The sequence below is a fragment of the Nicotiana attenuata genome, chromosome 3 (assembly GCF_001879085.1).
Source record: "Nicotiana attenuata strain UT chromosome 3, NIATTr2, whole genome shotgun sequence".
NCBI lineage: Eukaryota > Viridiplantae > Streptophyta > Magnoliopsida > Solanales > Solanaceae > Nicotiana > Nicotiana attenuata.
In genome coordinates, this window is record NC_031991.1 from 27,496,276 (window position 1) to 27,563,038 (window position 66,763).

Here is a 66,763-nt window from a genome sequence, read left to right on the forward strand (position 1 = left end):
CGTTTCCCCTATCGCGTTCGCGTATAACAGTTCCTGGACCCCAGCAATTTCCTTCTACGCGTTCGCGTCTGTCTCCACGCGATCGCGATAGCTTACCCAGTTTACCCTTCGCGAACGCGGCCCTCTCCCGCGAACGCGAAGGGCAATTTTGCCCAGCGAATTTTTAAGTTAAAATCAGAACAGTGAACTCGGGATTTTCATAAAAATACACGAACTCCTTTCTTCTCCAAGCACTTAGGCGTCCATTGAAGCTCCCTTTCATCAAAACTTCTTGGGTAAGCATTGTTCAACTTGTTTTCTTCAATTTCCTCTATTAATTACTAAATTCCTAGCCCTAAATCATTAATTCAAAGTAGAAAATGGGGGTTTTGGGTAGAGTTAGGGCTTTGGGGATTTTGGGTGATTCAACCTCAATTTGGGGTCGAATCTTGAAATAAATTATATATTTGAACTCGTGGGGTCATGGGTGATTGGGTTTTGGTCCGAGCCTCGTGTTTGGACCATGTGGGACCGGTGTCGAATTTTGGTGTTTTTGGAAGAATGATAGGAATTTCATTTCTAGGCTATGGGATTATGTTTTTGAGCCCTTATTGATATTATTGAACTAATTATGCCTAGATATCATTGTTTCGGAGTTGGATTGTAAAGGAAAGGCGGTATTAGAGAGTTGATTGCTATTCTTGGACCGAGGTAAGTGTTTGTTCTAACTTTGGCTTGAGGGAATAGGATTAGGATGTTATTTGCTACTTGCTAAATGTGGAGTACGGTGTATAGGCATGGTGACGGTTGTCTATGCACCGGAGTCTAGCATGACCGTGAGTCTTAATTGCTTTTAATTCGAATGATGTGACACAACCTTCTTGTTTAATTGATAAATTTCATATAATGTGAACGGTTGAGGAAGAATTGTGATTGGTATATTTTGGAGCGATGGCTCGAACAAGAATGTGATAGTTGAGAAAGAAGTGATTTAAAATAGGATGTGTTGTGATTATTCCCTTGCCGGGACGTGTAGACTATTATTATGTACTCTCCCTTGTCGGGATATTTGGGCTGTTAGCTGTACCCTTGCCGGGTTAAAGTGTTATGTTGTCGAATCCCCCTAATGGGGCCTCCTTTACAAAGCCAGATATTTTGAACTATGATATGGGATCGTGTGGCACGCCGTCCACTTATATATTATGAAATGGGATCGTGTGGCACGTCGTCCACTTATATATTTATGAAATGGGATCGTGTGGCACGCCGTCCACTTATATATCTATTATGAAATGGGATCGTGTGGCACGTCGTCCACTTATATATTATGAAATGGGATCGTGTGGCACGCTGTCCACTTATGAATTAAGAGATGGGATCGTGTGGCGCGCCGACCACTTATATATGAGCTATGGTATTGAGGTAGTTTCGTCGTTATATCCGTTGATCTGTATTCGCTGTAGTTTTCCCCGAGCATGCCCCCTTCCCCTTTTTAGTTGATATTCTCTGTTGTTATTTCTGTTGCCTTTGTATATATATATATCTCTGCACAGGTTGTTTTTGGTAGGTCCTGTCTAGCCTCGTCACTACTTCGCCGGGGTTAGGCCAGGCACTTACCAGCACATGGGGTCGGTTGTGCTGATGCTACACTTCTGTGCTTTTTGCATAGATCATAGTACCGGAGCAGGAGCCTTTGCGCAGCAGTAGGAGCGTTGGGAGCTTACTTCAGTCAGTAGATTTCCGAGGTAGCTTGCTGGCGTCCGCATGGCCCGGAGTCTCTCTTATCTCTGTTTTTCGTTTGATTTCCCTTGTATCGGATCAGACAGTACTGTATTCTTATTCAGACTTTGTTTTTAGCATTCAGTAGAAGTTCGTGAGTTAGTGACACTAGATCTGGGTAGAGGTGTTTTTGAATTTCCGCACTTGGTTTCAGTTATTTATGTTTCGAGACTTCCGTTTTTATATTAATTGCCTCATTCTTCTTTATACTGTTATTGATGTTGAGAAAAGTGTTAAATTAATTGGCTTGCCTAGATCCTATTAGTAGGCGCCATCACGACTCCCGAGGGTGGGAAATCCGGGTCGTGACAACCCACACTAGGGTTGAGCCACAACCCTAGATAATGGGTTTAGCTAGACATAATTAAAGAAGAAACAGTAGAAATAGATGATGGAAATAACATAATAATTGATTACTAATTAGAAATTATGATATTGAAGAGGAAAATTGCCAAAATAGGCTACAAAGTACTTCTCACGAGCGCAGCTCTTGTTCATAATCTAAAACTTGACCTAAAAATGGTAAAAAGATCTATTTATACCGAGCTGGAAATTTCGGACAAAAATACCCCTGAGGGGTCAGCGCGGACCGGGCAGAAATGTAGCGCGGCGGCGTAGGCTCTTTGAACTCTAACATCTCATCTTCGGAAGTTGAGGGCAGCGGACCGCGCAGAAATGTAGTGCGGCCGCGGCGGAGGGTCGGCGCGGACCGCGCAGGAATAGGGCGCGGCCGCATAGCTTGACTTAGCCAAAATTCCATGTCTCTGAATCTCCTTCACGCGGAACGCTCTGATATGTAGCGCGGCCGCGTGAGACTTAGGCCTTCTCTGAACTTCACTTGCGCGGACCGCGCAGAAATGGGGCGCGGCCGCGTGGCTTGCACCTTAATTTACCCCTCTCTGAATCTCCTAGCGTGGCCACGTGGCATATCAGTGCGGTCCGCGCTAGGTCTTCCTGTTCCTCACTTCACTTGTTCTTGACACTTGGCAGGTTTCACTCTGTTTTGAGCCGATATTTGACATTTGCCATCTTGTTGCTCAAACCTGCAATCAAGCGCAATTTGTAAGCCTTTTGGAACTATTTTTTGGCAATTTGTAACAAAAGCAATAGCAAGTAAGGGGTATAATCATTGTAAAATCCTAACTTATCAACTCCCCCAAACTTAAACCTTTGCTTGTCCTCAAGCAAACAAAATATGACCCGTCCCAAAAAGCAATCCAAAAATTTCCAGCTATCCTAAAATAACCTCAACAAGCATCAATTGGGACTAACAATTGCCCTCAATACGAATGCATCATTAACACATTTTAAGCTTTTGAAAACTATGGATCAAGTGTGACACAAGAGCATCAAGGGTTGACACATTTCATCAAAGGGCTTTTCTCAAATACCTTGGTCATTGTGGAACCCAAACTCAAACCTCCTCAACTCTCCCTAAGCGAACCTCGCCTTTTAGAGTATTGACACACAAATCGAGGTTGAAGGACTTTCACTCATTTCTCTCACAAAGAAGGTCACAAGTCCGGCTCTAGGTACCATATGCTTGCCCCTTATGTAAGCATCCACTAATGTAAGTTTCCTTCAACTCAAGATCCAATAGGCTTTTGGGAGATCAATTGTGAGGGCTTTTGGGTAAGGGTAGGACATGTTTTGTTCAAATGGGTTCAACATTCCCTTAAGCACTTTCTTTGATTCATTTTGGCACACTTTCTTGACTCAATTGAGTAATTCACTTCTTTTCAAGGTCTAGAGAGACATATTGTCACTCTTTCTTAGGCAATTCAAATCATTTCTCCTTTTTCTACTTTTGTTTCCACACCTTTTTCACTTTTGTTTTTCTTGACCCCTTTTTATTCTTTTTCACCTTGTTCTTTCTTTTTGTCTTTTTTTTTCTTTTTCTCTTTTTCATTGCCTTGCCTTTCTCTTTTTGCTTTAGTACCTTTTTCCCTTTTTGTTTTCCTTCTTGTCTCTCCCCCCAAACTTTGACTTTGCCATTGCTCAAGGGAAGTGTGGGTGCCAAGAGAGGGTAAAAACTGGTATAGGCTTGTAACATTGGTTCATGAAAGAAGAAGGTTTAAGGCTCGAAAGGGTTAACTAGGGATCATTTTGTTGGTGGGCCATGGAATTGTTCATTTTACAATCGGATCAAGGAGAGCCTATAGTCACTTCTTAAGTCAAACTTCACCTATGATTTCGCCTCAACAAACACTCAAGGCAAGTTCTAGACCATTGGCTTGGGACTTGGACTCAAAATTCTATTCCTCATCACACATGCTGGGGGATTGCTAAAGATATCGAGTCGAGGGCCCACAACGACCTTAGTCATGATTCAAGCACACAATGGTCCAAAAAGACCACATGATGATTGTTTGGTCAACACAAGAGTCTCAAGGCCATGACTTTCACCATCCTAAACACAACATTATGTCTTTGATCATGGGATCAAAGGCAAATGTGTTAGGCCCAAGTGAAGCTTTCCCTGATGTACCCTTAACTACGAAATATCAAAAACAAAAGAAAAATCAAAGAAACAGACTCAAACCCTTAAGAAGGTAGTCACTCCATCTATCATCGGGAAGAGCCACCCGGTTCACACTATACTCTACCCTTGGAAAGAACCGTGGCATTAAGAAAACCAAGGGCTTATTGAAAAATGCCAAAAACAAAACAAAAGGTTACGAGCCTATCTACTAAGCCAAAAACGAAAAATTTTACGAAAATAGAAAAATCGAATGAATATGTACAATGGGGGAGTAGAATATACAATGAGGGATGAATATATACCAAAAGTACTTTATATACAGACCAAAAGAGAATAAAAAGTACGAGAAAAGTAGCTAGAATGTGAAGTTATATACAGACCAACTAGAAATAGAAAAAGACATAAAGTAAGAATCTAAATTTATACAATCATCCAGATAATCCAAAAAGGTAGGGCACACCCCCACGAATAAGAGTTGGCATTGTCCCTAATGCCAACTACACAAATAAGCGCAAAATAAGGTCAAAGGATATAGAAGGGGCTCCCTAAGCCTGATCCGTCTGCATGGACTCCTCAGTGGTCCCCTGGTCCTCTGTACTGGTGGGAACCTCAGACTAGTTCCCGGCTTGCTGCTGCTCTGCTGCTGGGACAGGGGCCGGGACATGGACCGGCTGAACACCTGGTGCAACACTGGAGGGACCCTTCTGAACCTGTGCTACCTCGATCACTACCCCCTCAGTGCTAGGAAGATTCCTATTCTTTCTTGGAAGCCTGGTCTCCTCCTCCTGCTGTGGCTGAGATGCTGTTGGATCTAGGGTTGGCTCCCCAAATAGCAAGTCTAAAGGCATCTGGTCTGCCAATAGCTTGTCCACGTCAGCTCTAAGCTGCTTTACCGACTCCCTGGATGCCCTCGACTTTCTCATCTTCTTATGTTCCTTGGCGAGCTCCTTCAAAGCCTTACCATGCGAATCTACCGCCTTAGTCATGGTGGCCTGAGTCTCTAAAATCTTCTCCTGGTTGGCCAGGAGCTTCTTCAAAGTTTCCTCAATAGAAGGAGGAATCTGAACAGTGGCTGGTGCTGACTGGGCCTTAACTGGTAGCCAAGGTAGACAACTTGGATATCGCAGCTGACATCCAGTTGTTCAAACTGGCTAAAGACTGACTGAGCTGGTGGGCAGTGAACCAATGAGTCTTTGATGAAGGGACTGCTGGGTCAGCTAAAGTAGAAGGACCTGGGGGCAAGGGCTCACTGGTGGAAGTGGCAGGGATGGAGGATGGTCCAGTAGAAGGCTCTACCGCAACTGGCTCCTCAGACTGGCCAGTTGGGGTAGAGGTGGCTGGCTGGTATTTCTTTGACTTTGGGTTGTCCGAACCCAAATGACTATACCATGAGTAGGGGGCCACCGGCTTGGTTACATCAAATCGTTTCTTCTTGACCTTCAAATCCCTAAAGTACAGAGACAGGGTGTTGGGGAAGGGGTACTTTGTGGTCGTCTCCTGTCCCACAGCAGAAATCACCCTCGAGATGATGTTACCAACATTGATAGGAAAACCGGCCATGATGGATGCCACAAGAACAGCCCGGGCAAGAGGAACTGTGTGATCATGAGTGGAAGGATCAAGTCTACTACAAATAAATGTCAACCAACCCTTAGCTTCAAAACTGAAGGTGTTCCGCAGAATCTTCTCCCCTGCTTTCAACCATTTTGGAACAGTGCCTAGGGCTGCCAAGTATTCAGCCAACCAAGGACGCACCTCCTCACCCATTGCCAGCTTAGCTAAGTACTGTGTCTCATCCTCCTCCTTGAACCCCAAATAGTCATTCAAGGACTTCCCATCAAACACCACCATTTTGTCTCTCACCTTCGTCACCTTAGTATCTTTGATTATGTGAGAAACATTGCAATAAAATTCTTTCACCATATGTTCATTGGCATCAATACATTTCTCCTTGAAGAAGTCCCAGCCATATCTAGTTTGAAATTCCTTTTGCACGTTCGGGTTGTGGGGTAGGAGGTCTTTGTCAATGAATGTTCTCTCTGGAATCAGTTTTCTCAAGGGCCACCACTCTCTGAATTTATGGAATGCCAACTCACTCACAAATCTGTCTGCCCATGCTTCAGGTTTTCTGGTTCGTTCAATTCCCCCGACTTGAGGCTCACCTCCCTCACCGTATCCTGCACTCTCCCCGGATAATGAAGCTGTGGGGGAGGTGGAGTATTGATCACCACTGCCTGCTACAGATTCATCACACGAATCCGAGACTACGTTGACTGGTCTTTTGGATGAGGGTGAAGGTGGAGGAGTGTCATGTAATTGGAGTGGGTCAGTGACGTGAGTGGGGACAGACTCTGAGGTTATGCTCCTGGATGGTGCATACTCACTCCCCGAAGAGTGAGAGGCATCTCTATCAGCAGCCCGTATCGGTTTATGGGTCTTTTTAATGTTTTCTCGAGCCTGGGAGTGAGTTTAGCTATTCTCTTCCCCTTACTCCCTCGGGAGGCACCACCTCTCCCGGGTTGTTGTGTTTGTTTACCGCCTCGTTTTATAACCATGATCTGCAAAAATACATGTCTAACATTGTTAGTTTAAGCACATGCAGTGGAAAAGATGAATAACACAAGAGGAAAACACAGTTAATTTGCATAACACAGAAGCAGGACACAGGGGCGCGGACCGCGCAAAACAGTCACGCGGTCGCGCTGGGGCAGCGTGGACCGCGCAAATGTGAAGCGCGGCCGCGTTTGGCAATAGCCTCCAAAAATCACCTCTCTGAATCTCCCCAATGCGGTCCGCACTGATATGGACCGCGGCCGCGTTGGGCCAGCGCGGACCGCGCAAGAATATGATACGGCCGCGCTGGTGACAAGTTAAGCACAGGCACATAGACGCAGACCGCGCAGAAAGCACGCGCGGCCGCGCTGGGCCATGGATTTTTAACTGAGTTAGGGTTTAGCATTTTGGTCAATTTTTCATCAAGTCTTTGAGTCCTAGTTTTCCCTACTCAATTACTCATATAGAAATTCATGCCCAATGTTCAAGATAAACACAAAAAACTAAGCTAATCATTAAACCTAAGAAAAATATGAAGAAAGAAAAAGCTATACTACTGGGAAGCAAACAAAATAATTAAAAATTAAGACTAATAAATGAAATGTGCAAGAAATGTTACCAGGAGCTATGAAGATTCAAGCTATTTGATGCAAAGGTCTTAGATGAACAGTAAAAATGAGGCTCAGGAAGTTAGAGTGCGAAAAGGGTAAAGTAAGGCCTAAGGTCTCTATTTATAGAAAAGAGTGGGACCCCTTTCTTACCTACCACTGCGGCCGCGCAAAAATGGCCGCGGACCGCGTTGGGCTTATAGCTATCGCATTGAACTAAGGTGCCCACGCGGACCGCACTGTTATGCTACGCGGCCGCGTGGGAATCTTCAGAGCCTAAAGTATTTGGTCCTTCCAGCGCGGCCGCGTGTGAAACTTCAGAGAGCATGGCGCAAAAACCTCCGCTCGCGGCCGCGCGGGTCGCGGCCGCGCCGGTAACTTCAGAGACTTACACCCCCTTGCACAAGCCAGCGCGGACCGCACTGATTTGTAGCGCGGCCGCATTGGCAAACTTCGGAGACCTGACTTTTTGTGCTTTTGTTTTGCACTGCTTCAACATTATCCCTGCAACATCTCACAAACCATTAGCCCAAAAATCCTAGTCTACAAAGAAAAATCAAAGAAATAGAAAAAGACATGGGTTGCCTCCCAAGAAGCGCCTGATTTAACGTCGCGGCACGACGCATGTTACCATCATATCACTTCAAGTGAATGTGTGCCACCACGTGGCTGTCATCAAACTTTCCCAAATAATGCTTAACACGATGCCCATTGACCCAGAATACTTCACCATTCTTGTTTTTGAGATCAAGGGCACCAAAAGGAGTTACAAATACCACTTCAAACGGACCACTCCACTTTGACTTGAGCTTTCCCAGAAATAATCTCAACCGGGAGTTGAAAAGAAGAACCATGTCGCCCACCTTGAACTCCTTACCCCGAGCATATTTGTCGTGAAGGTACTTCATCTTGTCCTTATACAAGGACGAGCTGGAGTAGGCATGAAATCTAAACTCATCAAGTTCATTCAATTGCTCCACACGGAGATTGGCTGCAACATCCCATTCCAAGTTCAACTTTCTCAACGCCCACATAGCCTTGTGTTCTAATTCCACCGGAAGATGGCAAGCCTTACCAAACACCAAACGATACGGAGACATACCAATTGGAGTCTTGTAAGCCGTCCGATAAGCCCAAAGAGCATCATCCAATTTCTTCGACCAATCGGTCCTATTAGCATTCACCGTTTTGGACAAAATACTCTTTATTTCCCGATTTGAGACTTCCACTTGACCGCTAGCTTGTGGATGATAGGGGGTGGTCACTTTGTGGTTAACTCCATACTTAGCAAGCAATGAGTCGAAAGCCTTGTTGCAAAAATGGGACCCCCCATCACTAATGATAGCACGAGGGGTGCCAAACCTAGTGAAGATACTCTTTTTTAAGAACGCCACAACACTCCGGGCTTCATTGTTGGGTAAAGCCACGGCTTCAACCCACTTTGAAACATAGTCCACCGCCACAAGAATATAAGTGTTCCCACAAGAGCTCACGAACGGGCCCATGAAATCAATGCCCCAAACATCAAAAAATATCCACCTCGAGAATTGTATTGAGAGGCATTTCATCCCTCTTTGAAATCCCGCCGGCTCTTTGGCATGCATCCCATCTCTTCACCAAGTCGCTAGCATCTTTAAACAACGTCGGCCAATAGAAGCCGCAACTCAAAACCTTTGAAGCCGTCCTCAACCCCCATGATGGCCACCATAGGGAGAAGAGTGACATGCCTCCAATATGTTCATTTGTTCACTTTCCCGTACACATCTTCTTATCACCCTATCCGTGCAAAATTTAAACAAATACGGATCATCCCAATAGAAATCCAAGCTATCCCGCTTGAGTTTCTTCCTTTGGTTGGAAGAGAGCTCACACGGGACATTACCAGTCACAATAAAGTTGGCGATGTCCACGAACCATGGCATATCACACATAGAAACAGAAAGAAGCTGCTCGTCAGGGAATGTATCATTTATCTCAACACCATCACATGGTCTCCCCTTCCGCAACTTGATTCTCGCTTCCCTTCCTATCCACAATCTCTAGATCAAATTCCTGAAAGAGTAGCACCCACCTCATCAATCTTGCTTTCGAATCCTTCTTTGTCATCAAATACCAGAGGGCTGCATGGTCCGTGTGTATGACATAAGATAAGGTCAAAATTTCTCCATCGCAAACACAATAGCCAATAGCTCTTTTTCCGTCACCGTGTAGTTTCTTTGGGCCTCATTCATCGTTTTGCTAGCATAATACACAGGATGGAACATTTTGTTGATCCTTTGGCCTAGCACCGCACCTACCGCCACATCACTCGCATCGCACATAAGTTCAAACGGCAAATCCCAGTTAGGTGCGGTGATGATGGGAGTTGTTGTCAACTTGTGTTTCAATAGCTCAAAAGACTCCATGCACTTATCATCAAAGATAAACTTGACATCCTTTTCCAACAATTTGCAAAGCGGGTTCACAATTTTTGAGAAGTCTTTAATGAATCACCGGTAGAACCCGACGTGGCCCAAAAAACTCCTCACCCCTTTGACAGAAGTAGGGGGAGGTAGCCTTGAGATGACCTCTTTTTTTGCCTTATCAACTTCAATTCCTTGCCTTGAGATTTTGTGACCCAATACAATACCCTCTTGCACCATAAAGTGACATTTCTCCCAGTTGAGCACAAGGTTGGTCTCTTCACATCTTTCCAACACCCTATCCAAGTTCACCAAACATTCCTCAAATGAATCCCCCACCACGCTGAAATCGTCCATGAAGACCTCCAAGATATCCTCCACCATATCGGTGAAAATTGCCATCATACACCTTTGGAACGTCGCCGGGGCATTACATAATCCAAATAGCATTCTCGAGAAAGCGAACGTGCCATAAGGACGTGTAAAGGTTGTCTTCTCCTGATCCTCCAGGGCAATGAGAATTTGATTGTACCCTGAGTAGCCATCTAGAAAATAATAAAAGGCCCGGCCCGCAAGACGATCCAGCATTTGGTCCAAGAATGGTAGTGGGAAAATGATCTTTTCTTGTTACCTTGTTAAGCTTTCTATAGTCCATACACAATCTCCAACCCGTAACCGTCCGAGTAGGAATCAACTCATTGTTGGCATTTGTCACTACCGCCATTCCACCCTTCTTTGGCACACATTGGACCGGAAAGGTCCATGAACTATCCGAGATCGGGTAAACCACACCGGCGTCTAACCACTTTATAACCTCCTTCTTTACCACTTCTTGCATCGCTTCATTTAATCTTCTTTGATGTTCAAGAGAGGGCCTTGCATCCTCCTCCAAAATGATCTTGTGCATGCAAAATGCGGGGCTTATCCCCGAATGTTGGCCAATGTCCATCCAATCGCCTTTTTGCGCTTTTGAAGAACCGCCAAAGTGGCGTCAACCTGCACCTTAGTTAGGCACGAGGAAAGAATAACAGGTAAGGTAGAATTTGAACCCAAAAACTCATACCTGAGGTGTGGAGGAAGTGGCTTTAACTCCAACACCGGTGGCTCCTCAATTGATGGCTTGGTTGGCGGAGTTTTGCGATACTCAAGATCCAAAGATAGCTTCCTAGGCTCATAAGAATATGAACCCATACCATGCAATGCATTCACACACTCCACTCTACCGGCATCATCATTGACATCCATGTTAAGAAGCACGGCTTCAAGAGGATCTTCAACATTAATCAAGGCATTTGTGTCATCCACTATCACCACTGTGACAATGTCCACAAATGAACACACCTCCGTGCTATTGGGTTATCTCATTCATTTGCAAACATGAAATACCACCTTTTCATCACCCACTCGAAATGTTAATTCACCAGCTTCAACATCAACCAAAGCCTTCCCCGTAGCTAGGAAAGGTCTCCCAAGAATAATAGGCACTTCGAAATCCACTTCACAATCCAATATGGCAAAGTCGGCCGGCAATATGAATTTGTCCACCCGGACAAGCACATCATCAATTATGCCCAAGGGACGCTTCATTGATCGGTCCGCCATTTGAAGTCTCATTGAGGTTGGCCTAGGTTTCCCAATTCCCAAAGTCTTGAAGATTGAGTACGGCATCAAATTAATGCTAGCCCCCAAGTCACATAGGGCCTTAGCAAACTCCGCACTCCTGATAGTGCAAGGAATAGTAAAAGCTCCAGGGTCTTCTAGTTTCGGGGCCATAGAATGCACAATCGCACTAACTTGGTGCGTCATCTTTGTTGTTTCACACTCCATAGAACGCTTCTTGGTGACTAAATCCTTCATGAACTTTGCGTAACCAGGCATTTGTTCGAGTGCCTCCACTAAAGGAACATCGATTGTGAGGCTTTTCATCATGTCTATGAATTTCTTGAACTGATTGTCATTCTTTTGCTTTGCTAACCGCTGAGGATATGGTGGAGGTGGTCTAGGCAAGGGTGCCTTGGCTTTTGGCACCACTGGATCCGGAATATCAATTATGTGTTCCCTAGACGGGTTCACGGCCTCTTGAGCTTCCACCTCAGCCTCATCAATATCTATCCTCACTTCCTTGTTCACATTTGTCTCAACCACAACTTCATCAATCAAAGGATCCACAGCTTCTTGGAGCTCAATATCATCATTCACTGCTTGATTTTCATTTGAGGCTTGCACATCACCGCCTCTTCCGCTTCTAGTTGTAACTGCCATCACATGATTGTTACCTCCCTTCGGGTTCACTACCGTGTCACTTGGTAGCGCACCTTTAGGTCGGGTATTTAAAGCTTGAGAAATTTGTCCTATTTGCACCTCTAGGTTCCGGATGGATGTGTTATGTGAAGCCAATTGTGCGTCAGAATCTTGGTTCTTTTTCATCATCTGCTCGAACATCATCTCTATCCGTCCCATAACTCCCGGAAGAACTAGGCCCTTGCGACTGAAAGGGGGGTGGATTGTTTGGTTGTTGGAACATGGGGGGCCTTTGAAAGCCTTGCCCCCTACCACCATTATTCCACCCTCCTTGATTGCTGTTGTTGTTGCTGCCTTGGTTGTTACCTTGATTACCCCAATTGTTGTTCTGATTGTTATTGTTCCAATTGTTACCACCTTGTTGTTGATTATTGTTATTCCAATTTCCGCCACCTTGTTGATTGCCCCAATTGCCTTGGGGGCGCCATTGTTGATTTCCCTGATTTCCTCTATTTCCTTGGTAATTATTGACATATTGGCATTCCTCACTTTGCTCATCATAGCACTCGTTCGAATAACCACCACCATCAGTGTTGTTGTCAAACCGCTCACAATTACCTTGTTGTTGTTGTTGCCCCCTTTGCCTCCTTTTCAACATAGACACATTCTCCATTGCATTGACGTGGCGCGGGATTTGAACTTGTTGCAATTGCGCCTTCGCCAATTGATTCATTGTTGTTGTAAGTTCGGCAATAGCTTGGCCATGGTCATTCAATTCCTTGTGAAAATGGATGACCGCGGGGTCACCTTGGGGCACATTTGCTCGGCTTTGCCATGCCGAAGAAGTGTCGGCCATTTCATTAAGGACATCACAAGCTTCTTGGTAAGAAAGTTTCATAAAGTTCCCACCGGCCAATTGGTTCACAATGCACTGATTCATGGTGTTGATGCCCCTATAAAAAGTCTGCTGGATCATCGCCTCAGTCATGTCATTGTTAGGGCACTCCTTCACCATTGTTCTATATCGTTCCCAGTTCTCGTGCAATGGTTCCGTTGGAATTTGCTTGAAAGCTAGAATTTCGTCCCGAAGAGCTGCCATATGACTTGGAGAAAAGAGCTTGGCAATAAATTTGTCCGCCAATTCATCCATGTGGTGATAAAATGATTGGGTAGCCTTTCTAACCAGTCCAATGCTTTGCCCCGAAGAGAAAACGGGAAAAGCCTCAATCTCAACGCATCCTCTGACACGTTTGTTTGTTTGCTGCCCCAGCAAGTATCTACGAACCCCTTCAAGTGCTTGTATGCATTTTGGTCGGAGGCGCCCGTAAAATATCCCCTTTGCTCGAGCAAGGTCAACATAACATTTGTGATTTGAAAGTTCCCCGTCCGGATTCGGGGAGGAACAATGGCACTCACGTACCCTTGATTTGGAAGAACTCTTGGGACTGCTCTTGGCGGTGGCAGAGGAGGGTCTGGAATAGGATTGTTGTCATTTGCGTTGGCCGGACGGCCTCTACGTGGAACTTGAGGTGGTATAACCTCTTCGGGCTCAAGATCGTCTACCTCCTCCCCCGCATTCACATTGCCAAGAGGGTCGTTTGCATTGAGAGCCATAGTACCTGATTGATCGACACAAACAGAATTAGTAAACAAGAAGAAAGAGAAGCAAAACACAAAACTAACTAAACCGATAGTCAACACCGTAAGCTCCCCGGCAACGGTGCCAAAAAGTGATCGCAGCCGTCTCAACACTACACAATGGTAGGAAGAGTGGGTAGCAATAACTAATACCCGAATAGTGGATCGGGGTCGAAATTCCACAGGGAGCTAGTAAAGGAGTTAGGCGCTCGGCCACAGTAGGCTCGGTATATAACTTACCATCTAATCAGAGGTTACCCAATAGGGGCCTGCCCATCGATTATAGCTCGATGGTAATGAAAATACTTTAATACTGTATATATATATATATATATATATATATATATATATATATATATATATATATATATATATATATATATATTTGCTCTCTTGACTAGAAGAAGGAAATACTCAATCGAATATGAAGTCCCGATAAAGAGAATATTGTAACTTGCGAAACTAGAAAAATATACGTAAATTCTGGGACATGACCTTTTCTTTATGCCTCGTTATCAAACTTGTGTAATTATGAGATCATGCCAAAATGAAGGAAGGGCTTAGCCTTAACATACATGGAGTAGGGAAAAATCCGTATGATATTCTTGGAAAAGGTTGCACCGTACTCCCTAAAAAATGCAAAATCCCGTTGCTATTACGCAGTGTAACTTCGTATGAAAATTTTTCCCAAAATCTGTCACTTTGCTTAACTAGTTCACGTTTCTTTGTGATTAATTAGGAGTCTCAGAAAGTCTTGGAATGTGAAGCTTTACCTGTAAGCTCTTTTTGCAAATTTATGCAATTTCCTCTTAGTTAATACATAGAAATCCTTGTAGGCCACCCATTCTACTAAACATGCCACCTGGCATATAAATAAATTGTCATCATATGGGCTTTGCATGGCTGACACATAAAGCTTAAGACTTATCCAAATTATTATTAATTACTAATTTTTTAATTAACTTGGTAATTTCCCACTAATACAATAATTAACCAATTATCTCAAATTACTTAAAATACTACTCACTTTTAACACGCTTTATACAACTTACTATCATGGTCATGTGGTACCTTGCATGGTACTAGTCCATAAATACCGGGTATTATAGGTCGGATCGTATTTTTTCTCCAAAATGACAACTTTCGATGAAACTCATTTTCTTCGATTTACTTACCCTTTCACCTTCAAGAATTTACTTATCCCTTGTTTAACATAGCATAATACTTATAATCTCAAAATAATTTTATTCCCGAGCTTATGTCGATTAACTTACGATAAAACTTTAACGTACAAAAATGCAGGATGCAACATCTCATTTTCGAGATTTCATTAATTTATTTATGGCATACTTTCACGCATGTAAATATGGGGTGTATACCAACCCGTCCTAAAACATCACACGAACTTAGTCGAGCCCTCAAACCACCTCAAACAACGGATTAATTCACGATTCATCCTCCGATTCAAACTTAATGAACTTGAAACTTTCAAATTCGACAACCTACTCCAACTTCCGGAATCGAATCAGACCCCGATACCCAAAATTCCACTATTGGTGAAAATCTCCAAAACTTCAACTTTCACCAATTCAAGCCTATATGAGCTACAGACCTCCAAAACACAATCCGGACATGCCCCTAGGTCCAAAATCACCTAAAGGAGCTAACGGAACCGACGGAACTCCATTCCGGAGTCGTCTTCACACAGTTCCGAATGCGGTCCAAATCCTAACTCTTAAACCTCCGTTTAGGAACTAAGTGTCCCAAACACTTCCAAAAACCAACACGATACCTCCTAGCAAGTCACAATAGCAGAAAGTGACATGGGGAAAATAATTAATAGGGGATCGGGGCTCTAACTCTCAAAACGACCAGCCGGATCGTTACACTATTTGACTTTCATAAGTCTTTTCTTCCAAGAAAATCCGGCCAGAACCTCAGTTCAAGCCGTATTTCTTGGAGGAAAAGCCCTTTGGTGGTCAGATTCTGTCGATTTTAGGCATCGTTGGGTATCCGTTTGTCTTCTTAGGAGGTAATTTCCTTTTTGTTGTTTCATTTTTTTGTTTGAATTGTTTGAGTGATCCTTTCAGTTTTAATTGCTAGTTTGGTCATTAATAGTAATTATTAGTTTAAATTCTCACGTGTTTAGGTTAAATTGCATCAGTTAAATACATTAGGATAATAATCTAAGTTTGGTCATATTTCAAAATTTGTTTGCTTGGCCGAAATTTTTGATTCTAAGTATTCTGTTTAGCTAGTTGAGGGAGTAAATGGGAAGGCACAACAGAGAATTTGATTTGGTTATGTGAGAAGCTTCTAGAAAGGGTTTAAAGTGCAATAAAACAAATGGATTGGGTCAAATCTGGGGTAAAAAGGTTTAATTTCAGAAGTTGGGGGGGGGGGGTAAAAATAGGAGAGAATCTTTGAATTGAACAGCTGTCCATTTCTGTTGAAAAGATGCTTTTTTCCTGAATTTTAGGGATTTCACATTCCTCAAATTATGCCCTCCTCATTGTAAACATAACAAATTCTCACTCTCTATATAATACCTTATCTCCTCTCACTTTACACACGCTGTTTTTCGGCAGAAATTTCACCTTCTTTTTATCTACAGTGACCTTCTTCTTAAAGAACAGAGAAAAAAATCTGAAGCTCAAAGTTTAGAGACAGAAAACAAAAGATTCAAAGTTGCTCTTTTTCATCAAATTGCCACTGTTTCTGCGTGACTTTTCTGGGATTTTATTTGGCATTTAAAGCTATTAAAGGAGATGTCTGCTTGCTGAGTTTGGTTGGGGTGTTTTGCTGAGTTTGAACTTTCTCCTATTTCACTTTTATTTGGCTTTTCTTTAAAACTGGTTCTTCTGCAACCGGGTATTCACTTGAACTCATCTTTGTTTTTGGCAAACATGAATTAATTCTTCTGTTTCTTCATGAAGTTTTGACTCATTGTTGCTTTTACGTGTTTGAATCCTTTTCTGAGTAGTCTGTCAAGTAGGAGATTTAAATTTATTTAACTTCATGGTGATTTGTTTCTGTTTTTGTTTGGGGCCCTGAACGTTGAAAAACGTAGGATTCTGTTGCTCTAGCTTCTGCTCCTTTAAATTTTGTTGATTGATTGTGCTATTCTTTTATATGTCTTAATATGTTTATGAATCTGACTAATGTTAAAATAGGTATGGAGTGTAAATAGGCATAAAAATAATTATTGATATAGCTTAGATCTCATTAAGATAGCCTTCCCATTTAACACTTAAATTTTTTTTTAAGACTAACGAATGGCCTGATGATTCATTTGGAAGTTAATGATGTAATAACGAGGAGTCGTAAATGTATCAGACCTGCGAAGCAGTTTGGATGTAGTCAATAGAGTGGTTGTATGTGTAATAAGGTTCAATAGAGTTGATTGATTGATAGAATGGCCGTTTGTGTAATATGAGACTTCCAATTGAATGTCACTTTAGTTTGGAAATTTGAATTTTCTTTTAATGTTTTAAAACTCTGTAAGAATTATTGGGCCACACCTATAGGAGATCTTCGTGCCTAATTCGTTATACAATAAAAAGAGTCAATGACTCTGTAAACGACAGGCCGAGCTTGTTTTAGAACAATTCAACATTGTGAATCCAATAGATATGAGCCTAACCAGAGCTCATATAATGGAGATGCTTTATTTGCGATTTTCTAATTGCAATCCCGTGCTTCTATTTGCTGTAGACAGTCATGTGACACCAGTTAATTTGCATCTTGTAAACATAATTAGGATTGGCCATTTGTAAATTTGGTTTAGTTATACTATTCGTACCATGAATTGAAAGTGAATAGTCGACTTTAAAGACCCAATAATTTTCTAGGCCACTTGTTTATCGATAATCCAGAATTGAAATCAAATTACGATGCCCGCAAAGTAGTTATTAATTTACCAATATCATATAACTATAGGAAATCAACTCTTGAACATCGTAGTTTGCTTTAGGCGCGTTCAATATTAAATCATCGTGACTATGGGTACGGTTCCCGTGGCATAGTCATGATACATAATTCCCAACTGAGTGTGAGTTTCATGTGACTCGACTCTAACTTCAAATAACAATAAAATTAACATGTTTTAAATTGTGGGTGCGTTTCAGGTGGCGCAATTCGTAATGTGTACAAAAACAAACGAGTGCGCGTCATCGTGACTTGTTCAAACAAATTCCATAAATACTAAAAGTGGTTAAATAAAAGCGTTTAGAAATTAAAAATGCACAATAGGTTTTAAACGTGTTATAAGTCAGATAATTAGGCTAATTATTAATAGTTGAGCGACCGTGCTAAAACCACGGAACTCGGGAGTGCCCCACACCTTCTTCCGGGTTAACAGAATTCCTTACCCGGTCTTTTAGTTTTGCGGACTTAAAACAGAGTCAAATTTCCTCGATTTGGGATTTAAAATAAACCGGTGACTTGGGACACCATATAATTATCACAAGTGGCGACTCTAAAATTAAATAAATAATCTCATGTCAAATAATATTTTTTTAATTAGAAAAACTCCTTATCTCCTCGGGAAAAAGGAGGTGTGACAGCTCAAGCGACTCTGCTGGGGATCGAACCCAGAATCTCTGGTTCAGGGTTCAGAATTCGAGCTTAGAATAACTTTTATACTTGGCTTTTATTTATTATTTAATTTTTTTACGTGTTTGAGCCTAATGTGCTAAATGTCGCTTTTTACCGCTTTGATATTGTTTGAACTGTATATAAACTGTTACGAAACCCTTCTTCTCTTTGAGTATTCTAAATCTTCTGGGAAGTGCACGCTGGTGTGACTTCTTTTCTGTTAGTGTCATACCCTAATTTAGAACGAGGATCGGATCAGTTACAAAATCGGATGGCCTTTTGGTTACCGGTACGTTGCCCCCCCGGCTCTAGTTGTTCGCTCGGGTGGATAAGCCGGGTCTAGAACAATACACCCAAGTTTTAAACCTAGAAAGACTTAGCCTCATGCCGGATCCCTAGTAGGTACGTTTGTTTGCATCACGTGCATTTGACTTTAGGGACTCAACACAGGGATTGGGTCCATTTAGGACAGGTGTACCAATTCAAAAGACCATCCTGATGCATTTTACGTGCTATGTGTGCATTTATTTGTTTCAAATTGCATGTTGACTGGCTTCTAGAATAGGAAAAGAAAATCGAGAAAAACCAAGAGTGAGGTAGGAGAGAAAAACATCCGATTATGAAAATCCTGATATCCAAAAATCCCGAAACTCTGTCGAAATTTTGAAAAAAAAAGAAAGAAGGAAGATCATTTCCAAATAATTCATATTTTCCTGTTGTATCAAAACTTACTGAACTACGCGGTTTTGATTCTCACCGGATGTGGGATACGTAGGCAATCTTCATCGGGTCTACCCCGTTTTTCCAAAAATAACCAAAAATATGAAAATATCATCATTTGTCATAAATAAAGTTAGGTGATGCCGTTTTTGTCCAAATAGCCAGAAATGTCCCGACGGGACGCCGGAAGGCTGTTTTTGCAAGAATAGGCGCCTATGGTCCTTTTCTAATTTTTGGCTACTTAGCAAATACAGCCCTAAAATCTTCCCTTTTGAAGTGCTGAAGGGACGTATTTGCTAAAGTAGCTGTGATTTGTTTTAAATTGGATTTTGCAAAAATAATCCTTTCTGGTCAGATTTCAAACAAAACTCAAATGTTTTAACCCAGTCACCTTAGTTTTTAAAAAATGTGCAGAATGAGCACTGTTCAGAATTTACCATTGAAGGTTATGGATCAGATTCCACTAGCACTCCACATGTGGTGGGAGGATTTGGGAAAACAAGGGCGAGACAAGGTCAACCAACGCCTGGGGGCACTCACTGGACTATTAAAAATTCAACCTAGAAGTGATCTGATAGAGGCACTGGTGTCATTTTGGGATCCCGCTCACAATGTTTTGCACTTCTCAAATTTTGAGCTTACACCTACTTTGGAAGAAATGTCGAGTTATGCCGGGAGTACGAAGGGATTAAGACACAAGTACCTGATATCTCCGAGAATTGTTACTCCCCACAAGTTTCTAGACCTACTGAAAATAAACAGTCATATCAAGACAGAAAGTCTAGCAGGTGGATTTTCCACTTTTCACTTTCTATACCAGCGGTACGAGCACTTAAGGGGATTCGAAGACCCAGAAAATGGACTCTACAGTAAAGGAAACCGGTCAAAGTGAGAGACGCATAGATGCTTTGCCTTCATGGTGGAACTTTTAGGCCTTTTGGTGTTTCCAAGGGAGGATAAGTGTATTGATTTACGTGTAGCCGGAGTTGTCCATGTTTTAACTACCCAGGCCAAGAGTACCCTCGCACCCATGATCGCATTAGATATATCCCGAGCCCTCACACGGAGTTAGGTTTTTTGAGGGGTGCAATTTTGTTATTACAAATGTGGATGATCGAACACCTATGCCACCGTCCCTGATATATGAATTACAGTTCTACGGGAAGAAACTGCATCGAAGAGTTCGGTACACGAGTGACAGGATTCAAAATGCCAGAAGGGGTCAAAGATTGGATCACTCGCCTTCGTTCTATAACCGCAGATCAGATAGAGCGGACATTGGGTTAGCTTCCTGTTGATGAGATTGTTTATATGCCTGTCACTGGTCCCTACTTCCTTCTAATGGGTCTCCGAAGCATCCACCCATACGCCCCGTATCGAGTTTTGAGACAACTTGGAAGATGCCAAACAGTTCCCAGAGATGAAGATCTTAGTACTTATGTGGTTGAAATCCATTCCGATGCTCAATTTCCCGAAGAAGCAGTTCGCCAAATTTGGAGCGAATGCCAATATTTGGGGGCAAACACCTGAGTACGCAATTTGTCCAGAGGCGAGGTCTTACCTGGTTATCTTGCTTGGTATGGAAAGAGATTCACAATAAATAATGAATCTGAAAGGCCGACTAAAAGGCTCCATATCTAAGAATTTGTCAGGGCGGCGTAAGAACAGTGGGTTTGGTTAGCTAAAGAGAAGAACCACCGGACCACCATAAGCAAACTAGAAGATCAAATCAGAAACCTCAAATTTGATAGTAGTTTGCATGCTACCGAGGATGAAGGAGAAAAGAAAAGGTTGGCTTAGGAAAACAAAGCCCTCCGAGCTCAGATTCAAAAAATGAAAATAGCCGCTGGAACCCCGGTAAGAAGCGAAAAAGATGAAAGACTCATAAGCAATCTGAGGCGAAAAGTGCACGATTATGAGTTTGATCTGACAAAGGCCGAGGATGAATTGGCAAAAGCTCGGGCAAAGTTGGCAAAAAATGCAGGAGAACGGACAAGGTTTGCGCAATAGTTAAAGCAGAAGTATGATAAAGGAGTCACGATCTTAAGGGAAAAGCTGACTACTATCGAAAGTGAAATGGTGCAACAAATAAAAGACTTCAAAATAGAAAGAGAACACTACTATGCCTTGATTTACCGAGTAGAAGAGAGCGTGCAGAAGTTACAAGATCAAGACAACACGACGACACATGTGCTGGAGGCCCGTGCACAACAAATTGGATGTCTGCTTCAAGAAAAGGGTGTCATTAGAATGAAAATCAAAGAAATAGCTGATTATGTTGTAATGAAATGCCATGAATGTGAAGACAAGACCAGATCTATGTTCTTTGCTTATGTGATGACCTTTGTCCGTCAAGTGATGGCTGATTTAGAGTACCTTCAAGAAGAGATTGCACGCAGGCCCGCGTCGAGACAGACTAAATGTCCTGCGGCCCCCCAGAGTAGCATTGGAGGCTCTTATGTATTCTAGAGTTTTTCGATTTTGAGTCTGTATTATACTTTTTTCGAGTCTGTTCGTCTTTTTCAAGTCTGTTTGTTCTTCTGTTTTGAGTCTGTATGTTTCTTTTTTAATCGTCAATATTTCCAAGTCTTTGTAATAGAAAAACCCAAAAATATCTTTATTTAATGAAATATTGAAAACCCAAAAATTGTCCTTTCTTTTATTCCACATTTATTCCCTGAACTACATAATGGTCTGCTTCATGCAGCGTCATGATACGTAGACAATCCCTATCGGATTCGATCATAGCCATAGACAATTTGAGTGAAAAAAAATAAACCGACAAAAAAGAAGAAAGAAAAGAGAAAAATAGAGTGAAAAAGAAAGAGAAGAGTGAAAAAATAAAAGAACAAAAAAACAGCAAAAAGAGAAGGGAAAAGAAATCAGGATTTGAAATTTGAGAAAAGAGATAGTAAAAGCCGGGATGAAACACACAGCCATTGCAAAAGCATTTAGAAACGTTTAATTGTCAGGTACATTGCATCCCCAATATGCGATTCCCTATCTGTTAAATGTCTCAAACTAACCGGGTTGTTGTGTGTGCAAATTAAGACAGGTACTGTTTAGGTGGTTGGTTTTGTTGGTAATCTGGCTTCCCATCCTTACTTCACAAAATCCAATGGCAGTGTTCCTATGGCCTCCGAAAGCCATCTACCAATTATCGACCCTGAGTATAGCCCGGTATCGGCTATTCCACATCCAAATCAGCATCCGCTGAAGAAAGTAGGAGGCTGCGCGTCCGTATATTGGGGATGTGAGACGCCTAGTCCAATGGAAAAGAACCAGCCAGTACAATCCCTGGATTTCCTGAACTGCTTCCCAGGACGGGTGGAACCACCAATGTCCCCATCCCCGTGACTAACCCATTCATCCCGTTTGGGTACCCCACTATATTAGCCAACTTTACCGGTATGCCTTCTGAGGTCCGCCCCCGGGCACCATTTTCAGGGGTACCTTCTACGTTATTCACCGCACCACCAGTCTCTACTACGGCACAGCCAACAGTGCCCAGACCATGCTTCGAGCCTTCAGCTTTCACTTTTCAAGGCCCGTAATTTCAGTTAGACACAATTCATGTTACCCCAAACTCTTACGCTCAGCACCTGCAATATGAGTCTCCCATGGGACAAGAAAGAACAGTGAGAAATCCCGAGCAGGAAGAAATGGCTCGGAAGATGAGAAGCCTAGAACAAAGCCTGAAAAGCATGTAAGGCCTGAGTGGACAAAAGAGTCTCGTACTTAGACCTATGTATGCTTCCCTATGTTCACTTGCTTGCTGGCTTTAAAATGCCAAAATTTGAAAAATACGACGGGCACGGGGACCCGATCGCTTATCTAAAACGATACTGTAACCAGCTGAGGGGTACTGGTGGAAAAGAAGAATTATTGATGGCTTATTTCGGGGAAAGCTTGACTGGAATCGCTTTAGAATGGTACATGGACCAGGAAATCTCCCACTAGCACATATGGGACAATTTGGCCCGTGATTTCGTCAGACAGTTTCAGTATAATGTTGAACTCCCTGTCTAATTTGAAGAAGAAAACCATTAAGAGCTTCCGTGAATATGCTATTAAATGGCGGGAGCAGGCTGCCAGAGTAAAGCCTCCCATGGATGAAACCGAGATAGTTACGATTTTCTTATAGGCCCAGGAGGCCGATTACTTTCAGAACATAATGTCCGCCATGGGCTAACCTTTTGCAGAAGCAATAAAATTTGGAGAAATGGTGGAAAACAGTCTGAAAACTAGCCGAATATTAAGTCAATCTGCTTTGAGAGCCACCTCCCAAGCCATCCAGAACGGCTCAAGAGGTTTGGCCAATCGAAAGAAGAGGGATCAAGGAGCCATGATGGCTTCAGGTTCATGAGGGCCCCGTCGATCATATGACCACTCCTACATGACGCCCAGAACCCCGCAACACTACTATCCCCACCAAGATGCAGCTTATGCTGTGGCACCGCCTCATTATATGGTGATGAATGCCCAACCCTATGCACGGCCACAACAACACTACAACCAAGCCCGAGCCCCACCTCCCGAAAATAACCATCCTCACCAAGCTTCATATAACCCCCGTACACCACAAGACAACTACCAACATAATTCACGCCCTCATGAGCCTCCCAAGAGAAACAACTTCATTCTTATTGGTGAATCCTACTCTAGCCTGTTTTCAAAGTTAATCCAGATGGGTCTATTGCAACCTGTACCCCCAAACCGGCAAAATCCTGAATCCCCATCATACCATCCCGGTACCAGGCCTACCATGCGGGAGCGGAGGGTCATGATACGGAGGACTGTTGGACCCTGAAAATGGCAGTTGAAAGTTTAATAGAACAAAAACGAGTGGTATTGAGGGAGTCCCTAATGTGACTAACAATCCATTACCGGCTCACAACAATGGGCCGGTCATTGGAATGATTTGTGATGACAAGGAATTTAATCTAGCCTTGAAAGCCATCATTGCCATCGCTGATTCAGAGGCAAGACCCAAAGCGGCGGCGAAACAAGCCAGAAATGAGAAGAAAATCACTCCAATTCCTTAGGATGTAGAAAAAGCTGTAGAAACAAAAACTGGGGCAGCACCTGCTAAGAACGCAATTTTCTATGTTCCTAAGGCCCCAAGGAATGAACAGATCATTTTGAACACTCCCAAAAGATTCGAGCAAAGGAAAGCCACGCTGAATGTGCCAAAGTTATATGTTCCAAAAGGGACATATGTGGCACGACGGCCGATAATTCCACCAAGGCTGACTGAGCCCGTGGTTATCAGTCATGCACCATAGAGACCTATGAGAGACACCGCCGCAGTCCCCTAGAATTACAACAAATTAGTGGTTACTTACAAGGGGAAAGAGGTCATGGGAGAGGTGAACGAAATGAATCAATCTGGGAGGTACCACAATCCAAAAGAGTTAAAGAAATTAAAATTGAACAAGGATAAACGGTTTCCACCCAAGAAGCCTCTGAGCGCTGAAGAAGCAGAAGAGTTTTTCCGAAAAATGAAAACGTCGAAATATGCAATAGTTGACCAACTCCGAAATACTCCTTCCTAGGTCTCACTTTTATCTTTGCCATTGAGATCGAATGAACATCAGAAGGTACTCTTCAAAACATTGAATAGGGAATATGTCCCGGTTGACACGTTAGTTGAACGACTGGAAAGAATGGCTGAACGATTCTTCAAGGTCAACAGGATTTTTTCCAGCCGCGATGATTTGTCCTTTGAGGGAGCTGCCCATAACAAATCTCTTCACTTGACTGTCAGATGTGAGGGTTATTATGTAAAGAGAGTCATGCTAGATGTTAGTTCCAGGGTCGACATTTGCCCTCTCTCAACGCTCCAGAGGATGGATATTGGAACAGAAAGAATCTGACCAAACAATGTCTGTGTGCGGGCTTTTGATGGTGTCAAGTGATTTACAATAGGGGAAATTGATTTAATTTTGACCATTGGCCCCGTGGACTTCGAAGTGACTTTCCAGGTTCTGGACATGGATACTTCATATAATTTTCTCCTAGGAAGACCATGGATTCATGCTGCAGGAGTTGTGCCCTCCACTCTCCATCAAATGGTCAAATTTGAGTATGAAAACCAAGAAATTGTTGTCCATGAGGAGGATGAACAGTCCATTTACAGGGACCCTTCAGTCCCTTGTCTCGAAGCTAGAAAAGGAAGCGAGCACATTGTCTACCAAGCCTTCGAAATTATGGTTACCGACCAATGCGAAGAAGGAGCCCTAATCCCTCAACCTTGCTTATCTAATGCCCTGGTCATGGTCGCTACTGAAATGATTAGACATGGGTACAAGTCCGGAAAGGGGCTCGGGGTATCTCTACAAGGCATCACAGAGCCTATCACTTCAATCGCCAATGAGAAGTTCTTCGGCATAAGTTTCCAAGCTACAAATGCCGAGAGAAAATGGGTTGATGAGCGCAAAGAAAATAGGTGGGTCCTGCCCCAGCCCGTTCCACACCTTGCCCGTTCATTTGTGAAACGCAAATATGTGGAAGAAGAGGAAGAAGAGGCCTTCACGGCCGAAGAGATCGACGATATTTGTGAAGACATGAAACAAATGTTGTATGAGTCTCACATGGTTCAGCCCGGGGAAGGCAAAAGTAATGCCGAGGTGCTGTACATGGGACCAGGTGCAAGCTTCATAATTGGAAAATCTACCCGATTCCCTGTCAGACGGGAGTCCCGGTAGTCCAGTCTTGCCATCTCTTCTACATTACGTGTTATTTCAGGGTGTAACTGGAATGTTCTTACTTTATTGTCTTTGATTTCAATGTAAACCCTCATATCCTTCAATTTAATAAAATGAAATCAATATTACATTGTCAATGGATGTCTCTTTTTTCTTTATTCTGATTTTTGCTATTTTTCTTATCTTTTTCTTTTCAGTTCTAATAATGCGGACTTAAATAACATGAGATGCTTACGGACTTCATGCCCAGATCCTAAAATGCTGTCTAACTGTGAAATAATGAATCAAGAACCAGAATATGATGAAGATGAGGCTTTTAGGGAAATAAATCGAGAATTGGAACAATTTGAGAATAAGCCTAAGTCAAACTTAAATGAAACCGAGCCAGTTAATTTTGGCAGTCCAGAAGAGGTCCGGGAAACCATAATAAGCATTCATGCTGATGAAAGAACCAGAGATGCATTGATCCAACTTTTGTTTGAATTCAAAGACGTGTTTGCATGGTCCTATGATGATATGCCAGGGTTGAATGTTGATTTGGTGGTACATAAATTGCCAACTTATCCTGGTTATCCACTCGTCCAACAAAAGCAGAGAAAGTTTAAAATGGACATCGGTGATAAGATCAAAGAAGAAGTCACCGAACAATTGAAAGCTGGTGTGATCCGAGTGGTCCGATACACCCATGGCTGGCTAATGTGGTTTCAATGCCGAAGAAAGACGGGAAAACTCGAGTGTGTGTCGATTATCGGGATTTGAACAAAGCAAGACCCAAGGATAATTTTCCGTTGCCAAACATCCACATTCTCGTTGACAATTGTGCCAAACATGAGATACAATCTTTCGTGGATTGTTATAATGGTATCACCAGGTCTTGATGGATGATGAAGACACAGAAAATATGGCTTTCACCATACCGTGGGGCAATTTATTACAGGGTCATGCCATTCGGTCTGAAAAATGCCGGGGCAACCTACTGCACCAAGAAATTGAAGTGTATGTAGATGATGTGATCATCAAATCCAAGACGCAAGAAGGCCATGTGCGAGATCTGAGGAAATTCTTTAAATGCCTACATAGGTATGACTTGAAATTGAACCCAACTAAATGTGCATTTGGAGTTCCGTTCGGAAAACTTCTGGGGTTTATAGTCAGCCGGAGGGGTATCGAGTTAGACCCAACAAAGATAAAGTCTATTCAGGATTTGCCACCTCCGAGAACTAAGAAAGAGGTCATGAGTCTGCTAGGAAGATTGAATTACATCAGCAGGTTCATTGCTCAACTTACTACCACGTGTGAGCCCATATTTAAGTTGCTGAAGAAAGAAACGACAATCAAATGTACAAATGAATGTCAAGAAGCTTTTGATAAAATCAAAGAATATCTGTCAAATCCGCCAGTTTTGGTTGCGCCTGAGCCTGTCAAATCAAAGAAGCTTTTGATAAAATCAAATGCTTTCATACTCATGGGGCAACCTCATACCCTTGCTTGCTTGAAATGTGACTTCTTCATCATTTACCCGGAATTTAATTTCTTTCCGCTCTGAATCCATGAGTGCTCTTCCCGTGGCTAGGAACGGTCTCCCCAAAATGATAGGGATTTCTTTATCAACCGCACAATCAAGAATTACGAAGTCGGCGGGTAATTGGAATCCTCCAACTTTCACAATCACATCATCAACAATTCCTACCGGTCGCTTAATGGAACGATCGGCCATTTGTAATCTCATGCTTGTTGGCCTTGGAATGCCTAATCCCGCTTGCTTATAAATGGCAAGTGGCATCAAGTTGATGCTAGCCCCATTGTCACAGAGGGCTCTTGCAAATTCACGCGTCCCGATAGTGCATGGAATAGTAAAGGCTCCCGGGTCCTTTTTCTTTTGGACAAGGGTTGTGGCAATAATAGAGCTAACCCGGTGAGTCATGTTTACCACCTCATTCTTTGTGGTCCTCTTCTTGGTGATCAAATCCTTCAAATATTTAGCAAACCTCGGCATCTCTTGAAAAGCTTCCACAAAAGGAATATTCACCGTTAATTGCTTTAGGATGTCGTAGAATTTTTCAAGTTTTCTATCATCAATCTTTCTTGCGAGCCTTTGAGGAAATGGGGGAGGAGGTCCAGGAATAGGTGGAAGAGCTTTTGGTGTCTCTTTCACTTTTTCCTTCACCTCTTCCCGGTTCTCTTTTTGCCCTTTCAACTCGTCCGGAATCTTTTCAACCTCGACAACACTTGGCTCTTCAACCTCAACCCTTTGTTCGGACTCTTCTTCTTCAACCGTTTGTTCAACCTCTCCGTGTAGCACTTTCCCACTCCTAGTAGTGATCGCCATGATGTGAGAAGTTGGGCCACTCCCACTATGATTTGCAACCGTGTCACTAGGGAGTGTTCCCTTTTGTTTTGGATTTTGCTCTTTGGAGAGGTCTCTCATTTGCATCTCCAATTTTTGGATGGAGGCGGTATGAGATCCAACAACCTCGGTCATGTTCCTCATGGAAGCATCGGATTTTTCTTGATTTTGCAACACTCGCTCAAGCATAGCTTCCAACTTTGATTCACTAGAGGACCCTTGGTTCGAATATTGACCCTTTGGAGGAACATAGGGGTTTGAACTCCGGTTAGAAAAGTTGTTGTTGTGTTCCAATTCCCTTGGTTCGAGCCACCTTGGTCATGCCTCCATTGTTGGTTGCCTTGCCCTTGCGGGTTTTGCCTCCATTGACTTTGTTGCCCTTGACCCTGATAATGTTGTCTTTGATACCCTCCTTGAGGGTTGTTGATGTAATTAGCTTCTTCAAACTCTTCATTGGAGATGGGTTGCACATCCTCGACTACATTCACCTTTTTGGTTTGATTTTCCGTGAACATTTTTGTCAACACATTTACATTTGTGGCCAACCCTGCAATTATTTGGTCCCTCTCTTGATTCTCCTTGATCAAGTTGGTCAAGGAAGGAGAACCATATGCAACTCCGCCCGAAGTATCCTCAGAATGCCAAGCTTGATTGTGTTTTGCCATCTTGTCAAGTATTTGCGTAACTCTTGCAAAAGACTTGTCCATAAATGATCCGTCCGCCGCATTCTTCGCTATAGCTTGGTTCATAGGATCCAAACCCATATAAAATTTCTCTAGCAAGATGGAATCTGGAAAGCCATGATTTGGAGACCTCACCAAATATAATTTGAATCGATCCCATGCCTCATGTAGGTGTTCCCCTGGTTGTTGCTTGAAGAAGAAAATCTTATCTCGAAGCTCAGATTTCTTGCTCTGTGGGAACCATTTTGCTAGAAATGCCCGGACAAGTTCAGGCCAAGACCGAATAGAATTTGGTGGCAAGTTTTGAAGCCACCTCCTTGCGTCTCCAGCTAGCGAGTACTTGAAGACCCTCAACCTTAGGGCATTATCTGAGACATTGTTTTGCTTATGCATAGCACACACTCCCAAGAAGTTCCTAAGATGTTGTGTTGGATCATCATCAGTAGAATTCCTAAAATACCCCTCCGCTTTAAGCGTTAGAATTAGACCATATTCCACTTTGAAAGTTGAGGCACCAATAGCCGGAGGTACAATAGCATTTGTATCATCAATGTACTCATCTATGTCCGCAAAAGGATTTTCTTCCACTTCTTCCTCGTAATCAGACATGTTTTCCTATCAACACCAAGCAGAGCAAGCGAAGAGTGATGGAATAGAATAAGACGTAAAGTAAAGCACACACTAAATAGTAATTTCAAAATCGTATTCCCCGGCAACGGCGCCAAAATTTGATACGCTCAAATTACACTTTTATAAATTGTGTAAGGTGGTCGATGTCAAATATAATAACCCAACAAGGTTGGGGTCGAATCCCACAGGGAATAGCTGTAAAAAGGTTACTGGGATAGTGTGTTACTCGACTAAAGCCGTAATCCTATCCAGTTAACGATAACAAGAGTGTGAATTAATAGTGATGAAAGTATGAATTTAGTTTGTTTTGAAGTAACAACCAATTGGAATATTGAAGGTGTAATTAATAAGATTAAAGAAACCAAGGTTGTGTCCCCTTTAATGAAATGTAATGCTATCGGTGTTAATATGATATATTTCTAATGGTTGGTCCCTTTGATATGCAAATGATGTCTAAGCAACTACCCAATATTTCCCAATAGTTGGGTAGTATTTCTTCTTTATAATTTTCCCAAATGTAAAAGAGTTGCAATTAATAACAATCAATACATGCCAAATAAAACCCACTTATCCCTAAGCGATTTTATCAAACAAGGTTTCATGACTTGAGTCTTTGATATTTACTTCTACCAAATTCTAACCCACTTTCCCAAGCAAAGTAGAATTTAATGGCACTTGTTAATGTTTGCAACCACCAACAATAAATGAAGTACGAGAAATAAATAAATATCAACCAACCATTATATATATATGCAATGTTAAACACCCATTAACATAACACCCATTTAGAGGCCACAACCTAAGTATTTGGAGTTAGCTACTCATACTAAAATACAGAAGCAAGAGAATAATAAAAGCCATAAAGCTTACTAAGGGAATATTCTTGACCCCAAAAGACTCCAAAAGTGAGGAGTATTAAAGTCTTGGAATGTAGCTCAAAAACCAGACAAGATGAGCCCACAAAAACATCATAATGCTATTTATAGTGGACTGAAAATCGTGACAGAAAACGGACAAAAATACCCTTTCAGGTTAGAAATGCGGTCGCATTCTCGTCGCATAAGCGACATGCGGTCCGCATTTTGGACGTCTCCATCGCAGATTGAAACCCTAGCTTTCACATCATCATCTCCTTCCAGCTCTGCGGTTCGCATTGCAGAAACGCGATCGCATTTTGCATCGCACATTTGTCCTTCAGCAACCTTCATGGTTGGTTTGCGGTTCACTTTGCGGCTCGCAGACAGGTTCTGCAGTCGCATAGTGGACCGCATTCTTGACTTGAAATTTGCCCAGGAGTCTGTTTTTGTCTGCGATCTAAGTGTTCATTCTGCGGCTCGCATATGTGATCGGCGATCGCATAATACGTCGCAGAATCATCTTTTTGCTGCATTTTGCTCTTTTCTTGTCTTTTTTTTGCTTTCATTTCCATGCTCCTGGGTCCTTAGTCCTTATGTACTGTAAAAATACCAAAATTACATAAGTCAAGGAGATAGTATCATTAAAACAAGTTAAAATCTAAGCAATTAGTATTGAAATGTGCCGAAATTCTCCGGCACATCATACGTCAGATTTTCTCGTTGCTACTTTAATGGCACCGGTGTGTGCCTTTATGAACGAGTCCTCCAGCACGGCAAATGAGTCTATGGAGTTGGGAGCTAGATTATGGTACCACATCATGGCCCCTTTCGAGAGCGTTTCCCCGAACTTCTTCAATAAGATGGAATCGATCTCGTCGTCTTTTATGTCGTTGCCCTTTACTGCGCACGTGCAGGCGGTAAGGTGCTCGTTCGAGTCTGAGATCCCGTTGTATTTTAGGGGTTATGGCATTCTGAACTTCTTTGGGATGGGTTTCGGAGCAGCTTCCTCCGGGAACGGCCGCTGCACGAACTTCCTCGAATCTACGCCTTTCAGGACCGGGGGCGCGCCCGGGATTTGGTCAACCCTGGAGTTGTAAGTTTCGACCTTCTTGTTGTTTGCAGCTATCATCTTCTCGGTCGATTGATCCTTCTGGTAAGATCCTCGAGCATTTTCACGAAAGCAGGGTCGACTATCGAACCATTATTGCTCAGTCTCTCTGGTACCTGTTTGGCCGGGGGAGTTGTCCCAGGTGCTACGGTGCTGGGAGTATTCGGGTGGCTTTGCAGCTGAGCGATAGCCAGCTGTTGTGCCTGCAACATTTCAAAAATAACATGAAGGCTAACTTCCTGTTGGGCGTTTTGTTGTATGTTTTTGTCAGTGTGTGATGTTTCGCCGACCTGCTGTGTATCTTGCGAACCCGCGTCCTGGAATTGGTCCAGGTGCGTTATCGGGGTTTAGTAGTGGCGCGCCGACGATTGGAACAGCTACACCGTTCTCTCCATGGTGTTCGAGGTTGTTGTTCTCAACTCTGTTCACTGAGCCAGACATTTTCACTTGAAATCGAAGATCTTGGACAAGAAGAAGTGTGAAAGATAACTCGCGTTGTGTAACGAAACTAACAAGAAAATAATCACTATTATTTTTAACCCCACGATGGGCGCCAAACTATTTACCGTGAAAATGGCAATAACAATTAAATTTCTTGATGAGACTCTAAATATATGTGATTTATTTTGATGCTAGTTGTGGAGCAGTTGATGCTATGTGTGTGTAATTTAAGGGTGAGACACGAGCCAAAACAGAGCAGTAATCAAACCGAGAAATAGCCGCTCGGGGCCTCGAGCTGGTCGAATTGGGCCTCGAGGTCAGATCTCGAGCTCGAGCTCGAGCTATCGGGGGGAATCGGAGGAGGGCTAACAGATACGATAATATTAAAAGAGGCTCTTTATGGCCGATGAAAAGCAATAAATAAGGAATGAATGTAGAACAAGTATGAAAATAACAAGATAGAACAACAATGTCGAGAGAGTGTCTTAGAGAGAAAGAGAGAGAGTTATTATATATTTCATGTCAAGCCTGTAAAGGTATGGAGATGGGACGGCTGGAAATGACGCCCCGAGTAGGGATCAGAGTAGCCTGGCTAGGCTTTGGCTGACTCAACCGTGACATGCTTAGCCATGTCTTGGGAACTCCTAATTTTGCTTCAGCCCCGACCGACATCCTCTCAAAGTCGAATGTCGACGGGCCCCGAGGAAGGAGACTCGAGCGCATCTTTGTAGCCTCGAGTCTTCGAGGCGATCTTCCAAAATACCTTGTTATCGGGAAATTAGACCCTTCAATTTTGCCGTATACATCTTCTAAGGGCGAGGATGCTTGTAGCGGGGCAAGCCCTGCTTGGAGGTTCAAAAGAAACTGTCAGCCGAACCTGCGGCCTATGAATCCTCTATTTTTGGAAGAACGGTTCCTTCCTTACCACCGTCTACCATTCCCGTCGAAGGTACTTCGAGGGACAAGGGTTTCTTGTCGCCTTCCTCTTCCCCTACCGAAGGTACTTCGAGGAAAATTCGAGGCCAGGGGCCGAGTGAATCGAGTGGAAGATCGGGAAATCGCGCTCCCATCGGGGGTAGTTTTACTGCGGCCGATGAGGCCAAGCCAGTAAATGTGTGCTCGACTTTTGACGAAGCTCAGCGGCTCAGTTCCATGGTGAGTTTCGATAGTAGGTACATTCGTGCCTTCCCTTTCTTATTGAGCTCCCTTTTCGCAGGCCTGTGTCAAGCTCAAGTCTGAGCTGCTTCGTCATGACCTTAGGTTACGGAAAGCTTTGGATAGGGAGAAATGCAGCAGTCTTCTTTGTAAGAAGAGGGGAGATGAGTTGGACTACCTGCGGTACAAGGCAGATCAAAGTCAGAACTACGAAAGCTATCTCGAATGACAGGTAACCTTTATTTCGAGTCGATGTATGCTCCTCCTTCTGCTTTCGGAGATTAATATTCCGATATTTTAGCTGCAGAGTAAAACAAAGGACATGGAACGACTTTGGGACGAAGTTGGCCGGGTTAAATATTAGTTTAATGAGTTAAAGGATCTGGCAGATGCCCAAGTTGCGGCCAGGAGGGATGCTTTGGCCAAGGCTTCTGCCCTCGAAGTGCAACTCCGGAATGCTCGTGTAAACAGCTCGGTCCGAACGAGCATGATTGCGAGGCTGGAGTCTAAAATTCTAAATATGAAGGCCGAGGTTGTAAATGCTCGGGCTGAAGCCGAAGAGATCCGAACCAAGACTGATAAGAAAGTGGTCGTCTATTCACAAGATGCTGCGGACGCTCGAGCTGAGTTGAGAGGGGCTCTCGACCGGCAGAGTAGGAGCAAAGAGTAAGTTAGGTGTATATCTCGGAGGGAAACCCTCGAGGAGATCCATGCCAGGGGCTTCGATCTCTCGGAAGAGATAAAGCAGGAAAAGGCAGACGAATTTGACGCTAAGTTCCTTCTGTCCGATGCCGAAGATAGCGAGAAAGAGGCCGACAGGCCATAGTCCTCAAGGGGGATGTAGATTAGGCCTATCTTTTCCGATTTTGTGCATAGTGCTTTTAAAGAACATTGTAAATGGAACGTTGTATTTTTTCACATATACGTATAAAAGGAAACCTTGCGGTTTCATTTTTAACGCACTTCCCTTTGCTTCGATGTTTGTTAGTCATTGGCCAGATGAACTGATCATTGAGTTAAAAGAACCCTTAGGTTTATAGTACGGCCCTGGGGCTCGTTAGGCTGGCCCGTAGGCTCCTACGTGTTTGGTCGGTATAACTTTTTAGTATAAGCCGGCATTTACGCTCTTATGCTTTTGCTCTTAGGCATATTCAGTTAATTGTTTTCGGGTTCAGTCTCTGAGTCGGGTTTCGACTCGAGCTCATTGACCCTTAAGTTTTTGAATTTAAAGTTGGCCCTTGGGCTCTTACGTGTTAGGTCGGTACGACCTCTCATATGGGCTGGCGGCAGTGGCTCTTACGTATTAGGTCTGTACGACCTTTTATATGGGCTGGCGGCAGTGGCTCTTACGCATTGGGTCGGTACAACCTCTAATATAGTCTTTATTTTTCCCTTGTTAAGGATTTATTTGAAATTGTGTTTGCCTGACTCTTCGACGGTTCGATAAAAACCTCGATTGTGAATCGTTATGTGGCGATGAACGAGCACCACGGGAGGTTTTGCTCCGTGGCTGAGTGTTTCGAAGCCTATAGTTTGGAGCTGACATGGTCGAAGCTCTTTTGCCTATGTCGAGGGTAGCCTGTTTAACCGGTACTTTTCGAAGTACTTTCGAAGTAATTGAAGGCCTGTGATTTTATAGCGACGGTCGGGTGTCCCCAAGTTGCGTTAGTTTGGTCGGAGCCTTATGACCGTAGTCATTTATGTTTGGCCGTAGCCTTTTAGTTCTACAATGAAGTAGTTTGGCGTCTATATCGAGGGTATGCCTTTTTAGGGGTCTTACAAGTTCGAATATATAGCCTTGACTTTAAGGTCGGGATAATGCCTTTTTGTAAGGTCTTATAATTTTTACATGCCTTACTTGAGGTCTTACAGTTTTGATTACTTGGTACAAGTATGGTTCATGCCTTGCTTGAGGTCTTACAGTTTTGGTTATTTGGTACAAGTATGGTTCATGCCTTGCTTGAGGTCTTACAGTTTTTGTCTTAAAAAGGTCATACGAGGTTGAGGATGCCCATATGGGGTCTTATGGCCTCGGGTTTTGATAAGTTGATGGGATGGCAATTGGCTGCAGTCCCCGAGTCATTGGAAGTTTTCTTGGCTCTGGAGTCGTTTTTGTAGACTTGACGTTGCCTCATTGAGGGCTTACGAGTTTGAAGCTTCTGACCCGTAAGTCATACGGGTTTGAGTTTTCGACGCCAGTCCCCGAGTGTTCGGGACATTTTTGGCTTCTGGAGCCATTTTTGTAACCTTGATGTTTCCTCATTGAGGGCTTTCAAGTTTGATGCTTCCGACCCGACAGCTTCGAGTTTTTTGACGTCAGTCCGCGAGTGTTCGGGACGTTTTTGGCTCTAGAGCCATTTTTGCAAACAATATCGAACTTCTTTGAAACGTTGAATGCTTTGATGGAGCAGAAAGTGTTCTTCGATTACTTGGTAAAAGTATACACGATTTTGTTGTCAAGGGCTCGGTTATTCTATACGGACATGGTTCGTTCGACCGTTTGGCCTAGTACATCGTTTTCCTATAGAAACCCCATTTAGCACATCTTGGCTTCTCCGAGGAGGTGACCTTCCGGGGGGATCCCCCCCCCCCCCCGTATTCGAGGTTGATTGAAGAGAAGCCTTGATTACTTGTTGAGTCTTCCTTAGGTAGCATATGGATGTTGCCTCGTTAAAAACCTTGCCGGTAAAACCCTTCTTGGGATAAAAACCCGGTCGAAGGAAAAGAGTGCAACGTATGCTTTTGGAACCTAAGGTCTTCGAGTTATAAAGTGCTTCGGCCGTTTTGATCGGATACCTGCACTCAGGTTAGTGTAAAATGTAACTAAAAAAGGGAGATGATTATACCTTAGTGCCGATGGTGCCTTGGGCCTCGATATGCTTCGATGGTTTGTTCTGGGGATGCGGTACGGTCCTTTACTTGTTTTAGTCGGGTGTAGCCGATAATACAGCTTGCTATTGCTATTTTACTGTATGCTTATCCTTTGGCCCCTTCGATGGTGGAGGTATTGGCGCCGGTGCCACATGGTGCACCACAAACATCTCTTTTGCTGCATGTTGTTCCCCGTAGATAGTTTTTATCCCATCCTTTGTTGGAAATTTTATCATTTGATGGAGGGTGGATGGTATTGCTCTCATGCGGTGTATCCATGGCCTTCCGAGCAAGGCGTTATACCTCATGTCTCCTTCGATGACATGAAACTTGGCATTTTGGGTTGTGCCAGCCACGTTGACCGGGAGGCTAATTTCCACTTTCGTTGTTTCGCTCACCATGTTGAATCCGTTGAGGATTCGAGAGGCGGGCACGATCTGATTGAGCAGTCTGAGCTACTCCACCACCCTCGACCTGATAATGTTGGCCGAGCTACCTGGATCCACAAGCACACACTTAATTTGAAATGTATTTACCAGAAAAGATATTACCAATGCATCGTTGCGAGGTTGAGATAGAGCCTCGATATCTTCATTGTTGAATGTGAGGGCGTCCTCGGGTATGTAACTTCGAGTTGGCTTATCCATGGTGATGGATATTTTTGTTCTCCTGACCATGGGTTCTTGTGGAGCGTCGATGCCTCCAAAGATCATGTGGTAACATGTTGTGGTTCATCTATTTTATTTTTCTTGGTCGCCTCTCTTTCCCGAAACTGATTTTTGGCTCGGTCGTTGAGAAATTCTCAGGGATGCCCTTTGCTGAGTAGCCGGGCTACTTCTTCCCAGAGTTGTCGGCAATCTTCGCTCAACGTGAAATTCGCACATTAAGTTATGGTTCCTTTGTGAAGGATCCGATTGTACAGGCTTTGGCCACCTGGTGTCCCTGATTTTACCGATGGTAGATACGATGTCTGAAACGGCGATGTTGAAATTGTATTCCGACAAGCGGGGCACTTCCGTCGGCCTTGTGTGCCTATTGAATCCTGCTTTGCTCACGAGTCCCCGAGGATTCTGACCTCGATCCATCCTTCAATCGTTTAGGGGTATGTTGCGCCTTGGGGCATTTCTTCTATCTTCAGTGTATGGTTGGTATCTTTCTTTGTTTGTCCTTGGCTCCTTCGGCGGAAGCCTACTAGGATATACCGAGCCGGAAGGGGCTCCTATTTGGTCGTCCTCAACCCTGATCTTTGATTGGTATCGGTTGTGGACATCCGACCAAGTCACGGCGGGATATCCAATCAAGTTCTACTTCAGCTGCTTCGAAGCTACCGAGCTTCCCTCGTTCAAGACTTGAGTGAAGGCCTGCACTGCCCAGTCATCGGAGACTGGTGGTAATTCCATTCGTTCCATTTGAAAGCGAGACACGAACTCTCGCAGTATCTCGTTCTCCCTTTGCTTGATTTTGAAGACGTCGGATTTCCTTGTAGCTACCTTGATGGCACCAACATGTGCCTTTATGAAGGAATCTGCCAGCATGGCAAACGAGTCTATCAAGTATGGGCTAGGTTGTGATACCATATCATCGCCCCTTTTGAAAGAGTCTCTCCGAATTTCATTAGTAGGACAGATTCGATCTCGTCGTCCTTTAGGTCGTTGCCCTTCACTGCACAAGTGTAAGCAGTGACGTGGTCGTTGGGTCCAAGGTCCCATCGTACTTCGGAAGTTCGGGCATTTAGAACTTCTTCGAAATGGTTTTTGGAGCCGTTTCCTATGGGAACGAAATTTGTACTAACTTCTTCGAATCTACACTCTTCAGGATCGGAGGTGCGCCCAGAATTTGATCGACCCTAGAATTGTGGGTCTCTACCTTCTTGTCGTTGGCTTCTATCTTCTTCTCGCCCAACTCTATCCTCTTTGTGAGGTCCTCGAGCATCTTTATGATGGCAGGGTCGGCTGCCGACCCGTTGTTGCTTGATCTTTCTGGTACCTGCTCGGCTCGGGGAGCCGTTTCCGGTGCTACCGTGGTGGGAGTTTTCTGGTGGCTTTGCAGCTAAGCAATCGCCAGTTGTTGTGCTTGTAACATCTCGAAGATGACGTGAAGGCTAACCCGTTGTTCTTCCTGAGCCGGGGTTTTTTGGGCTCCTATTGGTTTTCTTGATGTATACTCCTATTGGTGTGGGAGCTTATCTCGACGTGTTGAGCGTTGCGCGAGACTATGTCCACGGGAATTGGTTCTGGTGTATCCTCAGGGTTTCGTGGTGGTACACCAACACCGGGAACAGCTACACCATTTTTTCCATGGCCCTCAAGACCATTGTCTTCATGTGCGTGTACTGAGTTTGATATTTTAACCTGAAATCGAAGATCTTGGACAAGAAAAAGTGTGAAAGATAACTTGCGTTATGTAGTAAACCAACAAGAAAACAATCACTATTATTTTTAGCCCCACGGTGGGCGCCAAACTGTTTACCTGGAAAATGGTAATAACAATTAGATTTGATTTTGTGGTTCTAAAAATACGTGATCTATTTTTAAGCTAGTTTTTAGGCAATAGATGCTAAGTGAAAGATTAGTAAATGATACCAGAGCTTGTAGATAGTGTAATAATCAAATCGAATGGCTAGAAATCGGGGCCTCGAGCTGGCGTATACGGGGCCTCGAGGTCGAGTCGGATGCCCGGCTAAGGGAAGTCGATAAAGGATTAATAGTTATGATAAATTTAAAGGTGGCACTTTATGACCTATAATGAGCAATAAATGATGAACAATTAATGAAACGTAATAAATGTAAGTAAAACAAAAATATGAGCAATAGAATCAAATAGAGAGTACGTTTGGGTTAGAGAGCAGAGAATGTTCTTGTATCGTATGAAGTGTGTTGTATTGTGTCCCTTACAAAATGACAAGGGTCCACTTTATATATGAGGGGGAATTCCAACATAATACAGATGCATTTATTACAAAGGTATAAGGCTGGTACAGCTATTAAAGGCCACCGTATGAACTTGTACTAGCCTAATTGGCTTGGCCAACTTTAATCAAGTGCCTAGGGAACTCCAAATCTGTCCATCATAGCTATCGATATGCGCTGCCTCAGAGTTGAGCGTTTGGAAATCCTTCGAGGTTACATTTCGAGCCGAGCGTCGAGCCCTAGCAGGCGTATCTGTGGAGTGTCGTAATGGCCACTAAATTGGCTCCTCTGATTTCACCATATACACGTACATAACGTAATAGTTTAAGTTTTGAGCATTGATAGCGTCAAAAATATTTATACCTTCTTATTAATTTAAACGATAATTGTTATTCATTCTATTAAGTAGCACTCATTGGTTGAATATCTAAAATAAAATATAAATAACCTGATATAAAAAAATAAAATAAAATAGACAGCCTGGTACACTAAGCTCCCGCTATACGTGGGGCCCGAGGAAGGGTCGGACTACAAGGGTCTATTGTACGTAGTCTTTCCCTGTATTTCTGCAAAAAGCTGCTTCCACGACTCGAGCACGTGACATTCTTGGTCACATGACAACAACTTTACCAGTTACATCAAGGCCCCCCTTCATAAATAACCTAATACAATATATATTTAATTACACGAAAAGAAAGTCGGTGCATGAATGCTAATATGTTCAAGCAGTTTCAAAGAAGATTGTAAGAGAAATCCATTATGTTGTCGATGTATATCTTAATTTCTTTATAAAAAGGATAAATTTATAATTGAAGAGTGAAGTAAATATACTAATAATAACTGAAGAAAATACCGTAATTTACAAACTTATTAGTATTAAACAACCTCAATCAAATAAGGAAAAAAATACTGTAACACTTTTGTTTGTATTAATTATTTATGTAAATTATATAGTATAATAATAATAATTTGGGGCCTTCAAATTTTGGGGGCCTAAGGCGAAGACCTCACTAGCCTGGCCTTAGAGCCGCCCCTGTGTGCCTCACATTTACAGACCACATTGATACGTGTTTCCTTCACACTTGAAGGACTATTTTAAGAACCCTTATTGTCCACTTTTTTACAATAACCATAATGATCACTATTATTATTTTGGTCTTTGACTACCCACGTTCATTGGTTAAACACTTATCTTTATTTAGACTTATTATGCACCACTACCACATTCACTTCAAAAATGGCGCAAATCATGTGGGACAAGCTTCATGCTTTTTCATGAAAATATGTTATTTTTCTTTAGTCATCATTATATAATCATTATGGTGCATTGCGATACAAACCCAATATCTTACCCACAAAAAGGTATGTTAGGTCATAATGCGTTGGGACTCGGACCCAACATCTTATTATCATGGTGCACTGGGACTTAAATATGGTGTCTTACCCTCAAGGTGTGATGGGACTTGAATCCGCCGTTTTACCCTCAACAAATAGCATAATAAGCCAAAGTGCAACTGAGACTCACCCTGAGCCTTTAAAATACTATCGCTTCGAATTTTAATTAGAACTAGCATAGATCTTTTTCATGAACAATAATACATGACATGGCCAGATGAAAAGGAAAAAACACAATCTCTTACATGTATTATTCGTGAACTAAAAAGGTAATCAATGCCTTTTGCCATAAAAATAATAAAATCTACTCATAGTTTTCTGAAAAATTATTTGTTTTAGCAATACTTTTCCTTATTCATGTGAAATGCAAGTACTAATTTATTAACTGGACAAGAAGATATAGTATTTGACCATATTGAGATTGTATGATCACATGCTTAACTGATGAGGTGATGAAAAATATTAAACGAATACATGTAATAAGAAATAAATTAAACAATATACAATATATGGCATCTTCACAAACACGATAGTGTCACCAATACGTCTATTGTTCTATTTGTCACTCCTCCTTTTTCCCGGAGGGTGGGAGGAGGATAGTGAGTTTTTCCAATTTAAGTGACATAAATCGAAATGGAATTATTTATTTATTTTTCAGAGTCGCCACTTGGAATAATTTATGGTGTCCCAAGTCACCGTTTTATTTTAAATCCCAAATCGAGGAAATTTGACTCTGTTTAAAGTCTGAAACTCCCCCTCGACACCGCGTTGCTCTTCTGTAATAGCTTTCATTAATGCAATCAAGCTTTCTTTCATTCTGAATTCTCATTTCTGTTCTCTCAATTGCTCTTGACATTGGTTTTCCCGTACGGCACTGACAATCTCGTCTAGCGTACGGAGGGGACCTCAGTTGGCGGACAACAACTGCACTGACATCAGTTGCCTAGCCTTACGTCGCCCTTCCAAGGAATCTCAGGAAGGCGCCGCGTAACAGCAAGAAGATCAGGTGAGGAATTCTCTTAACTCGGGAGAAGGTATGAGGCACTCCCAAGTTCTGTGGTTTTAGCACGCTCGCTCAACTATTAATAGTTGACTTAATTATCTGATTTATTACATGTTCTAGAACCTATTGTGCATTTTTATTTTTTCTAACCGCTTTTTTGTTTAACCGCTTTTATTATTTATGGAATTTGTTTGAACAAGTCGTGATGCCACGCAGTCGTTTATTTTTGTACACATTGTGAATTGTATCACATGAAATGCACCCGCAATTTACAACATGTCTATTTAATTATTGTTTGAAGTTATGGTCGAGTCACGTGAAATGCACACTCGAATTGGGATATACGTATTGTGACCATGCCACGGGAACCGTACCAAAAATTACGATGTTTATTATCGCGCCTAAAGCCAGCTATTCTTTCAGCTAAATTGAAATTATTGTAGGGTCATGGTATGGATCATGGACATGGAATGAGTTGGAGGCCACATTATGGTTTAGCTATTTGGAATTATTTGTTATGGAGAAAAGAGGAAAGGGAATAGTTTTGATTAATCCGTTTATGCCTAGGAGCCCTTAAAATGCTAACCAACCAAAGGGACTTAAGCCCAAATCCTTGTCTAATTTACCCAAGACCCAACAGATTATCTTTAAAAGAGTGTGGCCCATCTTACTCCCCAAACTAAATGAAAATCCCTCATTTCGATTCTCTCTCAAATATCGAATAACACAATAGCCCTATCAATACCATGTACTATGTTGGGATTCACTCCTCCTATATAAAAGAGACCCTTGTCATGTAAGGACACAAATATGAAAATATCATGCTCGCATTTAGCGTGTACGTGAACAACTCACAGTTTCAAGCATTCGTTAATCTAGCTTCAAATACACTAAGTAAATCAAAAGAACAAACAAAGCAATTGAAGGAGAATAACCAGAAAAAACAATATTTTAACAAATCATAAAAGAAAATATCTAACTAATGAGCAACAGCAATTAAGAAATAGACGTTCATAGAGTAAGGTGAAGAAAATGAACCTTTCAGTGAAATAAAGTTCTTTCATTTAATCAAAACTCACAGCATCTAAAATCAACGGCCGATGAGCTCGAACAGAGAAAGCTGAAAACTTTGACAGAAACTAGATCAGAAACTTCAACGGCAACGTCGCCGGAACCTCGGACCGGCGAACTCGAACATCGCCTCACTTCAAAGATGGTTTCGGAATTGAATTTGGACCGATTTGGAAACTGTTTTGCTGGGTGATTTCCAGCTGCGTTTTTGGCTTTTTTTTAGCTGGATTTCGCTGGGTTTTGGCGAGGAATTCGAGCTGAAAATGGCTGGTTTTGGGGTTGGTTATTGCTGTTTTTTTTATTGCTTTTGGAACTGAATTGCAGCTGGGTTTGAGGGTTTTTTAGCAGAAAAAAGAGCTCATTTTGCGTGGTTTGAGGTGGTGTTTTGGTGTTGATTTGGGGTAGAAAAGGGGGCAGCAATTTGGACTATTTTGCAGCTGATTTTCGCTGCTCTTCCTAGCTACGATCACAGCTTGTTTTGTTACGATTTTAGGGTGGATTTTGTGAGTTTTAGGTGCTGATTTTGGGGTGGATTAATGGAGATTTTTGGTGGAAGAAGATGGATTGTTTATGGCTGAAATGGTGGAAGAGTAGTTAGGTTTTGATAGCTTTTACATTGCTGATTTCAGCAACCAAAGGGGTTTTGTTATGGTGTAGGAAATTGTGGTTGCTTTCTCTTTTGTCCAAGAGAGAGTACGTTGGAGTTCTCTTTTTCTTGGGATCTGCCACTACTTAGAGTTGTAGGAATTAGAGAATGGGATATATAAAAGATGTAGGATTTTGGGAGGAGGTTATTGGCTATTGGGCTCAGGTTTGGTCCAATTTGGGCCAGGACTTGGACATTTGAATGAAACAAGGTTTTAGGAGAATTAGTCCAAATTAAATCTTCTTTCTTTTTTTTGTGATTTTGATATTTCTTTTATTGATTAATAGATGAAAAATAAAAATACTACTCCTAAACTTGAATAGCAAGATAAAATACTAATGACTCAAAATTTACTTATCAAACTAATATATTAGTTTTTTGTGAAAACCTTTTCTTTATTTGTAAATGATGATGAAGCTTATATTAAAAATGTGACTCTTTTTTAATTTTTTTAAATTTTCTTTAAGTAAAATATATAAAAGGAGAAATAAGAGCTAAAATATGTAGATTATACTTAAAATATATTTACATATTAAAAGGTGATGAAAAACTCAAATATAGTCAAACATTAGGTGCTCACAGCTGCCCCTCTTTCCTTGAAACATGAAGAGTTTTCAGACAAAGACAAGTGAACCATGTGATAAATTTTGACTAAATTTTATTTAAAAGGGAAAATAAACAAAGGAAAGGGCGCAACGGAGTCCTGGTTTTGGACAACCTACATATCCCTGGTCATAATAGAATCAGGTCGCGTGTAGTTCAAGGAGAATGATGGAATGATAAGATGGAGAGTCGAGTGAGGCTCCAATCCGTGCCCTATTATTACATCAAAATCAAAATGAAAAGACTAACTAAGCCTATCAGCTACGAGTTACAAGATTCCTAGCTATAAGTCTTCTAAACCTAGATCTTGAGTCTTGGCTGGCTCTTAATGCAGACTCTTGATTTGAACCTTGATGTTTGCTAGTTGCAGGTGCTGATTCATTCTTCTTCAGCTTTTTCGGATCAATACGGGATATGCAAAGCTTGTGACTTCAGTTATGTCTTGAGCAGTCCACATCTTTTCTCCGCTTTTGCACTTTGAGTTCACTTCTTTTTCTTTTGGGCAAAGGGTCAAAATTGCCCCTCTACTATTGTTTATTGGTTGCTTGTGCCACCCGTTACACTTTTCGGCCATTCTCGTCCCTACCGTTAATAAAGTTTGCAAAATTACCCCTAACCCTAACGTCACTCCACTATTGCAGCTGACCCCTCTAATATTTTGTCCATGTCAGCAGCCAAGTCAACAGGTCCACCAAATAAAATGCCATGTCAGCGTCCATATCACCACTTTTAATAATATCTTAGTTATTGCTTTTTTTTACAATAACGAGACACAGTAGTATCGCCGTCCACCACACCTGCGCCTTCATACCTCTCACTATCTTCACTACAAGCCGATTCAATTACTGAAACCACATACCCGCAGCTGGAAAAAGCCCTCGCCGCCAAGAAATCAAAGGCCGGGAAAAAACTCCCCATGGACGTCGCTGCCACAGGAGACAAGAAGAAGAAGAGGGCAAAGACGTCAATTGGACTTACAAGATCTACATTTTCAAGGTGCTTAAACAGATTGATCTTAAATATGGGTATAACGATATCTTCGAGAAGCTTGCTCAGGAATGTGTTCTAAAAAAATTCTGCTTGCTCAGGAGATTTTTTTGTCATTTTTCTATTACATCTCTTTCTTCCTCATCAAATCACCATGTCACCTCCTTCATACCAATTTCAACCAGGACCAGAAAATCTAACAAATAATCTAGCCAAAATGAAATAACATGATTATATTTGAATTTTCAGATTACATTCATGTGTTCATTACTGCTGGGCCAGATTCAAGTAAGAGATTTGGAAGCCCATTATCGAAAATTTCACGCCTCATCCTGGGTTGGGATTTTATGCATATGAGGTTGAATTAAACTATGAGAAGTGATTTGGTAACTGTTATAGGACTGAAATTTTGTAAAACCCAGTTGAAAATTAATTTTAAACATGGTTCATCGGCTTCACCATTGTTGAACTTTAAGAGTTTCATATTTGAAAATTTCTTTTGGAAGTTGTTCTAATATTGAATGGTCGTAGGTTTGAAATTATTTGTATCAATCATGTGAGATTATTTCTTGAAAGATTCTGAGGGAGAATGAAGGGTCTATGTCTGTGTGAGTTGATTTAAATTTCTTGCCGGAGAACGGGGTTGCTGTTTGAATGACGAAACATGAAGAAGGAGAAAGGAGACGAAGAGGGGAGCCAGTACCGTGGAGGTTAGTTCTGCGCGTTGAAAATTTTCCGGCGAAATACCATGATTTCCGGCGATTTTGGTATGAGGTGAGGGAGAGAAGATGAGAGAAAGGGTGGAGAGGTGAGGAGTGGGGGTCATTTATGTTAGGGTTTTAATTTGGTGGGGTCGATGACATGGCAGCTGACATGGAAGCTGACGTGGATAAAATTGATGGGGTCAGCTGCCACAGTGGAGGGACGTTAGGGTTAGGGATAATTTTGCAAACTTTGTTAACGGTAAGGACGAGAATGGCCGAAAAGTGTAACGGGTGGCACAAGCAACCAATAAACAATAGTAGAGGGGCATTTTTGACCCTTTTCCCTTTTCTTTTTCTTCTTTTTCTTTATTCTGAATGGAGACTTCTTCTTCTGGTCGTCTCGAACTCTGAGCCTCGAGGTATAACCTGCTCAGGCACAAAAACAAACAAACTAACGGAATTTTTCTGCCCCAATTTTCACTAGGAAAATTTTGTGGTTATTTATAACAGAACTCTATACTACTTCATTATTGAAAACAATAAAAGGTCGGGATCGGTGTACTCTGGGAAAATAGAGATTTGGGAGTGGAGACCCTATATCTCAAAATGAAAGCAACTAGGGAGTGGTGACCGTATGTTTGAAAAGCTACTAGGGAGTGGAGACCCTATGTTGAAAAATCATCAACTAGGGAGTGGAGACCCTATGTTGGAAAATTACCAACTAGGGAGTGGAGAGGCTATGTTGGAAAAGCGACTACGGAGTGGAGACCCTATATATAAAGTAAAATCAACTAGGGATTGTAGACCCTGTGTTGAAAAAGGCGACTAGGGGCCCTATGTTGGCATCAACTAGGGAGTAGAGACCCTATCTTGGGAAATCATCAACTAGGGAGTGGAGACCCTATGTTGGCATCCGCTAGGGAGTGGAGACCCTATGTTGGCATCAACTAGGGAGTTGAGACCCTATGTTAGAAAATCATCAACTAGGGAGTGGAGACCCTATACTACCATGATTTTGAATTTTCTTTCTTTTCTTTCTTTTCATTTCATTTTTTTTCATTTTCCTTTCAATTCATTTTATTAAGAGAATGAGTAATATATAGGAAAGAATTTGGAGGATACTTCCCTTTTGGAGTGATTATTGTTGCAGAGCATTTCAGTCTCTGCGCGATTTATTTGGTTGCACCTGCTTCTTGCAAGGTTGCTTTGGATTGCACTTGTTTCCTGTTTTTCAAACAATGAACAATTTGTTAGTTTGACAGGGTGGTTGGTTTTGTGGTCTTGAGTGTTTCAACCACTTGATCTTGTTCGGCTTCTTTGATGATGATTTTGACTGGAGCTGGTCACTTCCTGGATACCGATTGCGTTTCTGGAACCGGAGAACCTTTGGCTTTTGTTTTGTTTCAAAACATCACCATGACGAATAGTCACATGGGACTTGACCTTTTTGACTTTATTTTTCCTTTGTAGACCTTTGACTTCTGACCTTTTTTTTTAACTTAGAAACATTGGGGAACTTTTTGGCTCCTCAAACTTTGCTACAACGGCTAGTCGCATGGGACTTAACCTTTTCCAACATTATTTTGCCTTCGTAGGCCTTTCATTTCTGGATTCGTTCTTCCAACTTCAATTTCTGAGCATTTGGTAATCCTTGGCTTTTCAAACCTTTCCAAGACGGTTAGCCACGTGGGAGTCAACCTTTTCAACTTCATTTCGCCTTTATAGGCTCTTAAATTTGATTTCCGTCTTTCGAGAGTTTTCAATTTCAAAACATAAGCCACCATGGCCAATCGAGGTCGACTTGATGACCCCTGCCGAGGCTGGGTGCCCTTTTGCATATTAGGTTGTATCAACTGAGAACCATGTAAATCAGTCTTACCATCTTTCTTTGCTTTAGTTTCGGAAAAGAGTTAGACCGAAAGGGAATCAAAGAAAAACAAACAATGGAATGGACAATGAATTTAAACAAGAGGTATCCCTTTCGAGGAAAGGAAAGAAGGACTTATCTAGAGTATATGCAGACTTCAATGAACATGACATGCCTTTTATACTGGATGCATGATCTCTGTAAATTGTCTAACTCTCATAAATTCTTTACAACTTTTGCCTCAAAACTGAGAAACCTTACCAGGACTCTGTCGATGCTGATGGCTGTGAGGATTCTCTTTTCGATCAGTAGAGCCCATTGCGGGTTTTCACCAGCTAACCTCTCTCATTTCTCTTCTCACCATTGCCTTATAGTACTCTTTGCGAGTTTCCACTAATACGACTCTCTCATTTAAATTTCTCTGCTTACCATTGCCTTACGGTGCCCGCGAGGGTTTTTACCAATAAGACTCTCTCATTTTATTTCTCTCATTTGGTTGCATCAGATCCAAGTAATTGTATCCTCCATTTTGACCCTCTTTACCAATTGATCGGAAGGACTTGAACAAGATTTTGCTGTGAAAGGCATTTGGATTGAATTACAACTTTGGAACCTTTTGGGCGAAATCATCGTCGAATCATTGTAACTTCTACCCCAGTTTCAACTTTGGGGAAATGTGGATTCTTAGTTTGGTGTGACTGAACCCCAGAGAGAGGCTGCCGTATCCTTTCGGAATCAAGTCGAACGTAGCTTAAGGAACTTTTGTTTTTGATTTCTTTTGTTTTTCTTTTCTTTCTGTTTTGTTTTTGTTTTCTCTTTCTTTTTCCTTTCCTTTTTCCTTTCTTTTTTTTTCAATTTTTCATTTCATTTTCTGTCTTTTCTTCCCCTTTATTTTGTATCTAGCTCTTTCTTCTCTTTTTTTATTTTTTTTTTCATTTTTCATTTTGTTTTTTCTATTTTTTTTCAATAACACTTTCAGGTTACAAAGAGGGTTATCAAAGAAGAGTAACCGGCCCAAATGGTTTACAAAAGAGTTAATGGTGTTTGGGTAGCGTGAATGAAAGCCTTCGTCATCTCAACCAGAGATTATTAATACTATATGGAGGATCAAACATAGTACCTTATGTCTGTATTTGCATTGACAGTTGTTTCAGGGACATTTCCTTCGATTGTCCCAAGTACAACGCACTCTTTTGCCAGTACTCTTGTTGCAATGTATGGACCTTTCCAATCTGGAACAAATTTTCCTTCAGCTGTTCCGAGTCTTTTTTTTGTTTCCTTAAACTTATCTTCATTACATTCTGATTCTTGATTCATTATTTCGTAGTTTGAAAGCGTTTTAGGATCTGGGGCATGAAGTCCGCAAGCATGTCATGTTATTGAAATCTGCATTAACATAACTAAAAAGAGAATAAGAAAAATGACAAGATTAAGAAAAGAAATATTCCTGGACAGTGAAATATTAATTTCATTTGACTTTTTTTTATTTTTTTTGTTTGTTTTTTTTAAAATTTTAAAGATAGAAGGGTTTACATCGGAAAGTAAGACAATAAAGTAAAACATCCGTATCACACACTGAAATAATTTAGATGCAAAAAGGATAGCAAGACTGGCTACAAAGACTCCCGTCTGATGGAGAACTTTCAGGCTTGGGGACCGTTTTTTAGCTTTTCTTCTACCTCGGCAATGGCTGCAATGACTTTCAGTGCTGGATCAAATTCCTCATCTTTACAAATCATTATGACTACTGGCCCATTGTTGTGAGCAAGCAAGGGATTGTTCGTCACATTTGGAGCCTCCTCGTCCTGAAAAACGATTCTTTCGACTTCAATCAAGTCTTCAAATGCCCTCTTGAGGGTCCAAAAATCCCCTGTACTGTGTCCCACTGCATAAGAGTGGTATTCACATCTAGCATCAGCTCGGTGCGAGGTGGACTCGGGGTTTGGCCGGTTCGGGGCCACTGGCTGCAATAGATCTAGCCTGATTAGCTATTGGAACAAGCTTGAATACGATTCATTAATAGGGGTGAACTGATTCTTTTTGAAAGGCTCTCTTGGACGAGGATTCTATTGGGGAACCTTTGATTGGGGATTATATGGAGCTTGGTAAGGATGGGAATTTCTGGGAGGTGGAGCTCAATTTTGTGTATAATATTGTGACCGCATGTAAGGTTGCGCGATCATCACCGCATAGGGAGGTGGTGCAACGGCATACACAGCATCTTGATGGGGACAATAGTGTTGAAGGACCTCAGGAAGCATATATGATTGGTTGAATGCCCTGTGGGCCCTACTCGAGCTAGAAGTCATCATGACTCCCTCTTCTCTCCTATTTCTGTTCATCAGACTCTCTGAACCATTCTGAACGGCCTGTGATGCAGCCTTAAAACATGTTGATTCTGCCCATTTTCAATCATCTCCCCAATTTTGATAGCCTCAGCGAACGGTCTACCCATAGAGGACATCATGTTCTGGAAGTAGTCCGCATCTTTGGCCTGTAGAAAGGCCGTAACCATTTCAGTTTCGTCCATTGGAGGCTTCACCCTGGCGACTTGCTGGCGCCATTTGACGACATATTCACGGAAGCTTTCTGCTATTTTCTTTTTCAAATTGGACAAAGAGTTACTAGCGGGAGCGATTTCCACATTATTCTGGAATTGGCGGACAAAATCTCGAGCCAAATTGTCCCACACGTGCCAATGAATAATTTCTTCCACATGGGATGAACAGGTTAGGCACAGGGGCTTTGGTAGCCTCACCTGACCTGGGGATCAACTCAGGGAACCCAGGGATTGCACTTGGCAGTTCCCTACCGTTAGACCAAGCGTCCCATATTTCTAATATGCGGAGACGCAACATCCTATTCTCTTCAGGGGCTACGGATTTTGGCTATGGAATAGCCGATTCGGGCTATCCTTAGGATTGATAATGGGTATAGGACTTTCGGAGCCATAGGAACCTTTCCTTTGGATCTTGTGAAGGATGGGAAGCCAGATTACCAACAAAACCAACTACATGAACAGAACCTGGCTAATTTGCACACCCAATTTGTCAGTTTTGAGACGCTTAACAAATAGGAAATCGCACGTTGGGATGCAATGCACCTAAACAGTTAAACGCTTCTACCATGTGTTTGAACGGTTGGATGTTTCATCCCAGCCTTAACTAACTCTTCTTCACAATGTACCTATTTTCTTTCATTTTTGTCTCTCTTTTATCACTCTTGATTTTTTTATTTTGTTTTTGTCGCTCTTTTATTTTTGGCATTCTCCTTTCCTCTTTTTGTTTTTGTCACTCTTTTACTTTTATTTTTTTCGCTCTTTTTTTTCTTTAATTTTTGTACTCTTTTCTTTCTTTTTCACTCAATTTTTCTTTCTCTTTTGCTCAGTTTATTTTGTTCACTCTTATGGCCATGATCAAATCCGATGAGGATTGCCTACGTATCATGACGCCGCATGAATCAGATCTTTACGTAATTCAGAAAGATCGCAAATGGAGTAAATGAGCTAACTCTTTTTTTTCTAATTTATTCAACATTTTTAAATAGGCAAATCACACTTCAAAATGTTCTAACAAGGAAAATTGTGTATGGTAAAATCCGATGGACCGATTTTATGGTCATTTCGGGGCTCCAAAGATGCACCACCTAAAGCCCGAGGCAGGGCTGGAGGTGCGATCTCGTAGAGTTTCCAAAATGCTTGGCTCAGAGACAATATGGATTGACGACTACAATGGAAAAATGGGGACTTCCCTAGGCACTTGATGGAAGTTGACAGGCTGATGTGCGCTCGTACCGAGGCATTAAATAATTGTATCAATCTCATATCTTTGTAATAAATGCACTTGTACCATACTAGGATTCCCCTGATCTATATAGGGGTTCCTTATCATTTTGTAAGGGGACAACATATTTCATTAAATAAAAGAACATTCTTTCTACTCTCTAACTCAAACATACTCTCTATTTGGCTCTGTTGCTTACATTTATTGCTTTATTTACATTTATTATATCTCATTAATTGCTCTTCATTTATTGCTCGTTATTGGTCATAATGAGCCGCAATCACAACCCTAATAGTTGTTAATCCTTCATCGATTGACCGTTTACGAGCATCTGACTCGACATCGAGGCCCCGCACGCGCTAGCTCGAGGCCCCGATTCTCAACCGTTTGGTTTGGTTTCTAAAGCTATCTTCAAATTCTTATCTTATTTTCTAACCTCGTCACTTAGCATCTACAACTTAACAACTAGCATAAAAATAGATCACATATTTTTAGAACCACAAAATCAAATCTAATTGTTATTACCATTTTCAAGGTAAACAGTTTGGCGCCCCACCATGGGGCTAAAAATAAAAGTGATTATTTTCTTGCTGGTTCACTACATAACGCAAGTTATCTTTCACACTTTTTCTTGTCCAAGATCTTTGACTTCATGTCAAAATGTCTAACTCCGTAAACGCACACGGAAATAACGGTCTTGAGGACCATGGAAAAAATGGTGTAGCTGCTCCAGGTGTTGGTGTTGATACCCATTTTTTCCCTAAGTATTTTTTTCATATACAAAATACTGTCAAAATAACATATATATATATATGCATATATAAGCATGCCCAAGTGTTTTGGTTTTTTTCATAAATTTTAAAGATTTTTAAAATCAATTTATTGTCCATTTTAGCAATACAAAAATCAGTAACTATTCCCAAAACTATCAACTTTGGTGAATAGTTTATTTCATTCTCATACTTACACCAAAATATAGTTAAGGTGATTTTTGTATATTTTTAACATTTTATTTGGTATTTTTAAAAGCCAAAATACATACAATTGCAATTTTAGCCTATTTTAGAATTAATAGCATTTCTATAATTATAAAATTGGTTCCAACATTTTTAATTAACATTTATATATTACTAATTGGTTCAGTGCTTTTAATTTATTTTTAAAATCATTTTACTATTTTTTTATAAATAAAAAGGGTAAAACTGGCTATTTAATATTTAGCCTCATTTCATTTCAATTAAAGCCTCTTTTACATTTCAATTTTACCCTTAACTGACCTAATCTCAACCCCAGCAGGACCGGCCCATTTTTTAATCCGACCCAACCCATAACCCAATTCACGACCTTACCCGGTTCCCACCTACCCCTTTAGTTCTAGGCCGTTGATCGTACAGATCAACGGCCATAATTCCCCCTTACCATTTTAACGCCAATGACCTACCCTAATCCCTCATTCACCACTTCTTAGCCGCCTCTGAATCCCAAACTCTCTCGAACTCTCTCAAGCTCCCCGGAACCCTAGCCTCCTCCTACCCCTTTTCAACCACCTGTCACCGGAATCCATGGCTTCTCAGGCCATGGATAGTTGGTACTCACCTACCTTCGCCAGTAAGCCATGGTTTTTCGAAGCTTCGAGACCTGATCTGGATGATTCCCTCTCCGATCTTCTTAGACCTTTGATTCCATGGCTTCTCCGGCATGCTCCGGCATATTCAAGACTCAGGAGCCTGATTCCTGACCTCTCCGACTCAAGATCGGACCTTCTTCCAAGCCTTTCTCATTTCTAGGGTTTCTCCGAAACCCTAAGCTATTCGAGGTTCTTTCCATGCCGTTTGCTTAGATTTATGTTGTATCTATGCTTCACTTGACATTTAAAGTGTTTTCCCCAAAAGTTCTTTTCAAAATCGTTCGTCTTCGATTTTAGGGTTTCTGAAAGGATTTTTCCAAAAATCATTCTGATTTTTCTTCTTCTTTGCTTTATGTGTGTTGTCTATATCATGCTCGTGTGATTTCTTTTGCTACGCATGTACTGTCTGTCTACTTTTCTTTTTTCTACTATACATGTTACTCTTATGTTAATCCTGTTATATTTTCTTTGCTATTTTACTATATGTGTTTACCGTTGAGATTCTTTGGATTTTGTCTTACTAAACTCTGTTCGTATTCTTGCTAAACATGCTTCATCTGCTTTTGTTTAAGTTTGTATCATCTCTTTCTTCTGAACTCGTTTAAGGTTCGAGTTTTCTCAAATATGTTCTTCATGATCTTGAATCAGCTTTCTTACTTTGTTGTTCAAACATGCTCTCATATCTGTTTTGTTGAGGCCCTGAAACAAACCTTTGAGTCTGTTTCAATGGCTTGCTTTCTTAAACCCTAGGATTTGGGATTCCCCTTGGCGATTTTGATTTTGTGTTCGAGTTAGGGTTCCACTTTGGGACCTTGAACTCTCAGACTCATTGTGAGTCTACAATTGGACTCATATCATCTTGCTTATGATTCTAAACCTTTCAATGCTAGAACCATTTTTCTTAGTAACATGACGATTCTTTTATTTGATTTGTCTGCTTTATATATGAGAAGTTATTCTTTCGAAATGGTTTTTGCCAACTACTAATTGATTTCGAATTCCTTTAATAGTGTTTACTTGATTGTTACTGATTTCGTTTAAATTAAACCTTTCTTTACCCCTTTCCTGACTTTATTCATTCGAGTAAAAGCCTATAACTTTGATTTTACTAGTTGTCTGATTGATTCCCTTTCCTTATTTTACACAAACCGTGTACCATTGGGCTGTTGCCTTAAATAACTGCTATGTATTTACCCTTTATTGTACTGCCTGGAAAATATTTTTTCGAGTCCCTTTCCTTAATTGTTTTTACCCGTTTGAAATCAGAATCCCTTAACTAAAGGGAGATTGATTACAATGTTATTTCCTTACCTTGTTCTTACGTGTTTGCTGCACAAAAGGAGCTCGACCCTTCAGCACTAAAACAACTTTGAACTTAAAACTTTGAACTTTGAACTTAGAACTTTTGAATCTTAAGTTCAATACTCATACTCTCACACGCATACTCTCAATCACAATACTCTTTCAATTCTCTACTCTCTTCTGAGACTTTTGTACTGCTTTGCTTGCAACTTTGCTTTTCAAGACTGTTGTTTTACTTATTTGTTTTCCCTGAAACTGGTATGTCTCAATTTTGATTTCAGCTCCTTCCCTATGTGTTTAGGTTACAGTCACTACACTCTTGCCTACATTGCTGCTCATGTTTTGTATTAAATATGTTACTTTTTTTTATGTTTACTGTTCGTTATAAATTCCCAATACCCCCATTCCCTTCTATGTGCTGAGTTAAAGTTCATGGCTTGGTAGTATCCAAATTACTGCCCAAGTCCGAACCTGACCTTCAATGGGTCCTAACTCCCAAATCTAGCTAACAGGCTGGTCAGGGGTGTGCCAGCATTCCTAATTGCTTGGCTTGACCACTAGCCGGTCATGGCCTTCCCTAACTCCCCCTCTATTGCACTTACACTTACTCTTAGACTCTAAGTTCTGCCCCCCTCCTATGAGCCTTGCCTTGGGGACCTTGAGTTCCCTCTGAACTTGGACATTTGAGGGCTGGCTCTTCCACACTACACTATAATCTGATCCTGCAATGTATTTGGATGTAAACACTGCCTGGAGTTCATGAAGCTCCTTGGAACTTTGACACACCCAAATATGAGAAAGGCTTTGGAAATCTGATCTTTGGTAGTTGGTTTATTTCATGTTTCTGACTAGGTGTCTAAATTAGGCTCTCCTTGGTTAGAATTTTTTCTGATGTAATTTTCTTTACTTTTTTCTGGATTCATTCAAGTTGTAGTAATCTTGTAATAACTTATGGGGTGTATAGTAAAAATGGGGGAGGGTCACTCATGTTATGCATATGGTTAGATATCATGTTTTAGGTCTTTACTTCTGCAATCACAACCTTTTCGTTTATGTATCTGCATATAGAGATCCTGCCTATAAGTTGTTTCATTACTGCATATAGAAATCCTGCCTATAAGTTATGCATTTCGTTAGAAATCATGTATATAAGTTTCTGCATTCCTATATTAGAGACCATGTCTATAAGTTTCTTCATTCCCACATTAGAGACCATGCCTATAAGTGTCTGCATTTTCGCATATAGAAGTCATGCCTATAAGTTTCTGCACTTCTACATATGCATATGTCACTAGGCAAACAATCTATAGATTAAAGAATAGTCAATCGCAACCTAGATACCATGCTTATAGGATTCCTGCACTTACGTAACCGGTTTTAAAATCAGTAACGCTTAGAATTCATGCCTATAGGAGCAATCGTTTAAATCTGATTCATCCGCGAGTCTAAAATCAGTAATAATGTCATTTAGTATCTGCAGAATTGGTTTATTTCTAAAATCAGTAATCCTTCCTTAAAATCAGTATGCTTTACCTTGTTAGATATCATGCCTATAGGTCTCACCTAGGCAAACCATTATGTAACTAATTAACTATACCAGTCTTTAATAATTACAATCAGCAGGCAGGCCTAATTTGGACTTCTTATCTGAAAATATGTGATAAATCAGCCATCCCTTTAACGTTTAAGTTTAATTAAGGACCCAACCAGTACCTGTAAGTCATGCTAAACAATTCGTTGCTTTGAATGAGGAGGCCTATTCAAGCCTTTAACTGTTATGTGTTTCCCCTTTTACTGCTTGTATGTGTTTTATTTGTCGCACTAGACTTTTGTCCTTTTAAAACTCTGAAAAGCCAATCTCCCTTCCCTTTAGGATTAGTAGTCCCAACTGCCTCCGGGACTGATAGGATTGGGGCGGGTAATAGCATGCAATAAGTAACGAGACCATTCCGCGATTCAATACCTTAACGGGGTAGGTAAGGGTAGACATGGATATGATGACCACGCGATAGCACCACGTGTATAAATGGTTACCGGGTGTTGTGTGGGGTGATCCATGTTATGTATAAACCTAGGACCCCCTCCCTCTTTATTTGTTTACTTTCTTTTCTTTCCAGAACTTTTTTTAGAAAAGCTGTTAATTTTTCAGTTCTCTAAACTCCTTCTTTTACTTTAATCACTAAAAAATCTCTTTCAATTGTTTGATTTCCAGCACTGTTTCTTCTCCAAACTTCCGCCTCTTTTATTCCCTTTGTTTGATTATTTGTACCAATTATTTGACCCCTTTTCCTACACTTGTATATCCCTTAAATAATTATGAAATCGCCTATCTCCGAACTTCAGCATGTTTATTTAACTTTTATACTTCCCTTGTTTGCAATCGTTATGTGAAAGTTGTCTTGTATGTTTACTTGTTGTTTATATTTAAAGTCACAATTATAGCATGGCCGGGAACCACACTAGTGGATCTTGGGGGGTGCCTAACACCTTCCCCCCGAGATAACTTAAAGCCCTTACCCATTCTCAGGTTCTTCTTTTTTATTTTTATTCTTAGTGTCCTAATGCACTCAATCATTAGGTGGCGACTCTTCTAAATTGCAAACCCGATTCCCAAAAGGAAAAGAGTTGTCCGCCCAAATTTCATAAACCCAATTTCGCGAGAAAAAGGGGGCATCGACAGCATGGCGACTCTGCTGGGGATTTCTTTATGGCTTTTACCATTTTCATGCTATTTGTGACTTTATGCTTCTTTATATGCCTTTATTTGTTTAAATGCCTTTAAACATTTATTCCTTCCTCCACTACGAAACTGACTTGGCTCTTCATTTCTTTTCTTTTATTGTTTTCCTTTACCGCTTTCTTTGAATAATGTTGTAAATTATGAGAAACTGTTGTAATTATTATATATGAACGTGAAAATACATGACAACTTGTTAGTTATTGTAATTGCATTCTTCAACATCATATTCCACTCGTGCCAAACAAAATACCATAGCAACGCTTATAATGAGTGGTTGCGCCCTTCCAATATTATCACCCCCTAAATCAGGCAAAGGCATATTTGCGGTAAAACCAGTCGATCAACGGTGTAGTCGACGGTTCTGTGCCTTTCCCTCTTGAGTTGTCCGCTCAAGGGTACAAGTCTAATACCCCATAGAAACCATTTCTCTTTAAATTATGCATGCATCATGGTAAATCTTAGCCGAGTCAGTTATGTTGTCCGCATAATAACTCTTTAAGATAGCCTCGTTCAAAGTCCACTGGGTTTCCTTGAAACCCAAATGGACACTACCATGTTCTGTGCATTCATTTGGAGAACTAAATGATTGTTATGCTAATTGTTGATATTAAATAGTCGAGTCTGGTGGGGGTAAGGGCCTAACCTTTTATCTTGCAGAAATGAGGGACGAGGTCCCCAGTTTCGGTATGATTAGCACACGCCCACTCCTACTAGACTGGTGGAGGAGTCTTCCATCAAATGGCCAAATCAATGAGTGGAAAGAGAGAGCCGCCAAAGCTAGCGAAAATTTGGAATATCTGGAATACAGTCTGTTGGAATTGGAAGGAAAAGTGAGGAAGAGAGTCACCGACTGCCAGAACTCTGAGGGAAATGAAGGAACACCTGGCAAAGGCATTTTTACAGGTGAACCTACGCGAGCTGGAGGATTTGATCAACGAGAGCATTCAACCTGGGGAAAGTCCTTCTGGGACCATGTAGATAGGAGTTTATTTTTCGCTTTACAAATGTAATAAGGCCAATGGCCATTAGTGGTTTTTATTTCTTGCATATTTAATGACAATTTGGGATTCGTCTATTTTTTGTCAATGAAATGAAGCATTTAGCATTATAAGTTCTCCAAATCAACTTGTTGCTAGGCCTACCTCGGGCACAACGAGGTCCCCCCCAAAATTAGGACACGCTTTATATTCCCCGCACTACGTGTTTAAATATTGCAACATATTTTCGTATAATCCTTACTAACTTGTTACCTTTTTGTTTTTACTTTTGTTTATTCCCCTCCACAAAGGTTAGTTCGTGAACTCTGGCAACATCAGCATATTTTACAAGATCCAGGGGCCCTCCACCTACTCCTCCTCCTAGTCCCGTCCGAAACAGGAACAACGGAAAAATGGAAGATTTGAGCAACATCAGAAAGGAAGACTCGGTTGAAGGGGTAGAAATCACTCAAGGTACTTATGTCTCCGAAGAAAGTGCATCCCAACTCGAGCAGAAATTGCTGAAATTTCAGGAGGAACTTGATCAAGTCCGGAATTTGGCAAGCTTGTCATTTTCCCTCACTACCCCAGATGTCAACATTCCTAACATTCAAAACCCCACACCTCCACAAAACATCCCGAAACCACAAAACCATCCTGTTCCCCTCCACCACTACAACACTTGCCACACTTCCAACAACACCTCACTGCTCATCCCTGAACCGCTGAGCTCCACAAATGATCAACTCCACACTCACCACAACACCCTCATCTATGTGGAAACTATGCCACACCCTACTCAACCCATATCAAGCATACTCGAGTCCAATGATAAAGACTCGATCATCAGAAATTTGGCTGAAGAACTTAAGAAGCTGACCACCAGGATCCAAGGCGTTGAAGGTAGTAAAGGATTTGAGGGGCTAAACTACGATGATTTATGCATACAGCCCGATGTCGAACTGCCCTAGGGGTACAAACCTCCCAAGTTCGAGATGTTTGATGGTACAGGGGATCCTAGGGTTCACTTGAGGACATACTGCGACAAGTTGGTCGGAGTGGGAAAAAATGAGAGGATCCGCATGACGCTTTTCATGAGGAGCTTGAAAGGAGATGCTCTATCTTGGTACATTAGCCAAGACCCAAAGAAGTGGTCGAACTGGGTAAGTATGGCGTCCGACTTCATGGATTGATTCAGGTTTAATACGGAGAATGCACCAGATGTGTTTTACATTCAAAATTTGAAGAAGAAACCCACAGAAACTTTCCGCGAGTATGCCACTCGTTGGAGATCAGAGGCTGCCAAGGTTCAACCTGCTTTAGGGGAAGAACAGATGAACAAGTGTCATGCCCCAACCTCGGGAGGCGCGACCGGCGCTCAATCGAGTGACCCCAACTAAGCAAGCCTTACCAAACATTACCAACCCAACTCAATACGCATAAGGGGACCATGCTTTCATTTATTCAACAATGGAAGATAGTATATTCGACATTTTTAGTTCATTTTAGATCATAACATTAATCTGTAGATAAGTTAGCTTCTAAAGTTCCCATAGAGTTACAATTCATAGGCAACATAAGTATAGAATTACAACATAGCTCGCACACCCATCCGACACCCACATCTGACCCACATATATGTCTACGGAGCCTCTAAGGATACAAAAGATAAATGTGACAACGCCGGCAACAAGGCCCCGTCTATACCTCAAAAGTGAAAGTCCAAAAAGGCAAAAGGTGAGCAATGTAGCCCCTTGAAGGAGAAAGGGGCTCACCAAGATCTTTGAGAAGGAGAATGCTCTGCTACACACGATCGACACTATCCGCTACAGAGAAACCTACATTCATAAAAAAAATGTAGCGTCCCCGGCAAAAGGGACGTTAGTACCTTGGAATAGTACTAGTATGCATAACTAAACACCATTTTACTAGAAAGAACTACCGAGCAATGACAAGTACATCACATAGGTGGATCAAATATGCAAGTCATAGAATCATTCACATAATTCCCATAACCTAGTTTGGGGCATTTCTTTCACACGTTCATCACTGTTCTCGATACCACCACTATCCTGAGCAGAGTCCGATCACGACCTGACCGGCTAGGTTGCATCATTGGAGGCATATATCTCAATCACTATTTCATTTCCCTTATCCGGAGTTCAATATTAGCACATCACCACCATGTGTGCGGCATGGTGTCCGATCACGGCCCGATCGGCTAGGCCGCCTTGCCTAGGAGTGGTTTCTTTCTCATTAATCATCTCACTTGAATCATTTATCTTTCATGTATCAATTCAATTCATGGGCACTTTGGGCCACACTTATCTCATCATTTTCCTTTTCAATATTCACCTTGCAAGTTATGATCATAGGCACATACGAAAATAATTCAAGTTGCAAGCACATGTAAGTGCTCACATGATTAGCATGAAAATTCTCAGTTTTGATCTTTGACTTATAGCCCACGCATTTCAACACATGATTGTATACTTCATACTTCATTAAATATCAAGAATAGTACATTACTCACGTTTGGGGCACATCTTTCATGTATATGTGCATATAAATTGCAAATCAATCAATGTGAAACAATAATCATTACACCAACCAATTCAAATCTTACCACACCTTCGTAAATGCCAACGGAGCTCAATTTCTAATAAAAGGAGGTTTTATCCATACATACCTCAATATAGCTTTCCTTACTCTTTACAAATTCTGGAATTCATATCACTTCGATCTGTGATGCAAGAATTACAAATTAAACCGGAAATTAGAGACGAGGTTGAGATTCTAGCTTGGTTCAAGCATAATATCGCACACTTGAGGTGCATTATGATCTTAGGCCCCCTTTGAGAGGAATTTCTATCATTCTATACCCCCAAGTGCCATCTTTTTAGTTTACTACTTTCCAATGTCCTATGGTGTGGTATGCATGCAAGAGATTCATTTTTATACCCATGAATTACTTCCCTAAGGACCCCATATAGCTATGTATACAAATATGAGCTGAGGGGATGGAGCCTTACCTCTTGCGATGAAGATTTAGGAGCCTTCACTTGATTAGCTTCAAGGATTTAGCAAGATTCTATGGAGTAATTTGATGGGGAGAACTTTCTCTCACTTAGACCCCTCTTCCTCACTCTAGAAATGTCCAGAAAAATGCTCAAAGCGAGCTATAATGCCCAACATAATGATAGGGGCGTCGGGTTAAAAATTAGAAAATTGGAGCCCCGAGTCGGATCTGCGGTCGCATTTGCGATCGCAAAGTGGAAATGCGGGTTGCATATTGGACCGCAAAAAGGCTCCCAAAACCTGAACATTCTGTTTGGGTATGCGACGGAAATGCGATCCGCATACCCGTTATGGGATCGCATAATGCACCACAGAGCTGACCTTCACAAAATCCCAAGGAATTTATGCGACGATTATGCGGTCCGCATATCGGTTGTGCGATCGCATAATGGACCGCATTCTAAACCTCAAATTAGCTAAGCCACTGACTCACTCTGCGGCAGATTTGCGGTCCGCATACCTGGTATGCGACCACATTCTGGACCGTATTTTTGCACCCTTCCGAAAAGCATTGGTTCTTGATTTTTAAATGCATAGATCAGCTCTAAGGGTCTGAACCGCGGCGAGCTTGCTCGCCGCGAAGAATTCTTTATGAGATTCTAACAATTGAACCTAACTTGGCACTACGAGATTCGGGTTTTGAGTAGAAATATTCACGGGGCCTTACAACAAGTTTTTCATCCGGGCTCAGGATCCGCAATACTATGAAAGACTGATGCTGATCGAGAACCATAAATTTTCTGACATCATCAGGCTGGGAGAAAGCATTGAAGAAGGCATCAAACGTGGTATGGTCACTAACTTTGAAGCTTCGCAAGCCACCAACAAGGCTCTGCAGTCCGGTGGTACATCCAAGAAGAGGGACGTAAGTGCCGTAATGGTTGACCGGAGAACCAAATCACCAGTCAAATACCAAACCTACCCGATATCTCCACTTACATATCAACCCACTACAAATTTCCAGACACTCGCACCTTCCTTCCAAGCTCCACCACCTACCTATCAATCACCTCTACCTCCCACATACCAACCTACTTCACCCAGATATTCCCAACCCGCACAAGTCTACCAAGCCTACAACACTCAACCATCCCACTACCAATCACCTCCCACTCGCCAAAACTTTCCTAGACCCCGACCAAATTTTGACCGCAGACATCCCAAACAATACACCGCCATTGCCGAGCCAATCGACCAGCTGTACGAAAGGCTCAAAGCTGCTGGTTATGTCACCCCTATCCCTGCCATAACCCCTGAAAACCCTTCCCAATGGATTAACCCAAACAAAACCTGTGCATACCATTTTGGCATGAAGGGACATACTATTGATGAATGCCGCTCCCTAAAGGATAAATCCAGGCTTTGATAGACAATAAAATCATCGTGGCAAAGGAGCCTGCTCCGAACGTCCGCAACAACCTTTTACCAGACCACAAGGGGGGAGGTGTTCATATGATTGAAATAGAAGATGATTGGGACCCCAAAGGATCAATCGATTTGATCACGGAAGGTGATGATCCAAAGAAACCAACAGTCACTCTTAATCCGATTGTAGTCCAAATTCAGCCTTCTGAAGATGTTGAGGTGAACATGTCCATACCGCTTGAGTTAGAAGCACCAACCTCCGCAAAGACGCCAACACCAATAGAGGTCGAGTTTGGGTCCCCAAAGGCGCCTGAGCCCTTTGAAGTTGCTGTATTACCTTCCAAAGTGAGGGTGCCTATTCCAGTAGCAATGACAGCCGTACCACCATTATACAAAAAAGCCATACCATGGGACTACACAGCCGAGGAAAGAAGAAAGGGAAAAGCCAAATTTGGGGAAACAATTGCAGCGCAGGGTATGACAAGAACCGACAGGGTTTATACCCCAAACACTTGGCTGAGTCAAGTAAATAGACCTCTGGTCGACAAGCCATCAATTAAACTGGACCCGGCCGGTGATCTCTGGAGAAAGATATAAGCCAAAGAATACTCGGTCATTGACCAGCTGAACAAAACACCGGCACAGATCTCAATCCTGGCTTTACTACAAAGTTCCGATGCACACAAGAATGCCTTGTTGAAGGTATTGAGTGAGGCGTATATACCAAGCAACATCACTGGAGGAGAAATGGCAAACATGGTAGGCCAAGTGTTGGAGAGTCACAAAATCACCTTCCACGAGGATGAGCTTCCACCGGAAGGATTGAGTCATAACAAGGCATTGCACATCACTGTACAGTACGAAGGTTATTTTATCACCCGGATCGTGGAAGATGGGGGCTCCAGTCCCAACATTTGTCCTCTAGTAACACTCAGGACATTGGGAAAAGGGCCGTATAAAATCAAGGATGGGGCCATCAACGTTAAAGCTTTCGATGGTTCTCAAAGGTCCACCATTGGGGAAATTAGCCTACGTTTCCAAATGGGCCCCACTTGGTTTGATGTTGATTTTCAAGTGATAGCCGTGCCGGCATCTTACAATCTACTGTTGGGACGACCATGGATTCATATCGCCGGGGCCGTGGCATCAACACTACATTAGGCAGTGAAATTTGAATGGAATCACCGGGAGGTGATCATTCATGGTGACGGTAGCAACCCCATATATAGCTGCCAGACCATTCCAGCAATTGGAGGAAGAAGAAGATTAGGTGGGGAAACTTACCACCACATCGAGCGAGTCAACGCCGTCGATAAAGATGGTGGGACAACAAAATTGAAAGCATACTGAATTGGAGCGGGTATGAACATGGCAAGGGACTTTGCAAGAACCTCCAAGGAATCGCTAAGCCCATCAAGCTCAAGAAGCATGGCACCACCTTCGGACTGGGTTACGAGTATACTTGGGAAGAATTCAAGGACAGGTCGCCACCCTGGCGCGGCCCTTTCTATCTATTGGAGCAGCCGATACCCTGTCTGGAACAGACCTTTCAACCAGCCGAAGTCATCTATGGGTCAGAAGAAGAGGAAGCATTAGCAGCAATGAGGAATTTGTTCCTAGAAGAGGATGATATGGACTGTTGTGTCATTTTTGAGGAGGAGGGGGAGGAAGGCCTTTCCATACAGGCTGTAAGCAGAGGAGCACGCCTCAACAACTGGACTGTTAGAACCACCAGAGCCCGGCATGCCTCAGGGTAGCAAGGCTGAACAAAGCACCACGCACTATTCTATCTTACTAGTTTATTTTTTCCTTCGCATTTTTACTTTTCAAGAAAGAGCTCCAATGGAATTTATTAAAGTATTTCAATTTTTCTTACAAATCTCACTCTTATTATTTTCTCTCATTACTTTACTCAAACAGCATTACTATTACTTATCCTGATGAACCAATGACTGTGACATGCAACGAGACAACGCAACAAACGGACATAGACTCAGAGGAAGATGATATACCGGAAGAAATTGTTAAAGAAGTTGAGAATTTTGAGAATAGACCTAAGTCCAACCTGGACGAAACTGAGATCGTCAATCTGGGAGATGCAGAAAACATCAAAGAAATGCGAATCAGTGTTCATTTGTCACCATCAGAAAAGGAAGAGCACACGGAATTTCTAAGGGAATATGAGGACATATTCGCATGGTCATATGACGACATGACTGGTCTAAGCACATCCATTGTAGCTCACAAATTACCGACAAATCCGGCCTGTCCGCTAGTAAAACAGAAGCTCAGAAAGTTCAAGCCAGACATGAGTTTGAAAATCAAGGAAGAAGTCACTAAGCAGGTCAAAGCTAAGGTTCTCAGGGTAGTGGAGTATCCGACATGGTTAGCCAATATTGTGCCGGTACCGAAGAAGGACGGGAAGGTCAGAGTCTATGTCAACTACCGGGATCTCAACCGGGCTAGTCCAAAAAACGACTTCCCCTTGCCGAATATACACATCTTGATTGACAACTGCGCCAAGCACGAGTTGTAGTCATTCGTTGATTGTTTTGCTGGATACCATCAAATATGGATGGATGAAGATGATGCTGAGAAAACAGCTTTCATTACGTCGTGGGGGATGTATTGCTACAAAATGATGCCGTTTGGGTTAAAAAATGCAGGGGCCACCTACCTGAGGGGCATGACCACCATTTTTCATGACATGATACACAAGGAGATTGAAGTATATTTAGACGACGTCATCATCAAATCCAAGAAAGCCGCTGATCACATGGAAGATTTGAGGAAATTCTTCAATAGACTGAGAAGGTACAACCTAAAGCTGAATCCCGCAAAGTGTGCGTTTGGGGTTCCTGCCGAAAAACTAGTTGGGTTCATTGTGAGTCGGCGAGGGATAGAATTGGATCCATCAAAGGTCAAAGCCATTCAAGAATTGCCGCCGCCAAAGAGCAAGAAGGAGGTAATGAGCTTCTTGGGGAGACTTAACTATATCTGCCAGTTCATAGCACAATCTACTGTCATATGTGAGCCAATATTCAAGATGCTAAAGAAGGACGCCGCTACCAATTGGACTGACGACTGCCAAAAAGCCTTCGACAGAATTAAGGAGTACTTGTCAACGCCGCCAGTTTTTGTTCCACCTGAACCAGGTAGACCCCTGTTACTCTACCTTGCGGTGCTAGATGGAGCGTTTGGTTGTGTTCTGGGGTAGCATGATGATACGGGGAGAAAAGAGCAGGCCATCTATTATCTCAGCAAGAAGTTCACCCCGTACGAAGCCCGGTATTCTCTATTGGAACGCACCTGTTGTGCTCTGACTTGGGTAGCCCAGAAGTTGAGGCACTATTTATGTGCTTACACCACGTATCTCATATCAAGAATGGACCCATTAAAGTACATCTTTCAGAAGCCCATGCCCATTGGCAAGCTAGCTAAGTGGCAGATCCTACTGAGGGAATTCGACATTGTCTACGTCACTCAGAAAGCAATCAAAGGACATGCCTTAGAAGATCACCTCGTTGAGAACCCTGTGGATGGAGAATACGAGCCTCTGAAGACGTATTTTCCTGATGAGGAGGTATCATTTGTAGGAGAAGACATTGCAGAATCCAATGATGGTTGGAGGATGTTTTTCGATGGAGCAGCAAATATCAAAGGAGTTGGCATAGGGGCAGTCCTAGTATCAGAAACCGGCCAGCATTATCCGGTATCCGCCAAGCTCAGGTTCCCATGCACCAACAATATGGCCGAGTACGAAGCTTGCATCTTAGGGCTCAAGATGGCCATTGACATGAACGTCCAAGAGTTGCTAGTGATTGGAGATTCGGATTTACTTATACATCAGGTCCGAGAAGAATGGGCAACCAAGAAATCCAAGATACTCCCGTATTTGCATCATGTACAGGAGTTGAGGAAGAGGTTTACAAAGACAGTGTTCCGGCATGTTCCCAGAGTCCAGAATGAGTTTACCGATGCATTGGCTACCCTATCATCTATGATTCAGTATCCAGATAAGAATTTCATAGACCCTATTCCAGTAAAGATTCATGATCAGCCAGCGTACTGTGCTCATGTCGAGAAAGAAGCAGACGGAAAGCCTTGGTTTCACGACATCAAGGGATACTTAGCCAGAGGAGAATATTCGGAGCTTACAAATGTTACGCAGAAGCGCACACTGCGAAGATTGTCCAACAATTTCTTCCACAGTGGGGGAATTCTGTATAGGAGAACTCCGGATTTGGGTTTGCTGAGGTGCATTGTCGCGAAGGAAGCATCTAAATTGCTAGAGGAGATTCATACCGGGACCTGTGGTCCGCATATGAACGGTTTTGTCTTAGCCAAGAAGATACTCCGGGCAGGTTATTTTTGGATGACTATGGAGACGGACTGCATCCAGTATGTTCGAAAGTGCCACCGCTGTCAGATCCATGCAGATATGATAAAAGTGCCTCCAAATGAGCTTAATGCAACAAGCTCGCCATGGCCGTTCGCCGCCTGGGGAATGGATGTTATCGGACCGATCGAACCTGTCGCATCAAACGGGCACAGGTTTATCCTTGTAGCAATTGATTATTTCACCAAATGGGTTGAAGCAACATCTTACAGAGCAGTGACTAAGAATGTCATGGCAGACTTCGTCCGTGACCGTATCATTTGTCGATTCGGGATCCCAGAATCAATCATTACTGACAATGGCTCCAACCTCAACAGTGATTTGATGAAAGCCATGTGCGAAACCTTCAATATCAAACACAAGAATTCCACAGCTTACAGGCCTCAGATGAACGGAGCAGTAGAAGCCGCTAACAAGAACATCAAGAAGATACTGAGAAAAATTGTAGAAAAGCATAAGCAGTGGCATGAGAAGCTATCATTTGCTTTGTTAGGGTATCGCACCGACAGTC

At 42.0% G+C, this 66,763-nt stretch overlaps 1 protein-coding gene across 1 annotated transcript; it reads right to left on the bottom strand.

Moving 5' to 3' along the window:
* On the bottom strand, positions 27,079–28,187 carry LOC109224244. The gene is made up of 2 exons (XM_019388831.1): positions 27,225–28,187; positions 27,079–27,123 (listed from the first exon to the last, which is right to left on the bottom strand). Exons 1-2 carry the CDS (start codon positions 28,185–28,187, stop codon positions 27,079–27,081), a joined length of 1,008 nt encoding a protein of 335 aa, XP_019244376.1.

Excerpts from the sequence above, each read along its gene's own strand:
- LOC109224244 (XM_019388831.1), bottom strand. The coding sequence starts at position 28,187 with ATGACCGAGGTTGTTGGATCTCATACCGCCTCCATCCAAAAATTGGAG. Across the intron at positions 27,124-27,224 it reads GGAAAGAAATTAAATTCCGG|GCTCAGGCGCAACCAAAACT; the intron begins GTAAATGATGAA and ends TTGATTTGACAG.